We start from the raw sequence: 66,874 nt of genomic DNA on the forward strand, positions 1-66,874 counted from the left end.
TGTATGTGCCGCAAGATTTGATGTGACAAAGAATCTTGAAAAAGTTTTAGTTTTTAGGTGTAACTAAACAAGCCCTAAATAAATCGAGAATAAAGACTAGAGACAAGAGCAGTTTTGTATCTATGAAGGAAAATAGGCAACCGAACAAATGCAGGTCAGAATGAACACAGCCGCGCGACGCAAGGGACGGAGTCACAAACGCCGCGGAACTACGGAAGGCCAGGCAACTGAATCATATGGACTCGTATATACATACAGCCGTATAAATAACGTGTTTTCTTCTTGAGCTGAATACTATATATTATACCTATTACCTACTAATGCATTTGGGGTAGGGCCCCCTGGCCTCAAGGGCCCGGTTCGGCTGCACTGCTCGCACCCCCCAGGGCCGGGGCTGCACGCCCGCGACAGAGAGACGAAGGGGGCGCGTGATCCTTCCCTGGTACCGGTCAACAAACTATCTTGTGGGCCCTTCCATTTTTTAGATTTGCCAAGTCGTTTTTCCAAAACTATTGGAGATTGCCTAGGTTTTGACTTGCCATTTGTTTTTCTGAGTTGCTAAAACACTACATTTGCCAAGTCATTTTTCCAAAACTCTTGGAGATGCTCTTACTAATATTTTTCTATAAACCTTGTTAAATTTAACGAAAATCTAGGCAACACTGAAAAGGCAATAGAGGAAGGATAGTTATTTAGTGTTAAACACAAAAGTATCTATAAAAGTATTGACGACATTAAAGAAAAACCCACTTATATTTCTTGTTAAGGGGTTGAGACAACCTGCCTTGGTCAACTCCCGCATAGGCTAAAAGCCCACTCGCTGTCCAATTTCACTCGCATATGATCTCTTGATCTCTTCAGTGTGGAGAAAAGACCTATTACATAGGGGCGAAAAAGTTTGAAGCAAAGACAGGGCTTCTTTAACGGTTTCAGGAGTTATTTAGAGTCGTTTTTTGTCAAACAGAGTAAAATAAAACGGCTCCACCGATGAAGAGGTACGGTGCTCGCTCCACGAGATCACGAAAAGCAACTCTAGTAGAGCGAGACGTGAAGGGCAATGAATGGTCTGGTTGGGGTCAAGTGCTAGAGCTTATGGTAAGCACTCCATGTGGGAGAGTGTGACTTGCAGGTCACCACTAGCAAGAGTACCGGCAGCAACCTTGGAGCTTGTCTCAATAAGGACTTAGCTTGGTGGCAACCAAGTAAACCTCGGTAAAAAAATCACCATGTCAACATTGTCTACTCTTCTCGTTTGCATTCGCCATACACAAGCTTGTTTTTATATACTTGTGCTTATGTAGTTGCTCTTGTAACTAGTTTTGCTTGTGTAACTTGCTAGTTATGTTTTTACTTGTGTAGCTAGAAGTAGTTCCCTTTGCGCTCTCTAATTTGGCTTGTGTAGCCTTGTTATTGAGCTTTGCTAGTAAGCTTAGGCTTTGTGCGCTTTGCTTCACTAGATTGTGTAGGTGCTCCTGGTTTGCTCAAAGTACTAGTTGTATAGGATTGTGTGACCTTGCAAGCAAGAATTGGTTAGGTGAGCATTAGCTAGCCCGACACCTTTTTTTTGTCTAATTAGGATCTTTTAAGGTGCTTGTGAATTTAGATAGAGGGGTGTACTCTTGGCTAGACCGATAGTTTTAATTCCGTATTTATTTTGGTTAGCTGACGTGATAAATTTTTAGAAAAGACAATTCACTCCTCTCTAGTCCGCCATCTCGACCCCTTTAGTTCTCCTTAATTTCACCATCTATCAGACTTCCTATCTCTTTCTTTTTTTTAATCAGGACTTCCTATATCTTTGATTTGAATTAAGGCAATGATCATGCATGTTCTAAGGCTAACATGTTAATATAATGTAGTGTACCTAATGCCATGTTTGGATTCATTATCCGATATATAATAGGCTACGACGAAGCTTTTTGTAATAGCTAGAAAGAAAATTGCAAAGATATCCTATACTTTGTGGAAAATCGAAGCCCTCAAATTGTGCGACAATATATGTTGCATGCAAATTTGAACTCTAGTGGGTGACATGCACAAGATATAAAACTAAATGAAATTCCATTAGATTTGAGTTGCATCTTCAGAGTTGACCAGAGACATTTGAACACATTCAGAGTTGACCAGAGATATACGAATACATGGGGAAGGTTTACTGCTTTCATTATAAACGAGATCAAAGTCCTTAGTCTAAAAAAAAAATACATGTAGGAGTAATAATGTATAGCATATGAAAGAGTATTGCATGTCACTATATATGTCAGATTCTCTCGCTCGTAGTCGTATCTAATTGTACTTATTAACGTGAATCCACTTTGTCGCTGACCATTTGTCGCCTTTAATCACTGGACTTGCACCTAAGTTAAAGCAAAGATTTGCAGTTGAATACAATGGCATGACACTTAATAAACTGTAAGTTGAAAAAACATGTCACGGCAACAAGATTGGGTAATAAACTCACCATGCAGGCTTTTGGGATCAAGAGATCCATCAGGCTTCATGCTCCAGAAAAGTAATGCATCTCCCATTTTGGGTTTAACAGATATACCACTCTTTGCTGACGGTGCGCTGCCTTTCGCTGTCGCGTTAGGGAATACAGTCTCACCACCCTCTTCGACATCCGAGCTTCGTTCATAAAAACAAAAATCACCACGAAAAAACGACAGTGTCACATTTTTCAATTTAATTAGTCACCAATATATATACGACACAAATATATATAAGTATTAGACGTATGTACTGATACTTACAGATACATGAGAAAAGTCGCCTTACGAGGGCCTCCTATTTTGGTGACGGAAGTACCGTCGGTGTAGTCGAAGTGAGGCTCGAACTTCTGCCCAACTGCATAGTGGAGAACTTGAAGGGGCTCTCCATTCTCTACAAAAGTAGAGGGGAAACAAATAACTAAGAAAAAAAATGTGCGAGTATAATGGTGATTAGCGGAGTAGTTTTTTTTAACTTGTGTAGGTTTTAGCGTAATCTGACGTAGTGGCATGTGCCTTACATCGAAACCTCTAGCTCCAAGCTTAATTAGAGTGAAGTACACAGCAGTCAACACAGCATGTTATCCTAGATGTGCGACATAATTTGTCAAATTTGTGCTGGTTAGGCTTTGCTTGGTATCGTCTGCTGATTATGAAAATCAGATTACAATAATCAATTGATTATATGATGGATTATTATAATCAAATTTCTTGATTACCGTAATCCCATAATCCAGGTGAAGCCAGGTTATAGAGGATCATGTGTGTTGAAAGTCCAACTCCCCCCCCCCAGTTGTCCAACTTACCCAACCAAGAAGGATAAAATAGAAACTTCTCACTTTAATCCACCATAATCAGTCATCATAACCCATTGAGCCGAACACTCTAATTATTATACATCACTACATAATTTTTTTTGGAGGTGGACACTTTAGATTAATGGAGGCGAGCAAAAGCAACCGCCTCCACCCAAAGGCCGCCATCGTATGCCACCAGATCTGCACCTGGACACGCCACCGCCTCCGGGGAGGTCGGATTCGCCATAGAGTAGGCCAGATCTGCCACCACGGAGGTTGGAGGAGCTCGGAGGAGAACTGGGGAGGATGGATCCACCACCGGGGTGGACAGATCCTATGCAGCTCCGACCGCAGCAGCTCGCCATGCCCGCCACTGGCTCCTGGGGTCCACGTGGAAGCCATGCTGCTTCTGTGCTCCACGCGCGAGGGAGGGCGCTCGGCTCCGCACGAGCTCCTCAACGTAGCCCAACCAGCGAACTCCCCCGCCACAGGAGAGAGAGAGGGAGATGGAGAGGAGAAGGAGGAGCATTTGAGGGAGAGGAGTGGGGCACCATGGTTGAGAGAGGGAGGGGGCATGACTGCGAGCGCGAGAGGGAGTCCAGGGTGCGGTGCTCGGGTTGGGAAGATTGAGAGAGAGGGTGAGAGTGAAAACCCTAATTGTGCTATTTTATATAAGCCCACGATATGTTGGGGTTTTAGATTTTTGCTAGGACTGATATAGTAGCGAGCTCGCCAGATTTTAAGAGGCGGGCCTTATAAATAACCGCCTTGATTAATGATTTACTGTGACATTTGCATTATAATGCCTGTCTCGGTTAATAGACATTAACCGTGTTAATAGACATTAACCGAGACGGTTATATTACATTTCTAGGCTTGATTAATGAGTTTTAGGAGACGGTTCACTTAGTTAATCCGGGGCGGTTCAAAATCTGGCCCGCCTCCGTGTTTGTTTTTAAAAGGTCGTGGTTAATTTTTGATGTAGTAGTGATAATTCGTAATTTAATTATAATAATCCTATGTATCATGATTATAATAATCTAGCCATGATCAAACAGGCCCACGTAGCATCCAAACATCAAATGCAGTGAGCAAACTAAATATTTTTTTCAGGAATAGTAGGAAAACACATCAACATTAAAATCAATGGTAGGTACTAAAAGTGAAATTTACCTACATCTTTAGAGGATACAATCTTAGGAATATACATGTTTCTATCTAGTCAAAATACTAAAAATTTGACCAGATCTATATTTATAGAACAGAGTATTCAAATTTATGACAAAAAATACGTAACCTAATAATGAAATCTATTTCATCTCATAATGCTGATATTTTCTTAAAAAATTGATCAAACCTAAGTACTATTCTAGAATCGCATCTTTTTTTCAGATGGAGGGAATACATACCTATAGGTACCGAGGTGTAATCTGCTATCCTTTGTTCAATTGTACGAACAATTGTGTCCTGCCCTCTTTTAAGAAACATTCCCGAACTTGTTCGGCTACTGCATATACCGCCAACAAGCAAGATGAGTATCATATATATATATATATATATATATATATATATATATATATATAGAGGTAATGCAACATTATTGTAACATCCCTTAAATTAGAATTTATTAGGCACTGCTCAAACCTGCTATCCTTGCCCCCTCCGGTCAGGGGATCAACTACTTTCGACCTCCTCAGATGAGGCTTTGCCAGCGAAATCAGATGGTCACATTCATTCTTGGACTGAGAACGAACAGCGTAGGATTCAGTGATTACCAGATTACATAGTGAAGCAAACTAGCTAAAATGAACAGAATGACAGTGGACAACAACAAACGGGATCATCACCAGGATGAAAATGAACAAGAAATTAATTAGTCCTGACATTAAAATTAAATCAACAGCGAACAGAGATCAACATGACTTCATATATACACATGTTCAAAATATTTGCCAGGTGGGGAATAAGACGGAAAAAAAGAGAGGACAAACATAACATGAACCTCCCCATTCATATACGCTGTACTGTATGAAAGTTACGGCAGTGAAGATTACAATATACATCCTGTTCTGCGCTAAAAAGAACTCTTATTAGTACTAAAGCTCTTGACATATATCCGTGTATACTAATAGACGACGTTTAATTTCAAGTAGGCTTCAAGTTGTGCTACCGCCATATCCTCCCATTATGTTCTTTTTTGTGCATCTATCATAATAAGTGTACAAAAACATAAGGGATGGGATATATTAATTCTCAAATAAATTAAGTCACATGTAAATTTCACTGGAAGATCGAGCTAGTGTACGTCACAGACGGCTAAGCAAATTCGATAGCACAAGCATCAACTAATTACTCCTCTTAATGAAAAACGGGTGAAGTCCCGATCTCGGAAAAAACAAGCATCAACTAATTACTAATGGTCGATTCGTGTTTTGTTACGCCCACTCCTCGACTAAGATCTCATCGACATACAAAAAACGAGAGGAAAACAACTCGATCGAGGTCTCCAAGTTATTAATCAGTTAGTGTAGAAAGATCGCATATAGAACATCATATGGTCTTTTTCATGTAATAAATTGTACTCTTTCCATTCTAAATTATAAGACATTTGACTTTTTAAATCTCAAATTTGACCACTCATCTTATTTAAAGCATTTGTGTAAACATACTCAAATTCAAGTTATTCTTGAATAACTTTTATTAATAAACCAAGCCACAATAAAAAAATAATATTTTACATAAATTTTGAATAAGACGCGTCTTATAATTTGAGATGGAATGAGTAGAAAGGAAGAACAAGGCAAGGGACTCACAAGGAAGTTGTGGTGCAGCCTAACGCGGGGCTCGAACGACAAGTCCTCCGTCCACAGTGTTGCTTTTTTCGGTGGCATCTCTGCAGGTCCTGTGTATAGAGGAATTTGAATCGATATAATAATATCATCATGGTATCCATAAAATTCTTATCATCAAGGGCTGTTTTTTTCTTTTGGCCGGAGCACATATAATTGCTCAGTGTATTACTTCCCCTAGATTTCTGACCTTATATGCGAATACATGTTGACATGAATTTGGATATATATATATATATATATATATATATATATATATATATATATATGAGAAAGAAATCTAGCTATTTCTGCAACTAATCCAATGAGATCAATCACGCCATCAGAATAAGTAAAACGCGAATAGATTGCTTCCAATTGTGACAAAATAATAATAATCAAACTCTAAGTTGGTGATTCAGAAAAGAAAAACATACGAAGGATTAAGCAACAGCAAAACTTTGCAGATTATTGACGCTCGGCCGTGTACAGATGTTTCGGCCGGACGAATCAAACCAACAATGTTAACCACGTTTTGAAAACGATAAAAAAGCATGTGTTTTACCTAAGCCGCCACCGCCGCCGCCGCCGCCTGATGATGAATGATCGGACGATGATACCTCCGCCTGTTTGTCTGCTTTTAATTTCTCCACGGTGAGAGAAAGAACGTCGCAAAAACAAGAAAACACGCTGAGAGAAAAAAGAACGTACTAGGTCCTCCGTGACTGCATGCATCTCCATGTATTTATTTGCTCACAATAAAACTTCCTTGCGTATCGTCCACCATACGGACGGTACGGTCCATACAATATATACGCGTCCGATCGCAGTAATAAGTTCCGCACCAAGACTCTTCGGTCATCCCAACTCTAGAGTTCTTCCCTCTTCCACAATACATGTATATATTATTATCATTAGCAAATATGCTCGGATGTTGCAACTGAGTTTACGGTTCGATGTCTTAGACCTACGCGGAGTGCTCTTTTTTTTTTTTGCAATGATGCTTTGGCATATGGAACCCAATAGTATATAATTCAGACTCCAGTTCATCACTAAACACGAGTTGTTCTAACTCATATAAACACGGAACGGATCACATGAGGCCGGATCACATGTGAGACACATTGGAGAACGATCCAACATGTACTGCAATTAGATTTTATATCCATCATCATTAGACACGAGTTGTTATATAATTCGTATGGGTATAGGTCATGTGTTGGGGTCATATATACAAGACACAGAGAGAGAACGTGAAAAGCGGGACACAAGAAAGTATCCACTTCCCTGGATAGTTAGGAGAATGTGGACAAACAAAATAAAATGAAATATAAGCTCTTCAGTAATATATAATAATAGATATAGATAAATACTACTTCCTCCATTCTAAATTGTAAAGTTATTCTAATAATCTTGAAGAGTCAAAGCATCTTAAGTTTGACTAAATTTATATAATAAGATAATAACATTTATGATATCAAGTAAATATTATTAGATTCTTCATTAATTTAATTTTCATAGTATATCTATTTGATGTCATAAATCTTTATAATTTTTTTATAATTTTAGTCAAACTTGAGATGTTTTGACTTTCCAAGATTCTTAGAATGACTTATAATTTATTAGGATGAAGGGAGTATGTATAAACGTTTAGATATCGATAGAGCTGTTAATCGTCTACGAATAGTTTTTGAGTTTTGTTTTTCTTATTATTACTATTTTTTGTTCCGTTAATGCCCATGTTTAATGCCCCCCCCCCCACCCCACCCCGCCCCACAGTTGAGGTTTCGTGTTGTGTCCGTCCGTGCTGACTGGAAGCCCCTGCCAAGTACGTCTGGTATCAGATCGTCGAACGACCACTTCCATCACACCCTTGAACAGAGCAATTATAATTCCCAAATGACGCAGATCGACCAGGCCAAGGCCTCCAAGCTCTCTCGTGGCGCTGGCAAGCAAGCAATTCCCCAGGCCACAAGGCATGCAATGGACAGATGAACCGGCCGAATTGCCGATCGAGAGCAGCGTGCATCTAGCCAAAGCGAGGCTGAACAAATATTTCCTTTCCAGCATGGAATTCTCCTTGCTACAGCATATATAGATAGATTGACGCGCAACAAGTTACAGGTCATCTGCACCCAAGATCAGTGAAGTAACTTCCATTGTCCAGCCAAGATATATCAGACCATTAATAAGCACATAAAAATCTAAATTTTTTTGGCCTACGGGTGACATTTTTGAGCCACTGCTGCTATTTGGGCTGAGCTGTCCTTGTCTCAAAACCTTAGCCTGTTACTCCCTCGGTCCCTTTTTAATTATCGCTTGCGCTTCCAAAAAACAACTGCCAGCAATTATATATTAAAAGATATTAATATTTATAATACATAATTAGTATCATTAGAAAGATCTTTGAATCTAGTTTTTTAACAAATTTATTTGGAGATAAAAATGTTGCACGTATTTTCTACAAATCGAGTCAAACTTGTGGCACGCACACCAACTGCGACAATTAAAAAGGGACAGAGGGAGTACGTCTCAATGTTTTATATTTTCTTTTCAATGTAATTTTGCGGTTCATAATGCATTTTAATTCATTTTATTTATTTATTATTCAAAAGTATGCTACTATGTCCAATACAATCTTAATTTTATCTTTTATATAATATAAATAATTTGGAAGAAAAAACATGATTGTTAATGCTTTTTTGCTTTTAGTTTTTCATGCAGTATGAAGATTATTAATGTAACATATACTTGATATCAATGTATCTGCTTTTGGTTTTCTACTAGCAAATATAACCGTGTGTTGCAACGACAGAAAAAAAATATTAAATTAATTCATGAAAAACGGTGATAAGGAGTGCTACATGTCTATTTATTTTTCCCCTTTTCTATGAAATTTAAGACCTCTAATTTATTTTAGGATAACCATGACATCCATGTTAAAATTGGTAATAATATGACAATGTCCAATAAAACATGTACCAAATTAAAATGTAAATACAGTATTGATAGATTTTTTATTTCACTACAAAGCACATAAATATTTAGATGTAAATATATCACATATTTAAAAAAATTATACTATCTACATGTTTCTATAGTTAAATATGCAGTTTTGACACTTTCTTCGAGGACCATAAAAGCCCATAGTTGGAATCTCTGATTAAAGTCAGCAAGGATTATTTAGTAATTTGAGGTGTTGACTCGAGAATTGGTATGTGGATATCAAGACCTCTCTTAATTTCCACAGGGTAGCACTCAATCGAGGATTGCAGATATACATTTATTTAGATTTAGACTTGATTAGAAAATAAAATGACCAAGATTTTAGTTTACTGGTTGATTAGTTGGATCATCGGCTAATCTATAATTTAATAAGAATAGGTTTTATTTTTAGTCAAATCACAAAACTACATATAACAATTTGACAGAGAAAGGTCAATGGTTCAAATGTTGTGTTTAATTATTATTTGTTTTTTATATTTATTTATATGAGAAAGAAATCACCACACTGAGGAACCGATTTTCTGGCAGGGGTGAAACCTACCGATCGATCAATCTTGTACCTGAGGATAAACAATCCTATGTACTTCAATTGTTATGTAATAAAAACCACCAGAATACTAAAACAAAGGCCGCAACCTCGGTGAATACTAAAAAAAAATGCCGCAGGATTGATTTTTGCCGATCGCACACCAGCAAAAAAAACCTCCATCAATTACTCGCTCCTTAGGAAATCCACCTCCGTCAACGAGTCAAGCACGATTCATCAATTTTTGAATACACCACAATTTCCACCTCCTTCATCTACTACAACTGACGTCCGGCCGTGGAGGACCGTCGTCGGGCTGGTGCCGCAGCTAGGTCGCGCAATCCATCTCCGTCTTCCAGCGATCACCGCGTTTAGGATTTCAAGGCATCGACTGCATCATGTCGGCTTTGTCATCACCGTTGACCTCCTTCGCCGGAACCATGTTCGACGCCAACAGGGATCTCTGAACGCCGTGTGAAGAACCAGATCTTTCCTTCATTCGTATCTTGCTTGCCTCGTCGCTGTGTATGCATGGATCGGAGGTGCAGTTGTGCATTCCACTGTGCTTCTTCTACTATTGAAAAAAATATATATTATAATATATAATAATACTTGGCATCATCTTAAATTTACAAATTTCGAAAACATCGACTCTCTACCTGCATTAATCTCTGTTTATCTCTCTGAATTTATGCCTGCGTTATTATTTGTTTCTCTCAAAATTTGTGCATTCCGATTGTTCTGTTGTTGTGGACAACCGCGATCCTTTGAAAAATCAAAAGGTGTTGCCTCCTCACCTACTCAATGTCGACGCCGCGAGATACGCCCAATGCACTAAGTGACATCACTAACGTCACAGATATGATGCCAAACAGAGTACATGTATAGTATTTGTGGGTGTCTATTTATTTTCTATCTCTCTCTCTAGATGACGCTCGACGGACAAGGGAAGAACGGAACTTGCGGCTACGGGCTCGTCGAGCCGAGATGTCCGATGAACAAAAGTAGGAAATGAGAAGGAAACAATGTGAGTACTCGCAATATTTATAAATGGAAGCGAGAATATCTACTTGTAACAAAGGTTATAGATAATAATAAATATTGGTAACCACTTGTAATACATTTCACATTTGTCAGTAAAATGGTTATTTTATTCATTGTGCACATCAATAACAACTGCTCTTGTCCAGGAAATTGGGACGCTTTGTTGTATACAACTTCATGAAGTTGTGAGACGGCAAAAATTTGCCACAAATCAACAATGTAAGCATATATAGCCTATAACAATACATATCTTACATTTACATTTACACTACAGAAAAAATAATAACTAATTATCATTTGCTATGCACAGCACTCAACTTCGTTGAGGATGGAATTTCTGGCGGACATTTTGGCGAGCAAAGCAAACGAATGTTTCGACAACGTCCCTGAAGATGTCCAATACATGATTAAAGAGTTAGACAAAATATAACATAGATGCTCATAATACGACAAATAGCTCTATTATGTCTTGTTACATGAAAAAATATTTCTGAATAGAAGCATCCCAACATTAAGCCGTAGCGTTAGCACGGTATTATACTAATGATAAAAAAAACAGTTCAAACTCAAGTTCGTGAGTAAGAAAAACATATGAAAGCTTTGCAGATTATATATTACTACCCTGACGTCGTACAGATGTTTTGAACGAATCAAACCAATACTATTAACCACGTTGAAGCGATAAATAATAAAATTATTAGAAAGAACAAAGACTATAAATTAGAAAAAGCACAGATGTGGTTTACCCCCGCCGCCGCTCCTTGCCTGGTTCTGATGTTCTCCACCAATCTCCATCACTAGCCGCTAGCTGCCTCGGATATATGCGAATGCGATGCGATGCAATTGGAATTGGAAACAATATATAAATAAATAAATAAATAAAATTTCCTCATTTTGTTGGTGCCTGGACAGAGTCTCCCTCCCATACGGCCCAATGCGATGGGGTCACCTGTGCGGGCCTCATCGGCACCAGGATCGGCCCACGCTGCCTGCGCCAGCACACGGATGAGAGTAGTGGCCTGTATAATTCTCCGTTTTCCATTCAGATTCCGAGGAACTGCAACATTCCCAGGAATTGCGACAGAACTTACGGTTTGTGTCTCGAAGATTTTAACATTGAAAAACGGAATTGATACTGTACAGACGTCCGTCCAATCCGGACGGACCCGCACACAAACGACTCGAACCGCCGTGACTATCCGCTCCCATCCAACCCGTGACCCCCAGTGGACAGAAATAGATGCATCCAGTCGCTCTCCCTTCTCTCTCGCACGCACTCTCTCTCTCTCTTCGCTCTCGCTCGCCCGAGCTGCTCTCCGGCCGCGCGCCCAGATCGGGATGCTGCACCCGCGTGCAAGCTTGCTGACGCCTCTGCCCGGCTGTGCTCCCTCCATCCCTCTCTCTCCTGCAACCTCCATATTACCCTGGGTGTCCCAATAGATCTCGCTCCCACTTCTTCCACCGGAGACGAGAACGACGATGACCACAACTACGGCTCCAACGTGGTAGAGCGTTCCTTCTATAGATCCCGCTTATCCTCCTCCTTCTCTTCCTCCTCCTCCTCTCAACCCAAGTTCTCCTCCTCCCCCTACTCCGTCTCCTCTGATCTAGATCTAGATCTAGATCTAGATCTAAGGGACACGACGTTGATTAGGGTTTTCAGCAAGTTCTGTTGCAGCAGTCTTACTTTGTTGTTGCAAAAAGTAATATTTCTTTGTTGCATTATTCTTTTTTTTATGTTGCATCTCGCTTTTGCGCTTTCTTTCTATTGTTGAAGTAGCCTCGTTTTGCTGTTGCAACAAGTAATATTTCGTTGTTGCATTAGTCTTTATTCTCTGATGTTGCATCTCGCGTTGCACTTTTTTTTATTGTTTCAGTAGCCTTGTTTTGCTGTTGCAACAAGTAATTTTTTTGGTTGCATTAGTATTTTTTTTCTTTGATGTTGCTTTCTCCCATTGCGCTTTGTTCTCCTTTTTATTGCAGTAGCCATGTTCTGATGTTGCAACAAGTGATATTTCTTTGTTGAATTAGTTTTTTTCTAATCTTGCATCTCGCATTGCAGTAGCTTTGTTCTATTTGGTGTAGTCGCTTCGTTATGATGCTGTAGTAGATTTTTTGTTCTGATGTTGCAAACAAGTAATACTTTTTATGGGGGAGTGGTGAAGATGCAACGCACCTAGCGGGGTGCGGCGAGGGGATGCGCGGCGCAACAGGATGGTAGAGGGCAGGTGGCATGGCGGGATGGTGGTCTGGCGGTACGGCGGGATGGTGGTATGGCGGCACGGTGGGAGGTCAGGTTGCGTGCAAGCGCGAGATGATCCGCCCTGACTGGCGAGTGACACCCGAGTCGAACGGACCTAAGGCGCTAGGTGCTCTGTTGTTTTGGTCAGATCAAAACGAGTCGTATTGTTTTGTGCGAGGAGCGAGCACGGTTTCGTGGGGTGAGGAGTCATACTCTCGGACGGACCCGAGGTGCGTCCGGACGCACCCCTGAAGCCGGACGTCCGGGCGCTAGGACTTCCGATTAAAAAACACTCATGTAGACTTTGTTAATTCCTGACGGTCTTAAGATGACCGACGACGGGAATAAGAATGATCTGAATCTGAATGCACGCAAGGTCACATATATTGAGAACTGTTTTTAGGCACCACGTCAGGTGAGTACATAAAAAACTCTCTGTTCGTATGATATGTTTGTGAAACAATTTTTTCCTATGAGAGAGTAGCGCCAGAGTATAGATTATCCCGTTCATATGCTATGTTTGTGAAACTAATTTTTTTCCTTTGAGAGAAGTGCCAAGTATAAATTATACCGATACAGTCACGCCATTTCAAAATTTAGAATGTGGTACGGCAAATCTGCAGAAGCTTCAGCTTCCCAATCCTTAAACATCCCAGTGGGTGCTTATTTCTCCCTTCTCATCAAGAATGATGAATGAAAAATGATGTGAAAATTCGGCTAGAGTATGCCTATGCAATTTGGGGTGGTACTAGATAGCAGTCATTCCTGCAAGTTCACGCAGTTTCTCGCACACGACGAAGGTGATCGTTGTCTGAGGGCCTAATCTCGCAAATGTGGCAAATCCGCTGAAAATATACAAGCTTGTTAGGAGGGGAAAGATGTAAAATTAATGCAAGTTGAGTAAGTCAAGATTTGTATTAGCTGAAATAGCATGTGCCATGACGAATCATGCACTAAAGCACTTCCAATATAGACATTTATAACAACAAAAGACAGCATGAATTTTGAACTCCAAATATAAAGCTTTGAATATTCTGACGCAAACTGTGGCTGATAATGTGTGGAGCATTACTTTGCTGATAGCATGGTTAACAAATCAAGCTGATGAGTAAACAACCATTGTCATAACAATTTAAAACTTATAAATGCGGTACATGCGGTTCTCACCCTTTATAAAGTGATTTCACACCCTCTGTCACCACAACCTGCAAGCCAAGAGAATGGAAATAAACATCAGAAGAATACTTTTATGTTGTTGGTGCTAAAGGTATTGTATTTCCAATCTCCTCAGTTGTAACATCCATTCAGCAGTATTTTTCTCTCATAACAAATCAGCCAACAGTACTTTCTGCCATGACTTATCAGCCAAACGAACAATTGGTCATTTTTAGACTACTAGCTTTTGGACTTTCCAAAAGCAAAACAGCTCCCATAAGCCAAAAACCCAGAAGCTCATGGCTTTTGGCTTCCGGGAGTTTTTTTGGCTTTTGAAAGGTCCAAAAGCTCCCAGGAAGCCCTAACAATTTGGCAGTGCTTTCAGGCACTTGTAGAAAGTACTTTTCGCAATGTTTTACCAGCAGTAATTCCTAATACCACAAACATCAAAATGAAAGATTAAGATCAACACCTGGTAAGCACAATGGAACCCGTTCCTGTATACTCTGGTACCTTTGGACTCCCGTTGCAGCATTAACCGTGTTTTGATCATGTCTACAGGTGCGGTCACAAGAGTGCCAGCTGTTCCAGCTATGCAACTCGAGCTTCCAAGCAGATAAAGATTAGCCATCCATTCATCTCACTAAAGGATAGACATCATAATATAGAAATAGAGAATTCACTGTACATGAGATGTAATTGAAAACCTTCTTCAAGTGGTGTCCACTTCATTAAGGCCTATAATGAAGACAGATGAAGAAAGATCTTAGAACTGACGTACTGAAGTAAGCAACATATTTGTTCCTTTATAACAAATATATAACACAGATAATAGAGACCTGCTTGGCCTCATCATAAGTTGCCATTTGTGATGCGGTGAGGCAACCTGCTCTTGCCATTGCTGGGCCAACTCCTTTCCAAAGTGCTTTGAACCCTTCATGTGCTAAAACTTTCCTCATCTCTCCTATTGTACTGGTACTGCTTTTACTCATCTGCAACCTCACCTACAGTATGTGTTCAGTTCAGATCCAGTACATAAAACAAGACACACTTCTGAAGTGAGTCCATATCAGGATAGAGTACCTTCAAAACCTCCATGGGATTTGTTAAAGCAGTTGCAAGGCCCCCAGCAATGACTCCAGATGCAAATTTAAAAGCAAAGTTTGTTGAACCAAATGCATAACTGCAGACATGCTTGCAGGGCTCATACAATCCTAACCGAAGGCCACCATACACAACAGATCTTGTCAAAGCTGGTGCAAGTCCCAGGTAGAGTGATCGAGTCCCTTCCGCTTCAACCATTTGTGTAAATATTGTTCCCTAACATATACATATAACTAGGAAATTAATTTAACATCAGAAGAAGTGAAAAATATGAAACCCGTAGGTGCTGTGAGTACCATTCCAACTAAGTTTCCTCTTTGCCCAGCAAGCTGCATTTGAAGCCTGACTTTGATAACATCTGCAGGACGAAAATGGTGGTAGACCTATATAAAGAGTAACTTATTTTCTGGACAAACAATATATAGTGTATTTTCAATTTTGTAATAAAATTAGAAGCACAGAAATGTACAGTTAATAATTGTTATACAAGTCAATTTAGACCTATGTACTCAATTCTTGGTCCGGGTACCAGTTACCAAATACCCTGTAAAATCATAGAATGTGCGATTCGAATTTAATAACCAACTGATTTAGGATGAAGATTGTGCAATTTTTCCTGTGCGCCATCCTTGACATTACTCAGACATTGTACATTTAGTATAACATTCTCCTCATCCATATGTGGTTGCTGTTTTGCATACGACTGTTACATACTCCAGTCCAGATAACGCGACTATTTGTCGCCTTCTTGAAAAGGGGGGATCAACCCATATTAAATGTTTTGAATGGCTGAATCCAGCAGCATATAAATCTTTTTTCTACTGGAAGAAAAAAGGCATCAGCCTGCCAATAATGATCATAATCATATATGCTTCACCATAAAGCAAAACCATTCCATACCCAGCACTCTTTCAGCACAGCCGGTTATGCCGCTGAAGTTATACCTGAACTACAACTGAAACCCAAAATCATGGTTTCTTGGCATTTCATTCCTGTCGGAAAATACCTAGTTGCATTTATTAGGCACATTTTTCCCAATTATTAGTATATACGCTGCTACACTATCTAGCCGGCCTCATCTTAACTAGCAAGGAATTCCCTAAGCAGAGAGTTGAGGCGAGAATTTCTGACTGGCGGAACTACAACGAAATCCAGAATTAGCACCCGAATCATACATGCCAATTTCCTTGCTGTCCTTCCCCAATGGAAACCTGAGGCAGCTCAGGAATAGCAAATTACCCAAAATAACAAGCAACAGATGAGAGGAAGAGCAGGTAGCTGACCGAGTGGATGGGTGAAGGCGGTGGCAGCGGCGACGGCGGCGCCGCTGGTGCCGAAGTGGTACAGCCCGTAACGCCCCCGCACCTGCTGTCGTGCGTCTCCGTACCGCGGCTGCATCACGGTTCCCTCCTCAGTTCAGATCCCCCTTAGAAAGAAAACGCCGGCGAGAATCTTGGCGCTAACGGAGACGGCGGGCAAGCGGATCCTCGGGAGGACTCTTGGATTGAGGATTCGATGGGAAGAGTGAAAAAATTGCCAAAGAAAGTTTTTCAAGAACAGGAGCAGGAAAGAATGGGCAAAGCAATCAAACGAGTATAGGCCAACTGGCCAAGAACAGCGCGGCCGGAGGAAGATTCTGGAGAGACCAAAGAACAAGAAACCGATTGAATTGGGCCTCCTGCAATTCCTGCTCCAGTCACCACACTAAACCTCCGTGAGAAATGGAGGTCTGGAGCGGAAGGAATTTCGACGTGCTAGGTACCGATTGCGTCCGTCGTTCGCAGTCGCAACGTGTTTATTGCTACTCTTTTCAGTCGCATCGGCAATTACACTTGTCGTGATTCCTTTGGATACCATTATTCGCAATTGGTTGGATGCAAGTTATGCACTTATCCCTTTCCTTATTTTGGGGTCGTTATTCGAGTCTACCAATAATTTATCACAAGTTAAATAACACATACTAGAAAAAAAATATATAAGTGACGAGTGAAAAACATTTTTGGGTGAAAAGAAAGCATTTACAATTGATGGAAAGTTAGTATTGATTAATTTAGTTTTGTCAAGTTTATCTAATTTATGCTCTTTTTTCAATTTCCTAGGAATACTTTGAAGAAAATAGAGTACTAGTACGTATTTAGATTTCTTGGTAAATACATCTTCAGAGAAAGCGCTCCAAGAAAAGCTGCATAAAATAACTAAAAGTATAGTCAAAATAAGGTAACTATTTTTCTAATTTAGCTATTTTTTTAAAGAAAAAAAACATCAATACCCTAACCACCTAATTCTGTATAGAGACCTCAGGTGTCGCTAATATGCCCATTGATTTCAAGGTAATACAATATACAACTCGGCATCAAGCTTTGGTGCTAACCAGGCCCGAATGTTATGGCCACAGGATGTGGTTTTGATGTGACATGAGAGTTGGCGTCATAGGTCGTGGCATCGGTCTCCATACGAAGTCGTCTACTTAGTGCAGATGCATCCGAGGATATGGATATTTTTCGATTATATTTGAAACTGAATCCATTTAGAGGAGGTTTAAATTTGTTTCTGAGTTTGATATTCAACATCTGATACCGTATCCGTATCGAATACTTAAGTACTCCCTCCGTCCCCTTTTAACTGTTGTCGGAAAGATGGCACAAGAATTAAGACAAGGGAGACAATAGTCTGAGCACCCCTAGTGACAAGATGTGCTGCAGTTTTGGAACGTACTCCCTCCGTCCACGAAAGAGTCAATTCCTAGAATCTATGTCAGTCAAACTTTTTAAAGTTTGACTAATTTTATAGAAAAGAGTAACAACATCTATGATATAAAATGCACATCATATAAAAATATATTCTATGGTGAATCTAATGATACTAATTTGATACCATAAATCTTAGCATTTTTTTTCTAGAAATTTGGTCAAAGTTTAAAAAATTTGACTTAGGACAACTCTAGAAATTGACTCTTTCGTGGACGGAGGGAGTACTGTATTGCCATTAATGTTACCTTTTTCACCCCCACTCAGATTTCTTACGATAAACAAATCACAATTCAATCGTTGGGCGGCAAACTCATTTTTTACACCAAACTCAGCATCCACTCAGCGGCAAATACAACTTGCCGCCAATTTTAATACAGATAGAACAAAATAAAATTTAAAAGTCTGGCGCCATTTCTCTAATAGCAGTGGCGATAAAGCCTGGCCACCCTTTCTTTTCCATTCATTTGAACCGGTGAGCTCTCATCCATCTCCCCATGGCAATACTAGACTTAAACCAGAGGAGAGAGGAGAGGAGGTGCCACTGAACAATCCTGATGAACATGAACACGAAGAGGATCGTGGTCCCTGGGAAAATGTAGTAGCTGCAGTTCAAGTTGGGGGAGCTGACCACTTTGGTGTCCATCCTGCTGAGAATGATGAACAAGAACAAAATCATCAAGGTAAGCTCATCTATTTCTATCCAAACTGAGTGTACTAGTTCTAATTCTCTCTATCCTCTCTTCTTAAACTAGTTGTGCTTTTGTAGCCGCAAATTTTTTTCCTGTTTTGATTAGAATAACCTTTGTTGCAAGTTGGGGATCCCTAAAGTTCAATACTATAAAGTTCATGTAATTATAAATACTATGGGTCATTAGATAGGCTCCAAATTTCTTTATGAATACACTTACTTCTCTATAAATTATCAATACTATGGTTAAAAATTAAATTGGAGTGAGAGGGGACAATAACTCACATGTGTGGGTCAGAATCAATTTTCTAATCATCAGCTTGCACCAGGTGACAATTCTGGCCATCCATTTGATTTAAATCTTCCACGGGAAGAAGAAGAGCAAAATGTGCATGCAGGTGATTTTAGTGTTTATTCTCTCTGTTGTAAACTAGTATGAACTTCTGTACATTCTTCTAATGATAAGCTTGCGGATGTACCAGGTGACAATGCAAGCCATGCATTTGATTTAAATGGCCCACAGGAGGAACAAGATAACCAGCATGCAGGTGATTATGTCCCTCAGTTTCCATTCGTGTTTGCAACAATATATGTCCATGTCAAAAAAACTCATAATCTATTTACTCACAATCAGCACACCATCTATTGTTTTATGTAGGACATGACAACATTGCCCCGCAAGAAGAACAAGGTACCTTCGACGATGTCATACACGACTTTGGTGTGTACGCAGACGCTGTTAACATCCAATTTGACGAAGAGGAGCTGTCCGACTCAGACGACGAAGACTATCATCAACCCCTACAAGAAGCAACAAATGTGTTCAAGTGTTTGACACAGAGACAAAGACAAGACATATATCAAGATTTGCTTCATATAAGCACAAATGGCATATTGCAACCAAACAGCACAACAATAATTGCTGCAAAGTACAATGTCCATGTACGTACAGTACAACGAATATGGCAGAGAGTAAAAAATTGTGTGGCACAAGGCATACCAGTAGATGTCAGTTCTAAGAGACCTAACAATCTTTATAATTACAGGAACCAGCAAAAAGAAGAAGTGGCAATAGACCGAGGGGCACACCTATCACAAAGACCATGAAGGTTGATAGACAAACTATCAGGTCTTATATGATCAATAAACTAATACCAGCTATAGAAGCTTGTTGGCCTGCAGAATCAAGGCATGAGACAATATGGATACAACAAGACAATGCTCCTTCTCATGTAAGAGAAGACGATGCAGATTTCAAGCTAGCAGTAGCCCGAACAGGCCTAGATATACGCCTAACTAACCAGCCTGCTATTTCGCCTGATATGAACTGCCTTGACCTTGGTTTTTTTTGCTTCTCTTCAATCATTAATGGATAGAACAACATCTAGAAACATGGATAAACTTATCCAGAATGTGATCACAGAATATGAAAACTACAACCCCATCATTTTGAATAGGGTATTCCTCACACTACAAGGATGCATGATCGAAGTTATGAAAGATGGTGGAGGCAATAGGTACAAGATCCCTCACATGAATAAAGAAAGGCTAGAGGCACTAGGCATGCTCCCTGAAGCTCTAAGTTGTGATAGTCAGCTAGTTCAAAGGGCTTTTGAGTTATTGAACAATTAATGGTTATGGTCATGTAAACATCGCTTATGATGCTTTTGCATTGTGCAGCTTGTAAATATGCGCTCCTGACCTACTTTTGTACAAATAATATCAGGGAGCCCTACTTTTGTAAGTGTATTGTTGAACTTGTGCTCGAACATGTATATATATAGTAGTCCTCCTATGTGTTTAATTACAACTTGTTATCGTGTATCACATCACCTGAGTTAAGGTATTTAACGTCATCGCATCACACATGTCCAGAAGAAATCAACTCATCACAAATACAATTAATTCAAGAAGGATGCTCAACACACAGTAAAGATAAGATTACGTTAGTTATGGTAGCATAGTTCGCAACAAACAACCCCATCATAATTACAAGTACATCGACAAGGTTGGTCAGCACATACTAAAATGACTAGCATAATTCCTACCCAAAAGCCAACAATCTTCCAGCCAGTTCAAACCAAACCATACACATCAGCTTACCTACATACCATTTCATCATCACACATGACCAAAAGATCAAACCAAAAGCAGCACCTTATCATCAGAAATATGCAGATATCACTACGGTTTGAAGCATGCAGGCAACAAAATGTTAAGGAAGCTGAGAAAGGTGTTGTGTAAGATGGGATCCATCCTGGCAAGTTGTACCTTCAGCTCTAGGTGTAGTTCGTCCGGAGCGGCGGCATCCCCCACAGGGGCGTCCACAACACGTCCATGCTTGTGGCCAGCAACACGAGGTGCAACCAGCCGGGCATGAGCTGCATCCAGCCAGGCACGTCGAAGAAGCTGTTGATGGCCACCACACCTGCCTCCATCTTCCTCCTCTGAATCAGGAGCATAAAGACCCACCTCCATGTCGGTGCCTTCATCTTCAGAGTCAGGCACGTAAAGCTGACCAAGGTTGTCAACGAGAATGCGGCTGCGACCGATGTTGACGACGCACTCCGGGCTTCCATCACTGCTGTCACCTCCCAGCTTCACGGCTTCCTTCGACCTTCCACCGCCGCAGTCCTCTAGCTTCCCTGGTTCGTTCTGCCTTCTAGCACCTGCGCCCATCTTGGGATAGATGCCGAGCTCGGGCTGCTTTCTCCAATATTGTCGCTGGATCTGGGGATTCGGTCACTGGCCCCAAACACAGGGGCACAAACGCAACTCCCATCACTGCCACTGCCTGCATCGCCACTGGAAACCACCACCGGGTGCTCGGGGCTCCCATCGCTGCTGCTGTAGCTGGCCAGCTTCGCCCCAACATGGGAGCGCCTAACCTGGTGCACGTGGCTGATACGGGTGTGGAAAGGGCGGCGTCGCGAACATGCCTTCACGCGCGAGGCCTTTTCCTTTGTGAATGGAGAAGGTCCCTTCATGGATGGAGATAGGGAAGAGGGCGGCTCCCGCGCGGCGGCGGCGCGGCAGATGGAGGAGGGCGGCACAACGAAGGGCGGGGGGCGGCTCCCACGCGCTGGGGTCGCGGCGTAGGGCGGCGCGGCCGAGGACGGGGGGCGGCTCGCGCACACCGAGGTCGCGGCGTAGGGTGGGGGCGGCTCCCATGCTCTGGGTCACGGCGGAGGACGGCGTGGCAGAGAAAGGAGGACGGCGCGTCGGAGGAGGCTCCTGCGCGGCAGCGGAGGGGGCTCCTTCGCGGCCACGGAGGGTCTCCCGCGCGGTGGCGTCGCGTCCGAGGGGGATCCCACGCGATGTTGGGGATGAGGCTGCCGGTTGGGGATAAGGTGGGATTTTTTTTCTTTTTTTTTAAGAGTAAAGTCCACTACCGGTCTCTAAACTTGTGCTGTCGTGTCATCCCGGTCCCTAAACTCACAAACCGATTGTTTAGGTCCTCAAACTTGTTCATCTGTGTCATCTCGGTTCCTAAACTTGTTCAATTATGTCATCCCGGTCCCTAAACTTAGAAATCATCCGTTTAGATCCTCAAAGTTGTTCAGTTGTGTCATCTCGGTCCCTAAGCTTGGTTTTGAATCTCATCTGGGTCAAAACAAAGCGATCTAACAACTCTATATCAAAAAATAATTTATAACTTTTTCATATGAACTCAAATGAAGACAAATTTTATACCAAAGTTATAGTCCTCAGCACAATCTACAACTTTGTAGTTGAAAAGTTTTTTATTTGAAGTCGTTTAGTGTTATAAAATTTAATTTTAAATTTTAAATTTTAAAATCTATAAACTTATAAAAAATATTTTGGGAACCTAAACGATTTTAATTTTAAAACTTTTTAACTGCAAAGTTGTAGATCATGTTGCTGCCTACAATTTTGATATAAAGTTTATCTTCATTTGAATTCATATGAAAAAGTTATGAATTATTTTTCAATATAGAGTTTTTAGATTCGTCCTGTTTTGACCCAGATAAGACTTAAAAACAAGTTTAGGGACCGGAATGACACAACTGAACAAGTTTGAGGATCTATATGGGAGATTTTTAAGTTTAGGGACCAGGATGACACAACCGAACAAGTTTAGGTACCTAAACGGTCATTTTGCGAGTTTAAGGACCGGGATGACACATGCAAACAAGTTTAGGGACCGCTGATGGACTTTACTCTTTTTTTAACGCTCCAATCCTCCGTGTGGGTGAGAATCTGAGAGGATAAGGCTGCGAGTCGGCTGCGAGACTGACCTATGGCCTGAGTGGTCCTAGCCAACGACTAATAATTAGGGACATGATACTGTAGCTTCAACGACAGTTAAAAGGGGACGGAGGGAGTATGTTGTCAATATCTAATCATAACTTATCCGACATGGTTGACATTATCTATATTTAAATCCATATTCAAATTTCATCCCTCTATGCTAGGCCTGGCACTTATCTATCTTGTCCGTCAAGTTTGGATTCCTATTGTTACACGTGGATCGAGGAAAAAAACTTTTGTAGTGGAAATTTTCCTTCTCGCGCACGTGGATCAAAAAGAGCTTTTCCACCTTTGTTGTTTGTGCATGGTGGGAAGTAAAATTTTTGGTGTTTTTTTTGCCTACCCATACACAATCTCCGGTCTTCCTTTGCTCTCACACAATGAATTCCACTGCCTCACGTGCATTTGATATGCCTGCCAATTCTCTTTCCAAGTTCAGCAGGTTCCAAACCTGCTTGCACTTGAAAAACAGGTGGCATCCATCTTTGCCAACACTAGCACATACCGGGCATCTCACAACTATCTTCATGTCTCCTAGAGCTAAGGTTGCATCTCAGAGCAACTCTAGCAGGGCCTCTACTCAAGCCCCAATAACTAAATATAGTTGTTCAGGCTAAAAACATTACTCTAATAGGGCCCCTACTCCAGACCTCATATTTGGTTGGACACCCATATTTTTTGTCCAGACTCCATTTCTGTTGGCCCAACAGGACAGCCTCCATCCTCCATCGCGTGTCATAGCCCCAGCGCACACTCCTTCCCTCTCTCTCTCTCTCCCCTTGCATGTGCATGACACCTACGGTAACCGGCTTGATGCTCTAATTGTGTCCATGTCCAAAGGAAGAAGAAAAAGACAATGACGAGTGGTTCCTTCTGTCATTCTCTCTAGGTTCGGGAGGCCCAAATTTGAGTGCTACTGTTGGAGTTGAAGCAAAAAAATTAAGCCCTCAAAAATAGAGGGAGCACCCAAAATAAAAGTAGAGGCCTAGTTTTGAGGGCTATAAGCACAAAGCACCAAAGGAAGTGTTTAACCTTGTTCGGGCAATTGAGCTGTTCTATACAATTTCTCCAAGCTGGTTGAGGTGCATTCCCCTGTTTCTGTTGCCGATAGCTGCCCCTCTTTTGGGGATAGCTGTTGATCGTGCTATGTCACTATGTGACTATGCGAGAACTGAATGAACAAAGCATCGTGCGCCTTTTTTGTCATGTTCAATCAGAATTTCGCAATAACGAGAACTGAATGACCAAAGCATCGTGTGCTTTTTTCTTTATCATATTCAATCAATCGAAATGTCTCAATAAGGTTTGTTGTTTGCCTATACTATTGAAGTGACATGTCAACGTATGGCATCTAAGGGCATTTGGTCTAGTGGTATGATTCTCGCTTAGGGTGCGAGAGGTCCCGAGTTCAATTCTCGGAATGCCCCCTTTTTTATAGCAGCTTTTTTCCCCACCTAAACCAGCAGCTATTTCCTACCATAGCATTTGCATGCTGTTCGAATTGTAAATCTAACCGAATACTACAATTGTTCCATCCCAGGAAAACTGTAAATTTCACTCAGTCCAACATTTATTTCTGCCGCAGCATCATTCCCTCCAACAAATGAGAATACATCACACAATAAATCCCAGAAGCACAGCACCAAATAGACACGCAAATCGAATCCGAGGTTCTCAGAGGGAACACCATGCTTGATTCAAATAACCACATATTTCCTACTACAAAATCGCATGCAAAGCTTTCTTGCTGTTCTTTGATGTGCACACTTGGCCGGAATGCAAATTTTATGCTGATACAAATAACACACACCAAAATGTTTCAGCTCAGAACATCTAATTTACAATTGCTGAGACGCAAACTGGTCACTGAATCCAAATCTAAAAAAGAAAAGGAAAAAATAAGGAAGTTCGTGGCCATTGATGAATCTCTCACAGACGAGGCTTCATGGTGTTAGGATTGTCCAATGAACTTGCAATCGCTCGGAATTTGTAATCATCCACTGAAAGTAAGGGAAGAACTATTAAGTAGCTGCCGTTGATGGTCAGTCAGAGGATGCGCATACTGTAGCCAAATAAAACTGATCTCAGCGTATATCAAACAGATTGCTTCACACAGCATGCACAAATCAAAGATATAACAGTCCTTGCAGCCTTGATGAGAAGAGGAAGAACTCTTAAAAAAATGTTGAAACAGTGTATTGTTTGTTGAATAAACAACAAAATTGAAATACTTCAAAGATAACGAAACTGAATCTTGGTAACTAACAAGAAAAATGTCATAAGATGAAACCTATGTCCACACCTGAGATAAACGGGGTGGTTTCTACAGGTTGAGGAAGAAGCGGGAAGGACGAGGGGACACAACTGGAATCAATTGTGCAGAAATTACGATTGAATGGAAGCTTGCTCTTTGGACAGACCTTACTATGTCTTTGTCAGAACAATATCACGCATCAGGCTATCTGGAGCTGTATGGCGAGCCACGTGAGAAATGGTGTAAGATGTACTAATGACTGTTGCTGAACAATGAAATGAAATATGAAAAGGTCAATCAAAGTACCTGGCATGCCCGTGAAATGCTCAAACTGGCCCATAGCTTGCCGAATAAACATCTCCAGACCACTAACAACTGTAGCTCCACATTCTGCAGCTTCTCGGAGAAGTCTGGTCTCTTTTGGTGTGTAGACCGCATCAAACACAACAGCATAAGATTTGAGTGCTTGCTGCAAGATTGTATTTCATCATTAGACTTGCAGAAAAAGACAGAATATCTCAATTAAAAATTGCCAAAAGAAAAACAGGTAAGCTAGATTAAGACCTTAGATAAAGGAGTTTCATTCACATTTGGATGCATTCCAATGGCTGTTGTATTTGCAAGAATCATCCCTTCCTCTGGATGGTAGTTTTCCAAATCCGCCAGAGTCAATGCAGGCCCACCAATTAAGTTGCCAAGTTCTTGTGCACGTGCTGGAAAGTGGAAGAGTTGACTCAGTTCTCAACGTATACATGTTTCTCAATCACATTTCACAACACAGCAATCATTGTGTGCAAATTAATGATAAAAATCAATAAAGCAGAAGTGTCCAGAAGAGTCCTATACCAAAAGTACGGTTTGCAATTACAACTCTTGCTCCCTTCTCTTTTGCTCCATATGCCAGTGCTTTTCCCGCGCCACCAGCCCCGATGACAACAAAAAGCCTTCCAGCCAGTGGTGATGTGTCCGAATCCGTTTGTTCGGATGCTGCAAATCAGCCTATTAGAACTGAACATCTATCAGCAATAATTTACCAATAGTCATGTGTAGAAACCTCTTATTCCATCCTCAATAGCAGATATAGCTCCAACATAGTCAGTATTATAGCCAACAAGTTTTCCATCAGGTCTTCTAACGATTGTGTTAACAGCTCCAATGTCCTGGATAAAGCATCATACTTTTGAATGCTACCCTAGGTGTGCTGAAATGTTCAGCAATTCTTTACATGGCAAGCAAAAAAAAATTACCCTGGCAATGGGATCAACCTCATCACAGCACCTAACAGCAGCTTCTTTATGAGGAATTGTGCAACTGTGGTCCAGTTGATTGTATGAAAAGGAAGGTGTGATCAGATATGAGGTATATTTGGCTAAAACAAACATCATTGCAACATATGATTTGGCTCACAAAAAAAACTACCTGAAGCCAGCAAAATCTGGTGAAGAGTATGTATTAAGAAATTTAGCCAAGTCATCCACTAAAAATGGCACATACACAGCATTGGAACCCACTGATCTGAAAGCTTCATTATGCAAAATTGGGCTTTTGCTATGGCCAACCGGCTTCCCAATGATACCAAAGACCTTAGTGTCTGGGCCTATCTGCCTAATATTGTACACATTTATCAAGTCTGCAGCCGTTGGCTGTGCAGGTGCAGACTCTTTTCCTTTCTTGAGAGACCCAAAAGTAAGGAATCCACCATATTTTGGGCAAAGAACCCGAGAAATAAAACCTCTGTCATTCATCACCAGCCCAATGATTGGCACCTGCTTTTCCTAATTCATTATTCAGATGCAAGATAACATGAGCTCTGAGTTATGTAGAGGCAACTGAGAAATGAAGCATGGAAATCAACACAGAGCAAAAACACTTTTGTCAAGAGAAAAACTCTAAAGCGATATTTGTGCATCACAAGTGTGTTATTATAATTAAGAAGTTCACTGATCGTCTTGTGCTGCTGTGCTAAAGATTATGATATCAAAATATGCAATTACTTTTAACAGCTATTACAGTAGAAACAAAGCGCCAAGCAGATATCTTTACTTTTTTAGGTGACAAATCAGATATTTGCACCAAAGAGTAGAAATTGAAATTTTGGCTAAGTGAAATACGAAGTGTAATTTCGGTCTAGTTCCCATTCAAATTCAAGTTTAATGGCCAGCAGTAACAATGGTTTTATCATAGTACAAATCATTGATAAAATGTTAGTTAACAAGCTTTTTCTCGAAGTAGCAGAGATTCCTAGGAGGCTATGAATAGTACGTTTTTGTTGACAACCAACACTATAATATGACAACAAAGTATCAGCAGCAAATAACATGTCACAAAGCAATAAACAATGGCGAGACAGACTAAACTCTTAGGGAATGCAGACTGAAATTCCATGAATAAATATTCATATATGCAGAAGTGAAAAATAATCAGATGCTAAATCACCTGGCAATGAACAAGTATTTGAAACATCTTTGCCACATCAACAATTTCAGTAGCCGTTGTAGCTATTTTCACAATATCAGCCCCCGTTGCTTGAATCTGAGCCACCAAATTTGCAAGTTCCTCGGATGATGGAGTGTTCTCATAGTTGTGGGATGAAACTATAAGTTTACAGTTATCTGGTTTCTTCCCAGAAATAAGTTTCATAAATTTGTCAGCCACCTGCACAACACAATGTAATGATCAACTCCAGACTAAGCCTCACTAGTTTAAAGGACGGCTAATTGACATTATCAGTACATGAATATCAAGCTTCTTTTACTAATATTGTAATACATGTTTCTATTTTACCATTACTATCTTTTTTTCTCGAGTGGCTCTTGTTGGGTTTCATCTCTAGCCTACACTAACTTGGTTATGAGAAAACTATTATTGTTAATGATAATGACACATGACAACCAAACAAGCTTAACAGATTTTCAGCTCTGGACTGGGATTCAAATCAGTGCCTGTCTCTTAGGGTTGGAAGTCATGAGAATATCGAAGTCTCAGATACCTAATAATCAACTAGTATTGCACTACATCCAAGTTACAAGCTTATATTTGTCAGGACTGAGCCACCAAGAAAAAATACTGCAGTAAAATATAGAATATAGAAATAAGAAGTGAAAAATAGGGGAGGAGCCAACCTTAAACTCAACATCCACATATTCAGCTCCCAGCTCCATTGCCAATAGCAGAGCCTCGAAGCGTGATTCGTCATCGCCTTCGTATTCGCCCCCTTCCCACTTGGGCCTGTGCAACCAAAAATCAAGCAACACTCACTTTGCTTAGTAACACTGCAATAATTGGAATGTTGATACAAAACTAAACTAGCCCCCATTTGCTCCACTCAATTGTACTACACACTAAACGAGCTGAAACCTCTGCAAACGCCTACGATTCCTCCAATCGAATCCGTAATCGGAATGCGCCAAACCGCTGTCTCCGAGGAGAAGGAAGAACCTAATCCATCCCCTGCGCGCCCACCAACCCTGAGGCAGGGAGGCCAGGCGCTGACGGAACGAACCCACGCCCAGACCCACCTGTAGGTGACGAGGGCGGGGAGCGGGCGGGGCTTGGCGAGGATGACGGGCAGGTCCCTGCGCGGCGCGAACCCGGCGAGGCAGTCGAGGCGGAGCTCCGCCACGTCGGCGCCGAGCGCCGCGGCGGCGGCCAGCTCCTCCGCCATCTCCCGCGGCGCCCGCGCCGTCGCCGGCACGCAGACCATCGTCCGCGGCCGCGCGACCGCCGCGGCGGCCGGTGTCACCGCCGAAACCGACATCGCCGTCGCCATCGGGGGGGAAAGCCGGCGGCTTTGCGTCGGGGGTTGGTGCGAGGAAGAGGGGGGGGTTTAGCTGCACGTTTGTTTGGTTGGTTTGGTGGTGGAGGTGGACTGGGGTGGTCTATGTGGGTGCCGCCGACGCAGCCTCGTTCGCGGCTGTGGGGTCGGCGGAATCCGACGTGGCGCGTCGTGATTGGTTTGAATCGTAGGTGCATGGAACACATGGCCACGCCGTCGAAATGCGCGGTCATCAAATGGTAAACAAAATCCTAATTTCTTTGATGAAACGGAAGTGATTCGCCAATCTCTCGTAGATAATAATTACTCAAAAAGAAAAAAAATGTCTGTTCTTTTGCACCGCAGCAGGTTGCAAATTATATATATATATATATATATATATTCCTTACTGAACATGACCATTTATTTTTGTACAAGTTTTGCTACCTGAAAAAAGAAAACATCTTTACATTGTTGAACTAGAGCATATATTGTTTACTGAACAACAGATGTGATATGATGAAAACAACACTGCATCATTGCAGGCAGTAGGAGAAACAGGATGAGGCCGAAACCTGCATCTCCTCCGCCGCTTGTGTTGAAGAATCATCAATCAAATACAGGTGCTTCACAGACGTCCAGGAACCATTTTTGCAGAAACCATGATATCTGCAGAGACCTTGTTATGTGGACAAACCTCAATGTGTCTTCGTCAGGATAGCCTCGCGCATCAACCTTTCTGGAGCTGTAGGGTGAGTTCATTTGGAAAATTTTTTATAAGACGAATTAATATAATCTTTCTGAACAACGATAAGTGGAGTGAGAAGTACCTGTCATGCCCCCTGTGAAAAGCTTAAACTGAACCATCACTAGCCTGATTAGCATCTCCAGACCGTCAATAACTGTCGCTCCACACGCTGCAGCTTCTCGGAGAAGTCTAGTCTCTCTTGGCACGAAGACCGCATCGAAGACAACGGCATAGGATTTCAGTGCTTGCTGCAGGATTATCATACGTCGTTACATGAAATTAGGTAAAGCCAGAATATACTGGTAACAGTTGACGGTTCAATTAGGCAAGCTGAGTCGAAGACCTTAGATAAAGGAATTCCATCGACATTTGGATGCATCCCAACAGATGTTGCGTTTGCAAGAATCATCCCTTCCTCGGGATGGTAGTTTTCCAACTCTGACAGGGTCAATGCAGTCCCGCCAATTTTGTTGGCAAGTTCTTGAGCTCGTGCTGGAATGCAAGCAATCACATTTTTATCTTACAAAAGGATATTAAGCAGCCAAGAAGAGTTCAGAGCAAATAAAATGCTAGAAAACATGACTAGAATATGATGGAAATTCCAAAGGCCAATATATGCTAAAAAAAAGGCCAAAATAAGTGCACATTGTATAAGCATCTAGTCTATAAACTGGGAATAATCACTAACTTTGGTGTTTGGACCCAAAATAGGTTAAGCTCTGCAAGGCCTAACTTACAAGTCATGACCTCATTTTAAAAATCAAATGCAAAAGTTGTCATCGAGGAGTTCTATCTAGTGTGAATGCTTAGCTTTGAGATATAAGACGATGCCCATAGACAGGACATTGTAAAATTCGATTAAAAGATCACGAATCGTCAGTATTCAGTGCGATAAATTGCTTATAAGTACATCCTAGACACTGTAAATGTGGATGCCTATCATGTAAACTATGACGATATATGATTAAATTTGTTGAGTAGAATCATCCTGAAGAAGCAAATACCAAATGTACGGTTTGCAATCACAACTCTTGCTCCCTTCTCTTTTGCACCATATGCTAGTGCTTTCCCTGCACCACCAGCCCCTATGACAACAAAAAGCCTTCCAGCCAGTGGCGAAGTGGTAGAATCTGTTGATTGTGATGCTGCAAGTGGGGTTAAAAGGCAGTTACACGAACCATATATAGAGCAGCCAAATACAAAATTGTAAGTGGTGGCATGTGGAAACCTCTTATTCCATCCTCAATAGCAGAAATAGCACCAGAATAGTCCGTATTATAGCCTACAAGTTTTCCATCAGGCCTTCTAATAATTGTATTAATAGCTCCAATGTCCTGGAGAAGGTGTCTTTCTTACAAATGTTACTCTTGGTGTGTGTATTTTTCTCATAGAATAGATAGGAGAAGAAATGGGAATGAAATTACCCTGGCAATAGGGTCAACATCGTCACAGCACCTAAGTGCTGTTTCCTTATGGGGCATTGTGCAACTACAGTTCAATTAATTGAATCGGATTGGATGGTCAGACATGGGGGGATAGACTATAAAATGGAGTAAATAAGGATATAGCAAAAAATCATTGCAACAAATTATGATTTTACCTGAAGCCAGCATAATCTGGTGCTGAGAAGGTAGAAAGAAACTCAACCAAGTCATCTGACAAAAATGGCAAAAACACAGCATCGAAACCCACTGATCTGAAAGCTTGATTTTGCACAATTGGGCTTTTACTGTGGTTAACTGGATTTCCAATAATACCAAAGACCTTAGTATCAGGGCCTATCTGCCTAATTTTGTACTTATTTATCAAGTCTGATACCGTCGGCTGCCCGGGAGCAGATTCTTTTCCTTTCTCAAGAGATGCAAAAGTAAGGTATCCGCCATATTTTGCACAAAGAATCCGAGAAATAAAACCCTGTTCTTTCATCACCAGCCCAATGATAGGCACCTGCTTTTCCTAGCTCATTATTCAAATAAAAAGATCATGTGAACTGGGAATCATAGAAACTGAAAAATGAAGCATTGAAACTAACACATAGGATAATATCTTTTTGCGTGGAAAGCACTACACCATCATTTGTGCATCCCTAGTGCAATCTTAACATCATATATATGATTCATGGAAGGAGGCTTTGAAAAGAAATTTCCCTCGGGTGAAATATTCCCTCAGAAAATAAATAGTTCAATGGCTAAGGTCATCATGTCAATTGCTAAATGTATACCCTTTATTTGTCCATTTTGTACATAACTTGATGACTTTAATCTTATTCAAGTATATCACACTAGGGACCTCCCTGATTGGTTTCTCCTAAAATATAGTCTTTTTCGGTCTTAGTGATAACAGCTCAGAGATTTCATTACTGCAGTCTTGAAATGTGAGCGTTTGATCTGAGGAAATCCGAAGGGTAGCAGCCTAGCCCCTAGCTCTCCAACTATAATCCATGTTTAGTCACCAGCAAACCAGCTATACTTACAACATCGTACTTGCTGGAAATTGGAAGTGCACTAGATTGTTTTAGAATTAGCACAAACCTGGGAGTGCCACGAATAATTTAGCAAAAGTTCATATCTGAGTCAAGCAGATTTTTAAGGACACATAATCTTCATAAACCTAAGCTAAGGGTCAGCACTAGATGGCATGCTATGGAAGAAAACTTGGATACACTAAAACTCACTTGGCAATGTGCAAGTACTTGAAACATTCTTGATGCGTCTACAATGTCAGCAGCAGTGGTTGAAATTTTCACAATGTCAGCCCCTATGGCTCGTATCTGGGCCACCAAATTCAGAAGTTCATTGACCGAGGGAGTCCTCTCGTAGTCATAAGCTGAAACAATGAGCTTACAGCTTTGAGGTTTCTTCCCAGACAAAAACTTCATAAATTTGTCGGCGACCTGCGGAGCAGCAAGGTAATAGTGAGTAGTGACCAATTAAAAAGAGATTCACTTCTCCCAAAGACATGTAATTAAGCACAAGAAGAAAACTGCATCGTAGACTATGAAATGCAATCCAACTCTGAACTCTCAGATATCCAATTCAGTAGTACTGCACACATAAAGCTATGAATTCACCAAGTGTCACGAAACGATTCTGAAATCAAATGAATGAGGAGAAATTCTTTGCCCTGCAAACTAGTCTTGCGGATTGTGATAGTCTGAAATGAAACTAAAAGGAGTGAGGACAGAGCCAACCTTGAACTCGATGTCAACATATTCAGCTCCCAGCTCCATTGCCAGTAGAAGCTCCTCAAACCGTGGCTCATCTTCGCCTGCGTACTGACCGCCCTCCCATTTCGGCCTGCGCAACCAAAACCAAGAAACATATATTTGTTCCTCTGATGGTACAATAGAAATACAATCTGAAATTTACAAAGAACAAGCACTTTCCCCCATTCGATTGTACTGAAACCAGCCAGTTCTAACATAAGGCGCGAAGCCCAAGGTGTTGTCTCGGTGAAGAAGATGCAAGAACCTGTAGGTGACGATGACGGGGAGCGAGCGGGGCTGGGCGAGGAGCACGGGCAGGTCCCTGCGCGGCTCGAAGCCGTCGAGGCAGCCAACCTGGAGCTCCGCCACGTCGGCACCGAGCGCGGCGGCGGCGTCCACCTCCGCTGCCATCTCCCGGGGTACCCGCGCGGTCAGTGACGCGCATACCAACGTCCGCTGCCACGCCGGCGGCGTCGAAGTCGCTGCAGTCGCCATTGGCACCCGGTGCGGTGGCTGGGGGGAGCAGCAGAGCAGCTTGCCGCCGAGGGCGCGGTCTAGCTCTGTGGCAGAAGAGTACACGTGGTGGCCGGGCTGGGCTGCCTGGTAGACATATAAATGTTGCGCCGGCCGGCGTTGCCTTGTGACCTTGTCCCCTTCCTCCTGGCGGCGGCGGCGAAGTCCGACGTGGCGACGTCGGTTTTGGCTGCCGGCCACCGCCGGCTCTTTTGGATGGAGGTGGGTGGGACCTCATTTCCTTTTGTTTTTCAAGAGATGGCTGGATGTGTAGTAAGCTGACGTGGCTTTCAAAGAAAAACTAAAAATAGATCTGACGTGGGCGTGTCACGGCTAGATAGGACTTATTTTACGTGATTTTTGTAGTTTTTATTTATTTTAGTACAGGCTCATGGTCTTGCTTTTGCAAAAAAAAATTGTAGTTTTTAATTTAATATATATTTAAGTTGTTCTGAAGATGCAACGCATCATAGGACAACCACAAAGTTGGAAAAAGGTGACCTCAAGCAATAAATATAGGTAACTATAGGAGTTGACTTTTTAAGAGAAAAAACCTTAAAGTCAGCCATAAGCTTAAGGTCTAGCTTTAATCAGGAATAAAATAATATTTTTTTCTCTTCTCTCCAAACTTACGCATAATTGTAGTATTAAGATCTCACATGTAGATCTTAGCAATAAATAAGACTTCTACAATACAGGTAAGTTATATATACTTCACGCTAAAGGTCCACGCCATATTCTACAATAAGATCTCACATGTAGATGATTTTGGCTCCTAAACTCTCAATGCAGGAGGCTGCAAGTAGCATGCTTCCTCACTTGGGCCAGAACGTGCGTCATCCGTGTTGTCTCGTTCTTCTTTAGCTCTTCGTCATGCGATGTTGTAGTGTCGTCCCTTCCCAACTCTCGAGAAATTGAAGCAAAGCACCACCACCAATCGCTCTAGGCTTCGGCTATTCGCACCAAGTCTATTTGTGCTACTATCTTGTCAAATCGGTTCCTATCTTTGACAGATTGGAAGGTTAATACACAATTGTTCTTGATAAAATAGGTTTTGGTAAAACAAGGATGTTGACATCTTGGTGGTTCTCCACTCCTCGGAGAGGCACAGAGGACGAATCGAGGGGGGTAGCGATGACGATGGTGGTAGCGAAAAAGCACAAAGAAAGCAGATGCACTCGTGGGAGAACGTGGGATTCAGAATTGGTCCCAAGGGATGAAGATGCTCTGTCGCAGCAATGCACGCTCCGATTGTTGCTTGCACCTTTTGTCAGATGAAATCATCACTTTCTCTGTTGGAGACTTTGACAATCTACAAGATCACCATCTCCTTAGCACGCCACGCTATAGTGTTGGTGAAGCCCTAATTAGCATGGAGTATTACCCTCTCAAGTGAGTTTCACGCTTACGATCATCTCTTTGCATATGAGACTTTTTCCCACCAGGATCAGTGAGGGGCCTTACCTAAGGAGATGCTAGAGCCAGAAGAGCCACGAAACAATCAAACAAAGGCTTCACCTTTTACAATTCGAAACCAACTGAATCTCTGATAAAAAAAAAAGCAACTCATTCTCCCATAAGCTTCACTCAAGGAGACGTTTCTTGCTTGGGGGTATGGTGCAGCTTCAGCTGCCGTGTGTGACAAGTGCCAAACAAGGCCTGTGTTTTGCTTGTTTTTTCTAGAAAATATGTTTTGTGGTTTCCCTCTTTTCTTTTCCTTTACCTATATAATGAATACGTGCCACCTTACCCACTTTCTCTTTCAATGTGAAAGTGTTATATAAAAATATGACTTAAGAAAAACTATGTATTGATGACTCATCTTAAAAGGCTATTTGAATAAGCTTTAGGAAAAAAATAATTTCAACGAGGTTTCTAAAAGAAAGTTTGTCTAAAGAAATTATTACACGTGCAGGGGTCTATTGCCATGTGCATAGATGTATTCGTTTAAGTTTATTTGCCAAATCTAACAGTCATTCAGTAGTGTTTTTCTCTCACAATAAATCAGCAAACAAGACTTTCCATAACTTTTCATCGTTGGGCTCGAGGTATGGGATGCACTACTTGCGATAGGTTTTTACATGGCAAAATTGGTCATGGGACATCCTTAGAATGTGGCCTTTGCTAAAAGCCACTTAAAAAAAGTCATGTCTTGGCTAAAAGACATCAAAAATCATGAGAAATATGCTACCGGACACCTAGCTTATTATTAAATTTAGTTTTAATGGACAGCCACGTGAAATGACGGATATGCCCTTGCCTCTTTATCCCTTCAACTCAGAAAGGATCGGGACTTGCCTGTACGTGCGTCGGTGAGTGCGGCCGTCCTCATCTCGCTCGCATGGAAAAGCAGCAGGAAGCGGCTGTGCCATCTCCCCTGTTGTTGCCGGGGCTCTGCGACGACCGCGGTGACGGCGCCCGCAGACAGCTGCACGACGACGACGGGGCTCGCTTCTCGCGACGACAGCGGCGCCCACTTTCTGTAGCAGCGAACGGAGAGGCGGCGGCGCCCAGCCCCGGAGGTATCGACGGTGATGGAGTCTCCATGATTCTTGAGCGACATTTTCCCCGAGGAGCATGCTGATCTCTCATGGGTCTCCGACGGGTAACTAATTTCTGTCATTATCCCTACCCTAGGTTCATTCAGATTATTCCCTACCCTAGGGTTCATTCAGATTATGTTTCTGTTTATATTTGCATATGTAGGATGGATCCTAATTCGTCCTACAGGTTTGCTGCACGTGTAGGTGCTTTTGTTAAATTGACTGAAGATGGCAATCATGAATATTGTGATGCTTGTAACATTGCTAAGGTTTTAGACAGAGATACCACAAATTTATACCACAAATAGAAGTTGGTGTAACCTTTGGGGATGGTGATACTTTTAAGAAGGCTATTAGGCAATATGCAATAAAGGGTGAATATGAAATTGCAGCTGCCTATTCTGAGTCCACAAGATATAGAGGCTATTGCAAAGCTAAACAGTGCAAGTGGAGGATACATGCTTCACAGTTGCAGGATGGGATAACCTGGAAGGTATGTGTTGGGTACCATAAAAAGGATACCCAAATCAGAGCAATAAAAAACGCAAAAAACATTCTAACCACAATCACCGGGGTACGGGCCCCAGTTCATTCAACTCGCCCGACCTCCTAGGGCCTCGGACGCAAGTTCATTCGACTCGCCCGACCCCCAGGGCCTCGGACGTAAGATCCGACTCGCCCGACCCCCCAGGGCCTCGGACGCAAGTTCCGACTCGCCCGACCCCACAGGGCCTCGGACGCAAGTTCCGACTCGCCCGACCCCTCAGGGCCTCGGACGCAAGTTCTGACTCGCCCGACCCCTCAGGGTCTCGGACTCAAGTTCCGTCTCGCACAACCCCTTCCAGGCTCGGGCGCCGGACCCCATTCCACCTAGGAAGCAAGACTTCCACCGCACGGCACCGTACTCACGACGTGACAGGCGCGATGACTCCCATACCGCAGCAGGGCAGGGTGTCGACTGTTCCAACCACCCTGGGCACTGCAGCTTCACCTTTTTCACTGTGTGCCCTTACCTCTTTCACTGTGGCGTACTGCCTCACAGTAGAAAGGGAATGGGGGAGGTTAATCAGCATCACTATTTTTGAGGTCTTTTCCCACTATTGACGGGACGACCTGCAGTACCGGCGATCCGACCCCCACGACTTCCACAGGGCTCGGCAAACCTCCACAGGAGTGACCATCCCTCAAGGACAAGATGAACAGGCTTCAATAGGGTCGGGGCTGTAACTCTTCCACTCAGGGAAATCAACCCATGTAAATCTCTGTCTCCCCTTGAGGCTATAAAAGGGGAGCCAGGGCTCATAGCTAGGATCAGGTTCATACACACGCCCACCACACTCTTTCACAGAGCAGCGACCCGCACTCTGTCCACCACTAAGTCGAGACCTGGGACTTAGCCCTCTCTCGCAACCTGCTTGTACCCCCTACTACAAGCACCTTTGGGTGTAAGGTTATACATAACCCCCGATCACACTGGACGTAGGGCATTCTTGGCCCGAACCAGTATAAACCCTCTGTGTCTCACTTGCATCACCATCCAAGTTTGGGTAGTCACGCAGACTTGTACTTGTTAGTGTCTAGACCATGAGTCTAGACGCCGACAGTTGGCGCGCCAGGTAGGGGCCTTCTGCGTGACATTCACCTGTCCCTGCTGGGAAGATTTGGATGGCAGACGGATTTCACCCACTCCGCCGCGGCACCATCATGATGTTCGGGAGTTTGGAGTTCATGTCCCTCGGATCCGGCTACGACATGATCCTCCTCTCGCCACGTGGTGATGTCGAGCCTAGTCCCGAGCCGATCCCGCCACAGTCGCTGCGTGGGAACCGTTCGGGACACCATGCGGGGGGCACCCGGCGGGGGCGTCAGAGATCTAGGATCTCCGACCCTACCATTGAGGCCAGGATCCGTCCGGCCCTCCCCTCGCATATCCCTCACCGGGTCGCCCGTTCCTCCGGCCCGACAGGCGCTAGAGGAAGGGCTCGCGGGGCATTAAGCTCCGCTCCTAGGACCAATAGAGGATCATCGCGGCCACCCGTCCCACCTCGTTCAAAAGGGAAGGTACGGCCCGCGCCCGTCCCCCGCAAGGGGGACAAAGGGGCCTCAACATCCCGTCCTCCTCCACCTATGAATGAAGGAGAAACAGCGGCACCTCCCGAGTTGCCTTTTGGGCTCAGGAACACCGCCGCCACCTACGCCTCTTCCGCGAGCACTTCGTTAAGTGCGTACGCGGAACTTCCAGGTCACCACTTGAGGTCTACACTGGACCTCATCTCCACGCCGCCCGTTTCGTCATACCCGGAGGATCCTACCTCAGGCGACGACGAGTGAGCCGGCGCTTCCGGGTGCGGCGACCCGGAAACCTTCATGCGCTTCTTGGAAGCCAGCAACTACTATCTCGGCTACTCCGACTCCGACGACGGGAACTACGACCCGACACGAGAATGCTTCAACCTGGAAGTCGGGAGCACACCGCATAACGCCCAGGGGGACGCAGGGCCCTCTAGGCAAGAGAATGCAACTCCACCTCCCAACCCAACTCCCGGAACCGACCTTGGAGCCCGTGGGGTAGCATCAGCCCCCGTTGGGGGGAACCGCCCTGACCTCGAACAGCTCGATGAGCTGGAGGCCAGGCTCGAAGAAGAACGCGCACGCCTCCGCCAACTCCGCGAAGCCCTGGTCCGAGACCCATCCGGCCGCGGAGACGGGGGTGAGGCTAGACGCCGCGCCTGTGACGTCAACCGCCGTATTGTCGAGGACCAAGGGGGTGACGCCCCAGTCTTCAGCACGGCCAGCCAGAATGTGATAGCCGCTGCACTCCTCCTCAGGGCGATGCCCGAGCCGTCGACCCCTGAGGGAAGGAGAGTGCGCCAGGGGCTGCGTGGCCTCCTGGAGCAGGCTGTGGTGCAGAACGCGGAGAGTTCTGCCTCACAATCCCACGGCACGAGACGTCGTGAGGACCGACCACCTCCTAACAAGGTACCAACGGTACAGGGTCCGCCGCCCCCTAACCCATAAGGGGGCAACAGGGCCCCGTCGGTACACGAGCGCGTCGGAGCCGACGCGGACGTGCGGGCCACCCTCGAGGCCAGGCGACGTGACAGGGACGAGGCCGAGTCCCGACGCTACCGACCTCACCAAGGCGGGAGGTACGACCCCGATCACGACCGCAGCACGTCACCAGAGCCTCCGGGTCCCCGCGTCTTCAGCGAGGACATACGAAGGGCCAAGTTCCCGGCGCGATTCCGACAGCCCGCCAACCTCACCAAGTACTCAGGGGAAACCAACCCTGAGCTCTCACTGGCGGATTATCGCCTAGCATGCCAGCTAGGCGGTGCGGACGACGACCTGCTCATCATCCGCAACCTCCCACTCCATCTGACCGATACGGCCAGGGCATGGCTCGAGCACCTCCCTGAGCGCATGATCCACGACTGGGCTGACCTGGTCAGGATCTTTGTTGGGAACTTCCAGGGCACATACGTGTGCCCTGGGAACTCCTGGGACCTCAGGAGCTGCCGGCAGAAGCCCGATGAGTCCCTCCGAGACTTCATCAGGCGATTCTCCAAAGAGTGCACCGAACTCTCCAATATCACGGATTCCGATGTGATCGGAGCCTTCATTTCCGGTACCACCTGCAAAGAGTTGGTACACGAGCTCGGACGCAAGACCCCTACAAGCACTAGCCAGCTGCTCGACATCGCCACCAACTTCGCCTCAGGCGAAGAGGCTGTCGGCGCCATTTTCTCCAACGGCGCAGCCAAGGGGAACCAGAAGGCCGAGGCCACCGAAGCCTCGGGCTCACGCGACCCAAAGAAGAAGAAGAAGGGTCGCAAGGGGAAGCAGGGTCAGTCGGACGACAACCTAGTCGCCGCAGCTGATCGCAAGAACCCCAAGCGGGCTCTTGCTGGCCCCGGTCTCTTCGACGAAATGTTGAAGAAGCCGTGCCCCTATCATAGGGGGCCAACCAAACACACCCTTGAGGAATGCACCGTCCTCCGTCGGTACTATACCGACATCATCACCAAGGAGAATGCCGAAGAGCCTCCCAAGGACGACGACCCCCAGGGGGAGGTTTTCCCCAAGGTCAAGAACTGCCTTCTGATCTTTGGGGGACGTGCGGCTCGCCTCACTGCGAGTCAGAGGAAGCGCGAACTCCGAGAAGTTTGCGCAGTCAGCACAGCCGTGCCCTCGTACCTCAAATGGTCCGAGAGCGCAATCACGTTCGACCGACAGGATCACCCGGACATAGATGGCCATCGGGCCGTGCCGGCACGGCCCGGCGGCACGGCGTGCCGTGCCCGCATCGTGCCGCGCCGTGCCGTCGTGCCGGCCGTGCCGTGCCTTCACCGTGCCTCGTGCCGGGGGTGCGGCCCAAGGCACGGCCCACGGGCCGATTTTCCGTGCCGTGCCGTCCGGTGGCACGAGGCTTTTCACCGGGCCGTGCCAGCCCTTGGCCCTGGTAATGCTCCTGCTCGTGCGCTGCCTCGCCGTCGATGCTAGCGCCGCCGAACTAGACGTGGTGTTGCTGTCTCGAGTGCAGGCCGCCGCCCATCTGATGGCCAGCCGTTGTCGTCGGAGCGAACAGGTGCCCCGCGGCGCCACCGTGGTGGTGTGCGGGCGTCGGCAGCGCACCGAACGCGATGTTGGCGCCGCCGTTGTGGGAGTCGTGCTGCTGCAGGCGCAGCGTGAGCGACACGCCTCCACCGCCGAAGCCCCCGCACGGCATGGTGGCCGCTGCCGCCCCCGCCGTACGCGTCGAAGTCGAGGTTGAGCGGCCGTGCTACGGCGCCCGCGCGTGAGCGGTGGAGGCGCCCGCGCGTGAGCCGCTGCCGATGTTGTTGGCGAGCGGCGCAGGGTGGGAGTGGGATGGAGGGTTAGGGTTTGGGGGGTTGTGGCCGTGCCTTTTATATGGGCGAGCGCGTGGGGGCGAGCAGCGGCCGGGCGGGGGGCACTTGGGCCGGCCTTGTTTGCTGTTGGGCTGGGAGAACACCGGGCCGCGCATCAGGCCGGCCTAATTGCCGTGCCGTGCCCGGGCCGTGCCACGGGCGGAGGTGACGGCCCAAGCACGGCCTGGTGCATCGGGCCGGGCTGGCACGAGCACGATGCCACCAGGCCGGGCCGTGCCTCGGGTCGGGCGAAAACCCCGGGCCACGGGCCGTGCCAGCGGGCTGCGGGCCGTGTGGCCAATTATACACCCGGATCGGATCCCCAATCCCGGGAGCTATCCTTTGATCGTCGACCCCATCATCGCCGAGACCCGTCTCACTAAGGTGCTGATGGATGGAGGCAGCGGCCTCAACATCCTCTACGCCGAGACTCTGGCCCTCATGGGGATCAGCAAGTCCCGGCTGAGGAACGACACCGCGCCATTCCACGGAGTGGTGCCGGGACATCGTGCCCACCCCCTCGGACAGATTGATCTGTCCGTCTGCTTCGGGACCCCGACAACTTTAGACGGGAGGTCCTCACTTTCGACGTGGTCGGGTTCCCGGGGACTTACCACGCGATCCTGGGACGACCATGCTATGCCAAGTTCATGGCCGTCCCCAACTATACCTACCTCAAGCTCAAGATGCCAGGGCCAAAGGGCATCATCACCGTCAGCACGATCAGCCAGCACACCTACCAGTGCGACGTCGAGTGCATTGAGCAGGCCGAGGCTCTAGCTGAGTCTCTGGCCATCCTCACCGGCCTCGGCGACTGCGACCAGGACATCCCCGACCCCAAGCGGCACGCAGGGAGTTTCGAGCCGGCGGAGGAGACCAAGCTAATCTCTCTCGACCCCGGGATCTTTGAAGGCAAGGCGTTGAGGATTAGCTCTAGCCTCGACCCCAAATAGGAAATAGTGCTCGTCGACTTTCTCCGCGCAAACGCCGACGTATTTGTGTGGAGTCCCTCGGACATGCCTGGAATACCGAGGGAAGTCGCCGAGCACTCCTTGGACATCCGAGCTGGCTCCAAACCCGTGAAGCAACGCCTGCGCCGATTCGACGAGGAGAAGCGTCGGGCCATCGGGGAGGAGATCCACAAGTTGCTGGCGGCCGGATTCATCAAGGAGGTATTCCATCCTGAGTGGTTAGCCAACCCCGTGTTAGTTAAAAAGAAAAATGGGAAGTGGAGGATGTGTGTAGACTATACTAGTTTAAATAAAGCATGTCCAAAGAAACCCTTTCCATTACCTCGTATTGATCAGATAGTTGACTCTACCGCGGGATGTGAAATTTTGTCTTTTCTTGATGCTTATTCCGGCTACCACCAAATCAAGATGAAAGAGTCCGACCAGCTCGTGACTTCATTCATCACCCCTTTCGGAATGTATTGCTACGTAACCATGCCTTTTGGCCTCAAGAACGCGGGGGCTACATATCAACGATGTATGCTCCAGGTTTTTGGGAACCTTATAGGCAAAACGGTAGAGGCTTACGTAGACGACATTGTCGTCAAGTCCAGGAAAGCGAGCGGCCTGGTTGCCGACCTGGAAGAAACATTCCAACGCCTTAGGGCAAAGGGGATCAGACTCAACCCCGAAAAATGCATTTTCGGGGTCCCCCGAGGCATGCTCCTCGGGTTTATTGTGTCTGAACGAGGAATCGAGGCCAATCCAGAAAAGGTCTCGGCCATCGCAAACATGGGCCCAATCCGTAACCTAAAGGGAGTACAGAGGGTCATGGGATGTCTGGCCTCCCTAAGCCGTTTCATCTCTCGTCTCGGGGAAAAAGGGCTGCCTCTGTATAGGTTACTTAGGAAATCTGAGCACTTTTCCTAGACCCCCGAGGCCTAGGAAGCCCTTGACAAGCTCAAGGCTCTGCTCCCCAACCCTCCCATTCTGGTGCCCCCCGCCGAGGGGGAACCACTCCTCTACGTCGCAGCCACTGATCAGGTGGCCAGCGCAGCTATCGTGGTCGAGAGGAAGGAAGAAGGGTACGCCCTGCCGGTCCAAAGACCGGTGTACTTCGTCAGTGAAGTGCTCTCCGACACAAAGACCCGATACCCCCAGATCCAAAAATTACTCTACGCAGTAGTTTTGGCCCGACGCAAGCTCCGCCATTACTTTGAATCTCACCCAGTCTCAGTGGTCTCATCTTTCCCTCTGGGAGAAGTGATTCAGAACCGAGAGGCCAACGGTAGGATTGCTAAATGGGCCATAGAGCTCATGGGCGATGGGATCACCTATGAGCCTCGGAAAGCCATAAAGTCCCAGGTCCTGGCGGATTTTGTGGCAGAGTGGACTGGGACTCAGCTCCCACCACCACAAATCCAGCACGAGTGCTGGACCATGTACTTCGACGGGTCTTTGATGAAAACTGGGGCCGGCGCGGGCCTTGTCTTCATCTCACCCCTCGGGGTAAGGATGCGATACGCAATCCGGCTCCAATTCCCCGCTTCAAACAATGCAGCGGAGTACGAGGCCCTTGTTAACGGTCTCCACATCGCAATCGACCTTGGGATCAAATGGCTCGACGCCCGAGGCGATTCTAGACTCATCATTGACCAAGTCATGAAAGAGTCCAGCTGCCACGATCCCAAGATGGACGCGTACGGCAAAGCGGTCCGACGCCTGGAAGAAAAGTTCGACGGCCTCGAACTTAACCACGTGTTAAGGAAATATAATGAGGCCGCCGACGCGCTCGCCAAGATGGCATCCGAGCGGGCCACGGTCCCCCCGGATGTTTTCGTTAGCGACCTCTGCAAGCCTTCCGTCGACTACAAGGACGACGGGGGGTCGGACGAACCCCCAAGCGAACAGGGTTCCGACCCCAAAGACACCGCCGCTCAAGAACAGGAGGCCATGGACATCGAGCCAGAGCCACCTACATCTGACGACTCGCCTGACTGGCGCTACCCTTTGCTTCAACGCTTGGTCGACGGCACTTTGCCCCCGGACCAGGCTGAGGCAAGGCGCGTGGCTCGTCGTGCCAAGACCTTTGTCCTCCTTGACGGGGAGATGTACAAGCGAAGCCCCTCGGGCGTCCTCATGCGTTGCATCCCACGTGAAGAGGGGATCAAGCTCTTACAGGACATACACTCGGGGGCTTGTGGCCATCACGCCGCGCCTCGGACGTTGGTAGGAAATGCCTTCCGACAAGGCTTCTACTGGCCCACCGCCGTGGCCAACGCCACAGAGATCGTAAGGACCTGTGAGGGATGCCAGTTTTACGCTCGGCAGATACATCTACCCGCTCAGGCCTTGCAGACGATCCCCATCACCTGGCCTTTCGCAGTCTGGGGCCTCGACCTGGTCGGGCCTCTGTAGAAAGCACCCGGAGGCTTCACCCACTTGCTTGTCGCAATCGATAAGTTCTCCAAGTGGATCGAAGTCCGACCCATTACAAGGATCAAGGCCGAGCAAGCGGTGTTGTTCTTCACAGATATCATCCATCGATTTGGAGTGCCGAACTCCATAATCACCGACAACGGCACACAATTCACTGGGTGAAAGTTCTTGTAATTCTGCGACAGACACCACATACGTGTGGACTGGGCGGCAGTGGCTCACCCCAAAACCAACGGTCAAGTGGAGCGTGCCAATGGGATGATCCTCCAGGGTTTGAAGCCCAGGATTTTCAACCGTCTGAACAAGTTTGGAAAAAGGTGGCTCAAAGAGCTACCGGCCGTGGTCTGGAGTCTGAGAACCTCCCGAAGCCGAGCCACTGGCTTCACCCCGTTCTTCATGGTCTATGGGTCGGAAGCCGTCCTCCCCACTGATCTGGAGTATGGGTCCCCGAGGGTACAAGCTTACGACGAAAATAGCGGCAAAATGTTCCAAGAAGACGCGCTGGACCAGCTGGATGAAGCCAGGGATGTAGCCCTCCTACAATCTGCCAAATACCAGCAGGCCCTCCGCCGATACCACGCGCGACGAATCCGAGGCCGAGCCTTTCAAGTCGGCGACTTGGTGCTAAGGCTCAGACAGAGCAACAAGGGTCGTCACAAGTTCACACCCCCCTGGGAAGGACCCTTCGTCATCGCCAAAGTTCTCCGACCCGGCACCTTCAAACTCGCCAATGAAGCAGGGGAGGTCTTCAAAAAATGCGTGGAACATAGAACAGCTACGTCGCTTTTACCCTTACAACTTTGTAAAAATTTCTTCGTTTGTTCATTACCTTGGAGGAATAAATGAAAGTTTAAGTTATATAGCCCTTTTTCTATCAGGGAGCCTCGGACCTGCCCAGCAGAGTCCGAGCCTCCCTCGGGGGCTACATGGGGCGGACCCCCCGTGTCAACTCCAAATCTTTTTCCTTTTTTTCGCGCAGGTCAAAAGAACCCCGACCCAAGGTCTTCCTCCTTTCTCCTAAAAAGATTTAAGAAACCGGAAACTCACCCCATAAATCTTAAGGCATGAGCTCTAGGAAAGGTCAGCACTCACGAGCAAAGACCGCTCCCACTCACCATAGATTCGGGGGACGGATTCGGACTTCTAAAAAAGGAAAAAGGAAAAGGACTTAGGCTCGGGGACTCTGGCTAGCACAAAACTCTAAGTAACTCACCCGACCTCGCGCTGCCGAGGTCGGATCGGCATAAGGAGAAAGAAAACAAGACACTTAGGAAAAAAGCTTAAAAAGAGCAGTTATACAAATATCTACATTCGACATTAACATTGTATATATGATACAAGGCCCACTGGCCTCAACCCCCGCACAAAGAAAAAAAAGAGAACTAAGGGTCCTGCTGCCCTATCTGCCCAGGTCCTTGAACCCCGAGGGGGGGAAGCTCCACCTCATCGTCGAAGAAGGCGGCCAAGGCATCTCCAGGGACACCCGCGGCATCTTCAAGCCTCTGCACCTCCTCCTGGGCCTCCGTTTTGTCATCAGGGAGAACGTAGCCCTCACAGACCGTCGGCAAGTCAATGCCGGCATAGTGAGAGCTCACCACTGCCACGGCCTTCTTCACCCCGGTGTGGAGTGCCTCCCTCATCCTCTCCCCGGCCCGGGAGTAAAGGGCTTCGATCCGACTCCGCAGCGACGATCCCGACGCCGACACCCCGAGCCCCTCACACGCCGAGGTGACCACGGCTTTAAGAGCCGAGCGGTCCGAAGCCTCGGCGTCAAGGGACTTTTGCAGGACCTCGGTAGTAGAAGTCGTCTCGACCACCTTCCTCTCCAATTCTGATTGAAAAACAGAGCAAGAAACAAAAAGTCAGGAAAGACTAACTTAAAAGTGTAAAGGGGGCCAAGCTAAAAGGCGCAAGTCTTACCCTCGGCTCGCTTCTCGTGCTCCGCCGAGCTCTGGTGCCAGCGAGCCACCTAGCTCAGAGCCGCAGCAAGGTCAGCCTGAGTTTGGTTCAGGGCAAGGTCTTTTTCGGCGAGCAAAGCTTCAAGCCGAGCAACCTCACCCTTATACCCCTCGGCCGCCGCCTTCTGCTCCTCGGATTCCTGGGTAAGGTCCCCGACCCTCTTCTCTAGGGGGGCGACCTTTTCCCGGGCCTCCCGAGCCTCTGATGCCAGGGCCGAGCACTTCTGCCGAAGCTCGGCGGAGATCTCGCACTCCCTCGCAAGCTCCCCCTCAGCCGCCTCCCTGGCAGCCCTCTCGTTCTCGTAAGACGCCCAGGCATCCCTTTCCCGGCGAAGAAAAACTGACTTCTCCAGGGACGTTGCCTTGAGCGCCTACAAGATCGGAAGTCACGCAGGGAGTTAGTATTGCAAAATAAGAACAAAAATACTTTACAACATGGGTGAAAGCCTTACCTGGGCCAAATTGAACATGTCTCGGGCCACGAGCTGAGAAGCTCGGTTGATGGCCTCGACGCTGGCACGCCCGCACGATTCCAGACCCTGCTAGAGGTAATTCTCCGACGGGTCGTCTAGAACGAATCTGGCTCCCCCCTCGGCATCGCCGAGGTTGGGCCAGATTACGGGGCTCTTCCCCATCGGGCATCTTCCTCCCCCCCGGCGTAGGGGCCTCGGGCGCCGCGCTGGACACCACGATGGCTCCCTCTCCCTCGACCTGCGCAGGTCGGGCCGCGCCTCCTGAATCGGCGTCCTCCTGAGGAGGCGTGGCTCCGGGGGCAGAGGTCGTCTCCTCCGGTCCTTGGGGCTTCGGCGCCTCCGTGTCCTGCCCCTGGTGGCGCTCTCCCACCTCGCAGCTCGGGGGTGGCGGCGACATGGGCCTAGCCGACCCAGGAGTCGACTGAGCCCCCCTCTTCACAGCCTTCAGGGGGGCCAGCGCCACCGAAGGCGCTTTTTGCTTGCGGCTAAAGGAGCAACATCAAGTTAGAAGAAAGAGAAAAATAAAAAATCAGTAGAAGGATCAGAAATCCTATACATACCTCGCTCGGAGAGCAGACTTCTTCTGGGAGCTCGGAGCTCCTTGGGGGTCCCCCGCAGCTCCAGGGGCCGTTGGTCGGACCTCCGCCTCGCCTGCCGACGGCGCGGGGGACACCATGGTGGTCTCAGCCTGCGACGCCTCCACCGAGGCGCCGTTTCCCGCCCCGGACGCTGGGGAGGGCTCAGCCAGACCCTCTGGCGCCACCGGTTGAGGGGGCACCTCGGATTCAGCTCCCGACGCCTTCTCCCCCTCTTGAGGACCCACGGGGGCTGAACCCTCACGAGGGGCGCTGTCCTCGTCATCCACGATGATGTGGGGGACGGCCTGTCCGCCCCCCGGCGCCTGGATCCCCTCGGGGGCCTCCGGCCCCCCTCGGGCCTTTGACCCCTCCGGGGCCTCCATCCCCCCATCGGCAGGAGGGATCACGTCATCCTCCTCCGCCAGCTCGTCGAGCCAGTCGGCGTTATCTCCTCCGCCCTCTATCTCCGAGACCGAAGTCTCGGGAGACGGAGGCGGGGCGACCCCCGCCTTCTCGGCTTCTCGCTGATTCTTGGCGGAGATCTCCCGCCGTTGCGCTTTCGGCGTCGCTTTGGCCTTCTTGTCTTCTTTGGCCTTTTTCTGTTCCTCGTTCTGGGCCCTGTTCTCAGCCCGGATCTCCTTGTCCTCAGGGACTGGGGGTAGGGAATCCCTGACGGCCCCCATCCCATGTGGAGCAAGCAGATAAACAGGGAGTCAGGCGAAAGAAAAAACAGGTACAAGAAATCGAAACAAAAGACACTTTCTTACCAGGGAAATGTAGCCCTTTTCAGGGCGCATCGGCACCACCCGGGAGTTCTTCAACTCCGAGTGCGTGGTCTTCTCGACCCGGGCGGTGATATCTGACGCCGATACCGGCTCGGCTAGCATCCTCGTCCCAGCCCAGGGGACGTCCCGAGTCATCTCGAACATGGGCACCCGACGCTGCGCCAGCGGAAGCAGGCTCCTCTTGTGGAACGCTATTGCCACCGTGGCCGCGGTGACTCGGGCATCTCGCAGCTTTTGAAGCCCCGCAAGAAGCGGGGCGAGCTTCTTCTGCTCCTCTGACGGAGCGCCCCACGCCCACTTCTGGGGGGCCTCCATCACCATCTTCTCGGTGTACTTCGGCAGAAGACCACCATCATTCCGAAGGTAGAACCACGCGCTCTGCCATCCCCGGTTTGACGAGGGCATCGAGCTCCAGATGTATAATCCGGACCGTTGCTGACGAAGCTGCAACGTGCAGCCACCGGCTCGCAGGGGGATATTCTCTTTCCCCACGTAACGGGCCGACATCTCCGCCTTGAAGAGGTAAAGCCAGAGGTTCCAATTGACAGGAACCCCCAGGAATCCCTCGCAAACCGTGGCGAAGACGGCGGCCTGCATCACCGAGTTGGGATTCAGGTTGTGCAACTCCACTTCGTAGTAGTGGAGGATCGCCCTGATCAGGCGGCCGGCCGGAATCCCGAACCCCCGGTCTAAGAACGACAGGAAGCAGACCACATAGCCCGGCGGCGGGTTTGGCTCCCTGTCGTTCGCCGAAGGAACGATCCACTCCGGGAACCCGACATCCTTGAGAGGACGAAGAATCCCGGCCTTCACGCGCGCCTCCAGCGCGGACTTGGTCACATTGCAGGGTGGCCACGCCTCAACGCCGGCCATGGCTTTGGGAGGAAGAGGAGTGTCTGCGAGGCGGAAGTGGAGGAGATGGCGGCAGAAGAAAGGGCAGGAGGCAAGGACTTTGTTGCGCAGGAGCGAGAGGAAAGAATCCAAGCCCCCAGCAGCCGCTTTTATAGAAGGGGCGCGCCACGACCACGCCCCCTGCGAAGAAGGCCAAGAGGGAGGAAGAGCAACCGTCGCCCACTCCCCACGTGAAAAATTCGAAGCGCCAACTCCCTCCGATTCTCGCGCCCGCCGCACGCGCGCATTTATTTCGCAGGTGAAGCGTCCCATCCAGCCAGCGCGAGACGGCACGGCCGCTTCGACTCCCCACGCACCGTGCCTCAAAAGAAGCGCCCTGAAAAGTTATGTCAGGGCGGTTCCTTCCAGGGGACGCGGTATAACACTCCAAATTTTTTTTAATTTTGGATTGTTATTAGAAAATACTAAATAAAATGAATGGTTTTAATATGTGGATAAAATTTGCCAACAATAGTATAGATTTCTATATATTTTTTTATCAAAGAAAAATGGTGCTTTTCAAATGTTTTGGAATTAATTAGACGAGCTTTAGTTGATGTGATGCTTGTCTATTACTTGAGTTTATTGTTTTTGTGTGTGCTAAGATTTTAAAAACACGTTTAGATGCCGTCCGATCCTTTCCGATAATTTTCTAGACTTTTTCGAGCTTTTTCCCATTTTTTCCTAAAACAAAATCTATTTTTATATGCTCTAAAATTCTTTTTTATAGGCACCAAAAACATTATTTGGATTGATCAACTCTCAATATATCTCTAAAAGTTTTCCTTTAATTTTTAGAATTTTGGAAATATTTTTCAGGGATTTAAAATGATTTCAGCTTTTTCTGGAATTATTTTGGAACTGAAAATGATTTATTTAAAATCCCGAAATTAAGAAATTCTAAAACTTTTGCAAACCCTAGACCTATATATATGCCGGCGTAGCCCTCGACGCGCTGATTTCAGAAGTACGAGCCTTTTTCCGAGCCGCCGCTCGTAGCTCCGTAGATCCATCGCCGAAGTTTCGGATCTCGTTTCCGGCGAACTTTTCCGGCGAACGTTCGGCGAGCGTTTCCGGCCATCTCCGGCATCTCCAGCAGAAACCGTCACCATCCCGAGGTTCGTCTCATCGTCCTCTACACCGGCACACCGTTCGTTTTGCAAATCCGTGCTCGTTTACCGTTTCCCTAATCTCTCTTACTCTTCTTCGGCGAACGTTATCCATAGATGACATCTTCTTCTTCGTTTCCGACCATCGCGACCCTATACGGCATCACCGCGGCGTCACCGGCGACCCTGCGCCCCACGCTGTAACCCCCGCAGCACCCCGACCCGCGCCCCTTGGCGTGCTGCTGCGAGCAGGCAGGAGCCGCCGCTTCCTGCTCCGTGCAGTGCGTGCGAGCAGGCCACCCTGCACCGGCCCTAGCAGGCGGGCCGACCACCGCCGTAGCCTGGCACGGCCGCGCCGGCCGGCTACCCCCACGACCAGGCCAAGCTAGCCCTCCCTCTCTGGCGCGACGCAGCAGATGCACAACCATGGCCAGAACTTGACGTTCGTGAGAAGAAGATGACCAAGTTTGCCACTGATCGTTAATCCTTCGCCATTTAATCGTTCTAACTCCGTTTCATTCCGTTTCAATTGCGTTAGTTTCGTAACGTCGCGCTCTACGCAGTAGTGCTAACTTTTATTATGTCATATATTTTTATATATATTTAGTTGAATATTAGATTAATTAATATATGCACCTAATTTTATAATTAAAAGCAATATAGAGTTATAATCATGATTTCTATTGTTTTATGACCATGGCAACGTAAATGACTTATTAGCGATACTGTTTTCCATGTCCCATATTTATAAATATAATTAGTTTAATTAATTTTTGTTGAGTGCCATTTTTAATTATTAAAAAAAAATAATTTAGGTTTACACTTCGGTATTTTTTTATAATATACTATTAATTTAATTAATGTTAACTTAAATATTTATTAATTATAATTCTTTTAGTTAGACATAAAGTATATAATTAATTTGTTTAATATTTATTTAATGTCTTTTTGATTAAAAATAACTTATGTTTCTAATTTAGATCTTTTATAAATAAATAAATGATAACACTATTAATATCAACTTAAATGATTCTTTATTAATTATAACTTGTTTAGTATAAATGGAAGCATGTTAGGATTTGATTAGTTGCTCTCACTTGCTTTATGTTTCTAAAATTACAAAGACGTAAATGGCTTAAATGATATATAATCATCTACAATTAAAATATAACTAAAGTTTAACTCTGGTTTTTATAATTCAACATAATTTGTTTAATGATTGCACATATTTGTTTCTAAATAAAAGTAACATATGAAAATATTGACCTTTTTATAATTACTTGTCAACTTAAATGTGTATTTATCAATTATTAATTTGTCTTGTTCAAATATGATCATATAAAGTTGTTTTAAATGAATTTAATTAGTAGTTATTCAATGTCTTTTTGAATTTGTAGTTTAGGTTTATCTCCGATCTTTCATAAATCATATTAATTATATAATATCAACATAAATGCCTTGTTAGTTATGACTTGCTCCGTTTAACTTTGAAAATAAATAGTGATTCTAATTAAGTTGCTATCACTCATTTTATATTCTCTAAGCTATGAATGCTAAAATAGTTTAAATAATTTCTATAATTATTTATAAATAGAGTATGACTAGAACTATACTTCATCTTTTTATAATTATAATTTGTTTAATTCCACTTTTTGAGTTGTTTCTCTAAAAAGTCTATCACCTCTCTTCATCAAATAAAATAGATCAAGCGAATAGTTGGTCTTCTTCGTTGCGCTTCGAACCTCGAAAGTCGTGTCCGATAAACTATAGCTCCGTTCTTAAACGTTCTTACGTTGTCTCGATCGTAGCAATAAGTCGTGTCGTTAGAGCGCTCTTTCTAAGCTTTTCTTTTGATTGATGCTTGTTCTTAGTCATGATTGTTTGTTTGTCTGTTTGTGTTGCTTGGTTGCTACGAGTAGAAGAAGCGTGGTTCATCAATAGTGAAGACCAGGAGCTGAGGACCGACAGTCGAAGCAGAAGTTGGAGATCAGAAGAAGGAAGTCAAAGATTTCTGAGCAGTTAAACACTGGAAATTAAGGCAAGTGCAGGCACCCTTTGATCATATTGTACCTATGAACTTTAAATACATTTACTTTCCAGTGCATGTGTCTTAATACTGCAAACCCTAAGGACATGACTAGTCTTCTACTATATTCCTTGTATACCTGGGTTTTATACATGGGTAGTATAGTGAATAGTAGATATGCTTAGTTGCTCTACTCATCTAATCTATATAATAATAATAATAATGATCTTGCTTAATGAATTCTTCAATGATGATAAATGATTAAATGGTGAACAATGGTCACTTCGGTGAGGGAGATGTTGCGGTGCTTGCGAGCATCGTGGTTTGGTTGAGGACAGGGGGAGCGGGTACTGTTGGTGGTCCGGTTTGCCGGGCGTACCCGTCTCTGCTCTCCGTAAGGACTTAGTCAGGGAGCGGCCCCCTGGGACTTACAGTGCAGCTCCAAGCTATATGGGCTCTGGCTTGACTAATTATCAGGACCTCCGCTGGTAGGGTGTTACTTTCTGTCGACGAAAGCTGGTCGGCAGTCTACCTTGGGGTATACCCACGGTAGTAGTTTATCGGTAGACGGTGCGCAAACTACGAACTCGATGGTGACGCAAGACACGGACAAGCTTTTTATCCAGGTTCGGCCGCCGAGTTGGCGTAATACCTACGTCCTGCGTCTGGTTGTATTGGATTGTGTTGAGAGATAATCTGTCCTAGGGGGTCCCTTGCCCCTCCTTATATAGTCTGGAGGGCAGGGTTACAGATCTAGAAACTAATCCTAGTCGGTTACAATTGCCATAGATAATTCGATATCAATTCCTATTCTAACCGACTAGAATCCTGCTTGATCTCCACGTCTTGTTTCCTTGCGCGAAACTCGGGCTGTCGGATCAAGCCTTGAACTCGTCTCGTAGTGGGCCAAGCTTCCTGGCTGAAGTCTAGCCGTAAGGGTATAGGGGTTTATACCCCCACAGCTAGTCCCCGAGCGCCATGTATTGTGATGCAACACGCCGTCTTGAGCTTCTTCGACCAGCGAGGCCTGTCGTCTTCAATAAGCGGGGAAATCGCCCAAACAGTTGCAACGGTTCCTTGATCAACGTTGACATCGAAGAAGCAGGTTGTTCGAAGAATGCATGGTGCTCTAAAAAAAATTCTTTCCTGGTGAAGTGTGCCCACTTTGCCTTTTTGAAAAGTAGTAGCATCCAAAAAAGCAAGCAAATTCACCGCCAGGTGAAGTGTGCCCACTTAGTCCCCGAGCCTGGTAGTAGGTGGTGTAGGCACGTGGTGCCAGGGTCAAAAGAAAATTCCCCAAAGTAGTTTCGAGAACTGAGATGCATCGCTAGATGCATCGTACCGATGTAGTCCCCGAGCTTGCTGGAAGGCGAAGTATGAGCCTTGTAGCAAGGTCTAAAAAATTGAATTTACCAGTCCCCGAGCATGTCATGCTCGTCTGCAATCGAAAAGACCAATCGACCAGTCCCCAGGCACTTAGTGTGCTTCTTGGAATTATATGTTGCTATACTGTACGACCAGTCCCCGAGCATCGAGTGCTCAGTGGTCGGTGCATGCTTTAAAGTTTTGAACTGATAGCATAAGCGACCAGTCCCCGAGCGTCGAGTGCTCGGTGGTCGGCGTAGTCCTTGAAGTTCTGAGTTGACAGACTGGGCAACCAGTCCCCGAGCGTCGAGTGCTCGGTGGTCGGTGCAGTCCTTGAAGTTCCGAGCTGATAGACTGGGCGACCAGTCCCCGAGCGTCGAGTGCTCGGTGGTCGGTGCAGTCCTTGAAGTTCCGGGCTGATAGACTGGGCGACCAGTCCCCGAGCGTCGAGTGCTCGGTGGTTGGTGCAGTCCCCGGATTGCTGACTCACTGGCGTATGTGTCTTCTTTTGAAAAGATCTTTCCAATTAAAGTTGACGTGACGGGGTCTCCTGACGATATGTCAGTCGGATGCAAGAAAAGCTGCACCTGGCAACTGTACAACCGCTATTTGCATGGTTTGAGAAAAGGAAACCATCAATTGGTACGAAAACTCCGCCGCATTAATTGTCTATAATCATTATAAACCGAAACGCCGCGTCTGCCGCATGGCCTGCCCACTTCCCGAGAATACAGGAAGTGGGAGAGGTGGGGTCGCGGGTTTATAAGGGTCTAATAGGACCGCCTGTACCGCTTCTCCTGCCGTTGCCTTCAAACCTTACGCTCTCATCTTCTCCAATCTCCTGCATCTTCCTAACTCCAGCCCACATTCGCACCTCTAATGGCGAAGAGCGACTCCAGGAAGAGAGCCGAACTGATGGCCAAGGAGTGGAAGAAGTCTCGCAGCACCACAAAATCTCTTGGTGACCTCGTCGATATGGGGCTTCTGCACGGCGCAGAGCTCGGCGGCTGGAGGGCACCGGAGGGGGAGAGCTACCCCGACCCTCGCGCCGGTGAGATCGTCGTTTTTGAGGATTTCGTTAAGAGAGGCTTTGGTGTTCCTGTCCATCCTTTTCTTCAAGGTCTTCTTTTGTACTATGAGATCGGGATTTGCAATCTGCACCCGAACTCAATTCTCCTTATTTCCACCTTCATCCACCTGTGCGAGGCCTATGTTGGCATAGAGCCGCACTTCGATCTTTTCCGATACCTTTTCTGCTTGAGGAAGAAGGGAGCAGTTGGAGGCTCCAAGGTTGCAGGTGGAGTATACCTCAACCTTCGCGATGGGATGAAGAATCGCTATCTGCACTGCCCATGGAACACTTCCTTGACCGAATGGTACAGGAAGTGGTTCTATGTCAGGGAGGAACCGGGCAGCTCCACGTTCTGCGACGTGGGATACATTCCCGAGAAGAGGACGAGCTGGACCGACCGCCCAGAGTTCGACGGTCAAGTGGCGGATCTGATGAAGCTGATCGACTGGTCGCGCCTGGATGGGCTTGGCGTGGTCGGCAACTTCATTTGCCGCCGGGTGATGCCCTGCCAGAAGAGGGTGCACTCGGCGTACGAGTATGCCGGAAGCGCAGACCCGACCAGGATGCGGTCGGAGATCTTGGAGAAAGCGGAGGTACAACAGCTGTTGAACGAGCTGTTTAACTTCGCGGATGGGGGCTTCACCCGTGGCAGTGATCGGGTGCAAGCCTTCAAGTTAGGACGACCAGCACCAAAGGTATGTAGCAGACTCCGTTTGATCATTTGTATATCGTCTGTAGTTGACTCATCTCTGTTGCTTTTGCAGGTCGGTGATGTCGACCGGTACGTGGTGTATGTATCACTGGCGCCGGGGATGGAAAATCCTGCGGGAGAGGTCCCGCCAGAGGAGGACGCTGCTCGGTGTACTCATTACACCAGCAGTGAGGAAGACCGAGCCCGCCCCGTCCCGACCTCCGAGGAGAGGGTAGCGGGGAAAAGGCCATTGCCGGCGGATCCCTTGCCGACAGCGGAGCGGCCAGCAGACCTGCCGGCGGAGAGCAGCCAAGCGCCGAAACGTCGTCGGCTCGTGCGGATCGTCGACGACGACGACGACGACGAGGAGGCTGCGCCGTCGTTGGTCCGACGGCCTCGGAGCCGCCCAGACACTGCGCCGGTCGCCACTGATCGAGTGGCCAGCGGCGCCGCTGCCCCGCAAGTTGCCGAGGTGGGGGCACAGGTGCCGACCGGCCGGGCGAGGAGGAGGTTCACCGTGACCCATCGCCGGTCAGACCTGTAAGTGTTCGACTCACGTATTTTGGACTCCTCTTTTTTTTTAAAAAAAACTTTTGTTCCTGCATTGCGGCATCGGATGTCGACCCTGGCCAAACCGCCGGCCAGGGAACGGACGAGCCTGCCCGCGGTTCTGGGGATGCAGCCCCCCAGACCACAGAGCAGCCAACAGCTGCAGTCGCGCCTGGGAGCACCGAGGGGCTCCCGAGCGCGGCGCCGACAACAAGCAGCCCGACCAGGGCTGGAGAGGCTCCCCCAACTGACTCCTCGGAGAAGGGGAGATCTCCGACCGCTCCTGCTGCCGGGGGGAGTGAAGTCCCCCCGCTGCCCCGAGCAGGAGCCTCTTCGGCTGCGGGCTCCCCAGGTCTGGTCCAAGGGCCAGTAATGCCTGGGACCACCACCGGGGGTGACGCAGCACAGGAGGAAGAAACCCGGGCGGCCTCCGACGACGAGGTGGAGGAGATCGAGGGTCGTCCCCGTGATGGCCGCCAACACGTGTATGTGTGGCGCCAACGCGGGGATCACTTTATCGGTCATGAGGAGGTCGTCGAGGCCGAAGAGGCCGCCAGGGTGGAGCGCGCGGCCAAGCGCCTTGTCGACGAAGTCAAGGTAAGCGGCTTTTTGTACTGCTGCGCATTCTTTTGCCTTGTGTTGCTTGATCGTTATATGCTTGCTTTGTAGGACGTAATGAAAACAGCGAAGTACCGGAAACGGTGCTTTGACCAGATAGAAAGCGTCATGGCCGAGAACAAGGCCCTTGCCGCGGAGGTAGACCGGTTGCGGGCGGAGGTCGGGGAGAAGGTGGTCGAGATGAGCGCTGAAAAGGAGCGTCGTCTCGACCTCGCTCGTCGTCTGGCCGACCAGTACCGGCTGCAGGAAGGTTAGTCACACGCTCCGAGCAGTTTCGCGTACTTGTATAATTTTCTTTGCTGACCAGTTTAGGATTCACGCAGACTTGGAGGAGGAGGTGGCGAGCCTCCAACAAGAGAAGGAGCAGCTCGGCCAACAGCTCGCCAGTGCACAGGAGTCCGGACGGCGAGCGGAAGAGGAATTGGGTCGAAAAGACCGGGAGTTAGCTGGTAATGGGTGCCGCCTTATTGGTTGCTGCCTGCCCCTTTGCTTGTCTGGTATGCCGAAAGTAACGTTTCGTTTCGTTTGCAGTGCTCAAGGTGAACACCAAAAAGCACCTGGATGACCTGATCAAGGACCGGGACTCCTGGAAGGTCAACTGTTGCAGGATCTGGAAGGGAGTGTCCCCGGTCCTGGACCTGATCAGTCCCGAGCTCCCGGAGAGCCAGCCCCGCGCGCCGCAGTTGACCCCGGTCCAAAAGGCGCAACGGGCGTGGGACTGGCTCCAGCAGTTTGTGAAGGACGCCGGGGAGTTTGCCGGCGCGCACGTCCTCAGCATGGTACGCGCCCACTACCCCCTGGTCGACTTGAGCAGGCTGGAGAAGGGGTACCCGAAGGAAGTCGGCCCACAGGAAGCGGACGAACTTTGGGGTAGTCTGCTGGACTTGTCGTCGACAGTGATCGGCGACATCAACCTGTGCGGAACGGCCACTCCTCCAGACCAGCCGAGCTCAGATAGGTCGGCCAGGGAGTTGTCGGGCGCGTCCTTTGCTGGAGATGGGCGGTCGACGCCTGCGGTCTCGACCAGCCAGGCGCCGGTGGCCCCGACCCCTTCGTCCGGGCAGCAGGGCCAGGCGGGTGATCAGCCCGAGCAGCTAGGCCAATAAAGTAGTCTGTAGGAATAGACTAGTATCTGCCCGTCAGGGTATTTATTGTAAACTTTGTATGTAAAGTTTGTAATAAAGTTTTCTTTTTGTCATGACTGTTGTTTTGAGCGCTGTAAAAATATCTGAGTGACGTGTCACCGTATTTGTCTTGGTTGTCGCCAAGAGCATCCATTGCAGGAGTTTTGCCGAGTGCTGTGTATGACAAGGTATAGGCGAAAAATAGAGAATTTTATTGTCAAAAATTATAAGACACTTACAAAAGAAAGTCGTTAAAACTTTATGGATAGAAACGTCGCAGTTTGTCGATGTGCCAAGAGTTAGGTACTCGTGTTCCGTCTGGGTATGCCAATCTGTAGGACGTAGGTCGTGTGACCTCGGTCACCACGAAGGGTCCTTCCCAGGGAGTAGATAACTTGTGCATTCCCTCCTGGCTTGTTTTCCATCGAAGCACCAGATCACCGACCACGAAGGAACGGTCCTTGACGTTCCTGTTGTAGTATCGCCTGACTGCCGCGAGATATTTTGCTGTTCGGAGACATGAAACTAAACGCTTTTCCTCCATGCAATTGATTTCGAGTTCTCTGGCGTTGTCGGCGGTCGCCTGGTCGAAGTGCTCGATTCTAGGAGATCCGAAGTGTATGTCGGACGGCAAAACCGCCTCTGCGCCGTACACCATGAAATAGGGAGACACCCCTGTGTTTCGACTGGTCTGAGTTCGGAGGCCCCAGACCACTGCCGGCAATTCTTTCATCCATCGACCGGGTGCTCTGTCGTTCTCGGTGTACAATCTTTTCTTTAGGGCGTCGACGATCATTCCGTTAGCACGTTCAACTTGACCGTTGGCACGTGGATGTGCCACTGACACATATTTTATGACTATGCCTCTGTCATCGCAGAAATCCCAAAAAGTGGTGCCAGTAAACTGAGTGCCCAGGTCGGTGATTATGCTGTTCGGGATGCCGAATCTGTGTATGATTTGATTGAGGAACTCCACAGCCTTCTCGGAAGTTGCCTTGACCAGGGGCATGTATTCAATCCACTTGGAGAACTTGTCGATTAACACGAAGACAAACTTGAAGTTGCCCGGGGCTGGTTTAAATGGTCCGATCATGTCAAGCCCCCAGCAAGCAAAGGGCCAAGACGACGGGATGGTTTGAATTTCATGGGCAGGTACGTGGGTCCTCTTAGCGAAAAACTGACATCCTTCGCAATGCCGAACCAGTTTTTCTGCGTCGCTGACCGCGGTTGGCCAATAAAAACCTGCTCGGAAAGCCTTTCCGACCAGCGTTCTAGATGCGGCGTGGTTGCCGCAGGATCCGGCGTGTATGTCCTCCAAGAGCTTGATACCATCGTCTTGGGGTATGCATTTGAGCAGTACCTCGGAGCTTGCGTTTTTCCGCATGAGTTTTCCGTCGACCAGGATGTAGTTCTTTGATCGTCGGATGAGACGCTCGTTCTCTGTTTTGTCCTGAAAACCTGTCCCGTCTGAGATGTATTTGATGAACGGGATACGCCAGTCGCGCCCACCGGTTGTCGGAGTGGCGTCATCTATGAGCATTGCCTCGGTGGGTTGCTTGTCGACCAGGGGGGAGCTTACGCTCGGCTCATGGATGTCCTGGACGAAAATACCCCGCGGGATTTGGGCCCGAGACGAGCCTAACTTTGACAACGCATCTGCTGCTTGGTTCTTATCCCGGACCACGTGGATGTACTCTATGCCATAGAAGTTAGTTTCCCATTTGTGAATTTCTTTGCAGTAGAGATCCATCTTCTCGTGGGTTGCGTCCCACTCCTTGTTGAGCTGGTTGATGACCAAAGCGGAGTCGCCGTAGACATAGAGGCGCTTAACCCCCAGCTCGACGGCTAGTCGTACGCCATGTAAGCAAGCTTCGTATTCGGCGACATTGTTTGACGCCGGAAAAAGGATCCGAAGGACGTAGCGGAGTTTGTCCTTGTTTGGTGATACGAACAATACCCCAGCGCCTGCACCGTTGATGTTCAAGGACCCATCAAAGAACATTGACCAGTGGTCTGAGACATCTAGAACAGAAGGCTCGTTGAGATCCGTCCATTCGGCAATGAAATCAACCAGGGCTTGAGACTTGACAGTGGTGCGACTCTGGAACTCTAGGGAAAATGGACATAATTCCATTGCCCATTTCACGATTCTGCCATTGGCGTCTTTATTGCGCAGGATGTCCCCGAGAGGAAAGCTGGTTGTCACCAGGACTCGATGGCCGTCGAAGTAGTGCTTCAGCTTTCTTGACGTTATCAGGATGGCGTATATAAGCTTCTGTATTTGTGGGTACCTGGCCTTGGATTCGTTTAAAACTTCACTTATGAAGTAAACGGGTCTCTGGACCTTGAAGACGTGACCTGGTTCATCTCGCTCGACCACTATTGCCGTGGAAACAACCCTGTCGGTTGCAGCAATGTAAAGGAGCAGGTCTTCATTGGGCTGAGGCGCTGTGAGGACAGGCGGTGAAGTGAGGAAGGTCTTAAGCTGAGTGAACGCAGCGTCGGCTTCTTCTGTCCAGGAGAATTTTTCTGACGCTTTCAATAGTTTGAAAAAAGGGAGGCCTTTTTCTCCCAGCCTTGAGATGAAACGACTGAGGGCGGCCATGCATCCGGTTAGCTTCTGAATATCCTTGACGTTCTTCGGTGGTCGCATGTCGAGTACGGCTTTGACTTTTGAAGGGTTTGGTCGTATGCCGTCGCAACTGACGACGTTGCCGAGCAGTAGACCGGAAGGAACGCCGAAAATGCATTTCTTGGGGTTGAGCTTCCACTTGTACCTATTCAGTGCCTTGAAGGTTCGGTCTAAGTTGTCGATTAGGGTGCTCGCGTCCCTTGTTTTTACGACCACGTCGTCCACATAGGCCTCGACGAGGTCATCGCGAATCTCGTCGTGGAGGCATTGCTGGATGGCCCTTTGATAAGTGGCCCCGGCGTTTTTAAGTCCGAAAGACATGGTAGTGTAACAGTATGCGCCGAAGGGTGTGATGAAGGATGTTTTGATCTGATCTTCTTCTTTTAACGAGATCTGGTGATAACCAGAGTAGCAATCTAGAAAGGAGAGGAGTTCGCATCCGGCCGTTGAGTCGACCACCTCGTCGATGCGAGGAAGACCAAAAGGATCTTTAGGACAGTGTTTGTTGAGATCGGTGTAATCAACGCACATTCTCCATTCATTATTCTTTTTGCGTACAAGAACCGGATTGGCGAGCCAATCGGGATGATACACCTCTTTTATGAATCCGGCTGCTAGAAGCCGTGTTATTTCTGTCCTAATAGCCTCCTTTTTGTCACGAGCGAACCGTCGCAGTTTTTGCTTGATTGGTCTTGCGGTCTTCGAGACGTTTAAGGAGTGCTCGATCAGGTTTCGTGGGACGCCGGGCATGTCTGCGGGTTTCCATGCGAAAACGCTCACGTTGTCCCTTAGAAACCTGACGAGCGCGTCTTCCTACTTTGGATCCAGGTTAGCCCCGATGAGGGCTGTCTTCTCGGGGTTGCCTTCGACCAGCTGCACTTCTTTGTACTCCTTGGATTTCGAATTCTTTCTGGCTGTCTCCTGCTCAGGTAATCGGAGCTGGTCGGGGGGCAGCTGTGCGGCTTGGTTTGCTGTTTCCGCCATGCGGATTGAGAGGTCAATTGCCTCGGTGATCTTGAAACTTTCTTCTTCGCAGGTGTACGCAGTGTAGACGTTGCCTCTGACGGTCAGGACACCCTTCTCCGTGGGCATCTTAAGCACTAGGTATGAGTAGTGCGGGACTGCCATGAACTTTGTCAGCGATGGGCGGCCCAGTATGGCGTGGTAGGTCCCGTCGAAGTCCGCGACTACGAAGTTGATGAACTCCGTCCGGAAGTGATCGGGTGTGCCGAATTGGACAGGCAATGTTATCTGTCCGAGGGGCACCGAACTTTGACCTGGCAAAACCCCCCAGAATTGGGCGTCGTAAGGTTTTAGTTGCGCCGGTGATATCTTGAGGGCGGGCAGGCTGTTGCGGAAGAGGAGGTCATACTTGTTTCCGGGCTGCTCGCATGTGGCGATGAAGTTGTCAATGAAAGCCTGTCGTAGCTCTTCCCAAGAATCGAAGGAGTCCTCGGGCAAGCCGAGAAGCCACTGATGACCAGCCTGGTCGAGGACTACGGGGAAGTAGTTAGCCATGACGTGCTCATCTCCTGCCGCTGATCGGACGGCGATTTCGTAGAGGGTGATCCAGTTCTCTGGATTTTCCTTGCCGTCGTATTTTTTAAGTTTTTCGAGCTTGAAATTGCGGGGCCACACGACCTGGCGGAGGTGTGAGGAGAACTGCCTTAGGCCCGGGGGACCATGGGTCGCATCGTACTCGATGCGGCGCAGGTTTTCGTGGACTGCTCTCTCTGCGGCGCGCCTGTTGATGCGGTCCCGGGCATCTTTGGGAGGGATGTTGTGGCGGAGATCCCTGTGTTGATCTTCTTCTTCCTGGCCGCGTACGCGGTTCTGCTGGCGGCGGCCATCGGCGTCCCGACCACCATCGTCGCGCCGTGAGTCCCCTCGACGGTTGTCGGGGGAGCGGCTGCGGCGACGCCTGCTGGGCGAGGCCCGGCTACGATGAGTCTGGTCGGAGGCGGCTTCCGTATAAGAGACGTCCTGGACTCTCTTGAGCAGAGTGGCTGTCTGTCCCATCGCGGCGATCAGGTGTGCTCGGATACTGGTCCGGACTCCCTGGCATTCGGGGGCGTCAGGAAGCCGATCCAGGTTGGCCATGGCGACAGCCACGTTGGCGCTTGGCGTTTTGTAGACCGGCTGGTCCCCGACCATGTCAAAGGCATCGTTGAGGTTACCTGGTGGCGTCTGTTGTTGCTCGTCCGCACGCCGTCGGGCGCGATCGGCGTTACGCTGTTCGCGGAGTTGCCTCTGGTCGTCTGTTTCTCCGTCAACAACCGGTTCGTCGGCGCTGACATTGAATACAATATCCCCTCGCCGGGGGGGAATATCGGGAATCGGTCGAAACCCGGAGGGTGTGAAGGGAAATCCATGTCGTAGTCCTCGTCTTCGGTGTTCACAACCTCGGTGGGGACGGAGCCGGTGCTTGAGTTGGTGCTGGACACCTGGCCGTCCCGTAGCTCTCGGATGGTCACCATGTTGACGTGGTGACGATTGTTCCTTGTCGGCGACCAGCCCGCTTTGCTGAAAACGGATTGGACATGCTGTGAGTAAACAGAGGCCGAGTTGTTCAGGCCGCAAGGATAGTCTTCCTTTTTGAGCTCGACGGATCGTCCTGCGGGGGTTGAGGTTATCGTCAGGGACGTTCCCAGCCGTTCGTGTGTGGCGACACGAGTTGGCCGGCGGAATTTCGAAAAATCCGCTCGAGCGGCTTGGTCGGGCTGGCGCAGAACTCCATCTATTAGTTGGGAGACTTCGAGTAGCTTGGAGTCAGCGCGATCGAGCGCTTGGAGGAGGTCCGAGCAGTCGATCTCCTTTCCCTTGTAGAGCGGGAACGGTGGTCGGGAGCTTGGTGCCGTCACGCGTGTGGTCGGAGACGGCGTGATCTCAGATTGGATCTGGATCTCTTTCGGAACCGTGGTCGCGAAACCGCCGCTGCACGTCGTCCACGTGATCTGGCCGACGGTGAACGTGAGGCCTTCGGGCACGGTCGCGGAAGCTGGGATCGTGACCATCTTGTTCGCCGGAAGAGTTGCACGCACACCCCCTACCTGGCGCGCCACTGTCGACGAAAGCTGGTCGGCAGTCTACCTTGGGGTATACCCACGGTAGTAGTTTATCGGTAGACGGTGCGCAAACTACGAACTCGATGGTGACGCAAGACACGGACAAGCTTTTTATCCAGGTTCGGCCGCCGAGTTGGCGTAATACCTACGTCCTGCGTCTGGTTGTATTGGATTGTGTTGAGAGATAATCTATCCTAGGGGGTCCCTTGCCCCTCCTTATATAGTCTGGAGGGCAGGGTTACAGATCTAGAAACTAATCCTAGTCGGTTACAATTGCCATAGATAATTCGATATCAATTCCTATTCTAACCGACTAGAATCCTGCTTGATCTCCACGTCTTGTTTCCTTGCGCGAAACTCGGGCTGTCGGATCAAGCCTTGAACTCGTCTCGTAGTGGACCAAGCTTCCTGGCTGAAGTCTAGCCATAAGGGTATAGGGGTTTATACCCCCACACTTTCCGGGTAGGCGTAAGGAATGTAGCTTGGGTATTCATATTAAGAGGTCGGTCAGTTCGGGGTCCCATTGCTATGGGCACGACTGCCGCGCGCCCCGGCAAAAACTTACGAGTGGCATCCTATTAGTTGGACCCTGTGAAAGGTCTCGTAGTGAAACCCTGCCTGCTCACCTTGGTAGTGTTTTGGGGAGTCGCGACCCCGGGCGAATGGGAATCACGACTTGGAGTGAACGTGCACACCTCTGCAGAGTGTAAAACTGATATATCAGCCGTGCTCACGGTCACGAGCGGCCCAGACCCTCACTTGATGAGCAAATTGGATTCACTGGAACTTGGAGGCGAAACTTGGTTGAGGTTGCTACCTCGTGCTTTGACGGAATGGCTATTCCGTGTTGGCAGGATTGGTATCCTGTGTTCTTAATTGGGATTGTTATCCCATGATATTAATGGGGTTGCTACCCCGAGTTACTATCCGAGGTTGCTACCTCGGTGATCTTAATGATAATAGTGATTATAATGATGACTAATAATATTGCTAATTAACCTTCATCTAAATAAGGGTTGGGATGCTTTACCCATATTTAGTAATAGGTTGTTTTAATAATAGAGTTGTAATAAAAGTTTACCAACTTAAAAGCTCACCTGCAGTAAAACAGTGTCAGTTTTTCCTTTGATTAAGCCTTGCATGTCATTATACTTTCCGTCTGTACTTGTTGAGTTCGACATGAACTCACCCTTGCTATTTCCCCCACACCCCATTGTGTAGTAAAGTGCTGCTCAGAAGAAGGACATAGATGCTATGGAGTTTTCTAGAGGCTTATCAGAAGTGCTTGGCGTACGGAGCCCCCAGTCAACCGTCCCTGAGAAGAATGGAGCCTGAGAAGTTTTAGCTACTGTTTCCGCGTACTCTGATGTTTGTAAGTGTTAATATAAATATGTTTTCCGCTATATATAACATTGTTTTTGATATTTCTATTCTTTGTTGTATGTGTGGACTTCCTGGGCACACATATGACGACTCTGGTCTTATTTTAAAAGCCAGGGTGTGACAGGAATGGTATCGGAGCAATGTTGACTGTAGGACGTATGCCTAGATAGCACTGGTCGATTTCTAAAGCTTATTTTGCTATAAAACTATTTTCTCATCCCTTGTCTCTTTGACTCTGACTATTTTCTCAACCTTGTCATGTTGTATCCACTCCTTGAATAGCTTCCTTTGAGCTATTTCTATTAATCTCCTTGGCTTTTGTTTAGTTGTTTTACTTAAGTTTTCAAAAACTTATTTTATTCCAAAATTCGATGGCCCTTCATCATCTCAGACTTGCCTTTTAGGATGACACCCACTGTTGAAGAAGCACGTGTAGTATCGTTGATGTGATGTGTGCTTGTTTTGCTTGGTTTGTTGTTTGTGTGTTGTCTTTGTTCTAGTGTTTTGAAGGAGTTCTGGAAGAAGACGTTTAGAGATTAGCTCAATCTCTGTTAAGTGGGGTAGTGATCTCTCTTATCCTATCCATACCTATTGTCAATCTTGATCCTCTCCACCTATTTTCTCTCACTTCACATCCTGCTCTTTGTCCATATTACTCTAGCTCATTCTACCATTGCCTTATGTCAGATGATTGATCCAAGAGGTGTCATCAATGGAAAGAATACCAGTGATCAGAGTCAACAAATGCCTTTTGTAACACGACTAAGCAGTGAACAGATGATAGTCTGGCAAGCTCAGATCCTAGAGATGGCAGCTGATCAGATGGCTAGACTCCAGAATCTTTTGACACTACAATCTCTACTTCTCCAAGGTGACATTAAAGGAGCTTTCATCAAATATCAGGAAGACCCAGCTATGCCACCCATGTTCCCAATAAACAAGGAGAAGCCCTCGTTTACACAAGATCAAGTACTAAGTGGAGTGGGACCACAAAAAGATTCTCAGTTATATTTAGAAAAGAACATGACTGAAACTCAGGAAGAAGCAATGAAGCGACAAGTCGTAGAAGCCTGGAAGAACATGAAAGCTAAGAAAGATGGTATTAATGAGGCACTTGGGATTCAAGAGCCGTGTAATTGCTGCAGATATTATGGTTTACCGTGCCTTCAGAAAAAGTCAAGCGAAGGAAAGGTAGAAGTACCCCAGGATCAACAAACTGAAGGTAACAAGAAAAGGAAGGCAATCTCCCTAGAGCCACTGTTAAGTGTTGAGCCAAATCTGAGTTCTACATGGCAGTTAGATTTAGCTCCAAACTCTCATCAGACACATTCATACCTTGAAGAATTAGATTCCCCTTCAGCTACACTTGCTATGCCAGAGATATGCCTAGATGGATGGACCATCACCTATACAGAATATCAGCCTCGAAAGAGTAATCAAGCTAAGAAGCGAAATAGTGAAGAGACTCCATTGAAGGTGAACCCTCAGAACCAACAAGTTAGTAGCACTTCAGTTACTCCTGGCACATCAATTCAAGGAGCTCAATGTCAGGATAACACCTATGGTAAAATGGTTAGCAATGCTTGTTACCAGTGTCACGAAGAGGGACATCACAAGAAACATTGTCCAAAGAAGTACCCAGTTCGTGACTATGTTAATGGTAGATTGAACCATGTGGATCTGTGTACTGCTCGTGAAGCACAAAATGTGGTGTTTGGATCAATTCTAGTCAATTCAACTCCTGCCACTGTTTTGTTTGACTCAAGTTCTTCACATTCTTTCATCTCAAATAAATGTGTTGCTAATCATAAGATGCTTCTGTTGGAAATGAAGAAACTCGTACTAGTCAAATCACCAAGAGGGAAGATAAAAGCAACACACATGTGCCCAAAAGTCAGTCTCGGTATAAAAGGTGTAAATTTTGAGGTGAATCTTGTAGTTTTGGAATCAATGGAGATTGATGTCGTTCTTGGAAGAGGATGGTTAACCGCTTGTCATGGAAAGATTGACTGTACCCAACACTCAGTATCTCTAACCACCCCATCAGGAGATAGGTTTATGTATGAAGGTATTCAACTTCACCCCAAGAATTGAAGGACTAATGGAATGATTGTATCGACAATGAGGCAGTTCGAAAGAAATGTGGACCTTATAGAGAGGCAATATTTACACAACATCAGATGTGGAGTAGATTGTATTAGGAGACTCAGATAGATTTGAACCAGTCAAGGAAGTATGTAACACTTATAAAGTCAGCGATGGCTTCTAGCTTATAAAGATTTTTTTTATACAAGTCACTTGTAATCTTCTTTGTAAAATGAGATATCTTGTTCATTGGACCTTATCATTCTTAATCTCCTGA

General features: G+C 47.1%; 4 protein-coding genes and 1 non-coding gene across 12 annotated transcripts; 1 reads left to right on the forward strand and 4 right to left on the reverse strand.

Moving 5' to 3' along the window:
• Positions 2,122 to 6,878, reverse strand: LOC8067232 (probable prolyl 4-hydroxylase 3). Its single transcript, XM_021446691.1, has 8 exons — positions 6,823 to 6,878; positions 6,677 to 6,745; positions 6,097 to 6,185; positions 4,928 to 5,025; positions 4,693 to 4,790; positions 2,751 to 2,880; positions 2,462 to 2,625; positions 2,122 to 2,357 (listed from the first exon to the last, which is right to left on the reverse strand). Exons 3-8 carry the CDS (start codon positions 6,172 to 6,174, stop codon positions 2,287 to 2,289), a joined length of 639 nt encoding a protein of 212 aa, XP_021302366.1. The 5' UTR covers positions 6,175 to 6,185; positions 6,677 to 6,745; positions 6,823 to 6,878; the 3' UTR covers positions 2,122 to 2,286.
• On the reverse strand, positions 13,489 to 17,039 carry LOC8067234 (mitochondrial substrate carrier family protein ucpB). 2 transcript variants are annotated; one of them, XM_002443243.2, is made up of 8 exons: positions 16,472 to 17,039; positions 15,485 to 15,546; positions 15,168 to 15,404; positions 14,924 to 15,088; positions 14,773 to 14,822; positions 14,557 to 14,689; positions 14,097 to 14,134; positions 13,489 to 13,774 (listed from the first exon to the last, which is right to left on the reverse strand). In XM_002443243.2, the coding sequence occupies exons 1-8, from the start codon at positions 16,584 to 16,586 to the stop codon at positions 13,678 to 13,680; spliced, it is 897 nt and encodes a 298-aa protein (XP_002443288.2). In that variant the 5' UTR covers positions 16,587 to 17,039; the 3' UTR covers positions 13,489 to 13,677. The 2 variants fall into 2 exon arrangements, with proteins under 2 accessions (XP_002443288.2, XP_021302208.1); XM_021446533.1 differs by having other exon boundaries at positions 13,537 to 13,774; positions 15,485 to 15,571.
• TRNAP-AGG lies at positions 24,254 to 24,325 on the forward strand. Its single transcript has one exon. It is a non-coding gene; the product is annotated as a tRNA-Pro (tRNA).
• Positions 24,558 to 28,998, reverse strand: LOC8067235 (bifunctional 3-dehydroquinate dehydratase/shikimate dehydrogenase, chloroplastic). Of its 7 annotated transcripts, none has more exons than XR_002447005.1 (11): positions 28,671 to 28,997; positions 28,275 to 28,380; positions 27,589 to 27,807; positions 26,572 to 26,918; positions 26,400 to 26,463; positions 26,207 to 26,312; positions 25,999 to 26,139; positions 25,717 to 25,865; positions 25,459 to 25,621; positions 25,201 to 25,366; positions 24,558 to 24,898 (listed from the first exon to the last, which is right to left on the reverse strand). XR_002447005.1 is itself a non-coding variant. In XM_021446494.1 (11 exons), exons 1-10 carry the CDS (start codon positions 28,919 to 28,921, stop codon positions 25,323 to 25,325), a joined length of 1,599 nt encoding a protein of 532 aa, XP_021302169.1. In that variant the 5' UTR covers positions 28,922 to 28,996; the 3' UTR covers positions 24,558 to 24,898; positions 25,319 to 25,322. The 7 variants fall into 7 exon arrangements, 4 of the variants coding, with proteins under 4 accessions (XP_021302169.1, XP_021302168.1, XP_002443289.1 ...); XR_002447003.1 differs by having other exon boundaries at positions 26,572 to 26,927; positions 28,671 to 28,996; XR_002447004.1 differs by having other exon boundaries at positions 24,558 to 24,960; positions 26,572 to 26,927; positions 28,671 to 28,996.
• Positions 29,333 to 33,599, reverse strand: LOC8067236 (bifunctional 3-dehydroquinate dehydratase/shikimate dehydrogenase, chloroplastic). Its single transcript, XM_002443245.2, has 10 exons — positions 33,125 to 33,599; positions 32,845 to 32,950; positions 32,329 to 32,547; positions 31,255 to 31,610; positions 31,079 to 31,142; positions 30,883 to 30,988; positions 30,659 to 30,799; positions 29,998 to 30,146; positions 29,737 to 29,902; positions 29,333 to 29,651 (listed from the first exon to the last, which is right to left on the reverse strand). The coding sequence occupies exons 1-10, from the start codon at positions 33,352 to 33,354 to the stop codon at positions 29,605 to 29,607; spliced, it is 1,584 nt and encodes a 527-aa protein (XP_002443290.2). The 5' UTR covers positions 33,355 to 33,599; the 3' UTR covers positions 29,333 to 29,604.

This window comes from Sorghum bicolor, chromosome 8 (assembly GCF_000003195.3).
Source record: "Sorghum bicolor cultivar BTx623 chromosome 8, Sorghum_bicolor_NCBIv3, whole genome shotgun sequence".
NCBI lineage: Eukaryota > Viridiplantae > Streptophyta > Magnoliopsida > Poales > Poaceae > Sorghum > Sorghum bicolor.

Excerpts from the sequence above, each read along its gene's own strand:
- LOC8067232 (XM_021446691.1), bottom strand. The coding sequence starts at position 6,174 with ATGCCACCGAAAAAAGCAACACTGTGGACGGAGGACTTGTCGTTCGAG. Across the intron at positions 2,881-4,692 it reads TTACACCTCGGTACCTATAG|AGAATGGAGAGCCCCTTCAA; the intron begins GTATGTATTCCC and ends CTACTTTTGTAG. Across the intron at positions 2,626-2,750 it reads GCGACTTTTCTCATGTATCT|CTCGGATGTCGAAGAGGGTG; the intron begins GTAAGTATCAGT and ends TTATGAACGAAG.
- LOC8067234 (XM_002443243.2), bottom strand. The coding sequence starts at position 16,586 with ATGCAGCCGCGGTACGGAGACGCACGACAGCAGGTGCGGGGGCGTTAC. Across the intron at positions 15,405-15,484 it reads GAGGAAACTTAGTTGGAATG|GGAACAATATTTACACAAAT; the intron begins GTACTCACAGCA and ends TGTATATGTTAG. Across the intron at positions 15,089-15,167 it reads ATCCCATGGAGGTTTTGAAG|GTGAGGTTGCAGATGAGTAA; the intron begins GTACTCTATCCT and ends CACATACTGTAG.
- LOC8067235 (XM_002443244.2), bottom strand. The coding sequence starts at position 28,921 with ATGGCGACGGCGATGTCGGTTTCGGCGGTGACACCGGCCGCCGCGGCG. Across the intron at positions 26,464-26,571 it reads CCAGATTTTGCTGGCTTCAG|TTGCACAATTCCTCATAAAG; the intron begins GTAGTTTTTTTT and ends ACTGGACCACAG. Across the intron at positions 26,313-26,399 it reads AGGTTGATCCCATTGCCAGG|GACATTGGAGCTGTTAACAC; the intron begins GTAATTTTTTTT and ends TGCTTTATCCAG.
- LOC8067236 (XM_002443245.2), bottom strand. The coding sequence starts at position 33,354 with ATGGCGACTGCAGCGACTTCGACGCCGCCGGCGTGGCAGCGGACGTTG. Across the intron at positions 31,611-32,328 it reads AAGTACTTGCACATTGCCAA|GAAAAGCAGGTGCCTATCAT; the intron begins GTGAGTTTTAGT and ends ATAATGAGCTAG. Across the intron at positions 30,147-30,658 it reads GATTGCAAACCGTACATTTG|CACGAGCTCAAGAACTTGCC; the intron begins GTATTTGCTTCT and ends CTTGCATTCCAG.